General features: G+C 47.6%; 1 protein-coding gene across 3 annotated transcripts; it reads left to right on the forward strand.

Annotated features, from left to right (window-relative positions):
- Positions 1-4,861: 4,861 nt before the first annotated feature.
- On the forward strand, positions 4,862-38,159 carry LOC141138984 (uridine-cytidine kinase-like 1). 3 transcript variants are annotated; one of them, XM_073624725.1, is made up of 15 exons: positions 4,862-4,990; positions 20,554-20,753; positions 21,187-21,293; positions 22,400-22,570; positions 22,657-22,728; positions 23,558-23,747; positions 24,210-24,271; positions 30,175-30,194; positions 31,497-31,595; positions 31,675-31,768; positions 32,168-32,230; positions 32,527-32,649; positions 35,249-35,356; positions 36,148-36,304; positions 36,447-38,159. In XM_073624725.1, exons 1-15 carry the CDS (start codon positions 4,956-4,958, stop codon positions 36,524-36,526), a joined length of 1,581 nt encoding a protein of 526 aa, XP_073480826.1. In that variant the 5' UTR covers positions 4,862-4,955; the 3' UTR covers positions 36,527-38,159. The 3 variants fall into 3 exon arrangements, with proteins under 3 accessions (XP_073480826.1, XP_073480824.1, XP_073480825.1); XM_073624723.1 differs by lacking the exon at positions 4,862-4,990 and adding an exon at positions 18,603-18,781; XM_073624724.1 differs by lacking the exons at positions 4,862-4,990; positions 30,175-30,194 and adding exons at positions 18,626-18,781; positions 28,795-28,811.
- The last annotated feature ends 12,390 nt before the right edge of the window (positions 38,160-50,549 follow it).

Here is a 50,549-nt window from a genome sequence, read left to right on the forward strand (position 1 = left end):
CGTTACTGACAGTTTAATGGCATATAGTTCTGTGTGCGTTACTGCCAGTTTAACGCCATATAGTTTTGTGCATTACTGCAAGTTTAACTCCATTTACTTTTGTGTGCATTACTGTCAGTTTAACGCCACAAGTTTTGTGCGTTACTGCCAGTTTAACGCCATATAGTTCTGTGTGCGTTACTGACAGTTTAATGCCATATAGTTCTGTGTGTGTTACTGCCAGTTTAACGCCATACAGTTCTGTGTGCGTTACTGCCAGTTTAATGCCATATAGTTTTGTGTGGGTTACTGCCAGTTTAACGCCATATAGTTCTGTGTGCGTTACTGACAGTTTAACGCCATTTACTTCTGTGTGCGTTACTGCCATTTTAACGCCATATAGTTTTGTGTGTGTTACTGCCAGTTTAACGCCATATAGTTCTGTGTGCGTTACTGCCAGTTTAATGCCATATAGTTTTGTGTGCATTACTGCCAGTTTAACGCCATATAGTTCTGTGTGCACTACTGCCAGTTTAATGCCATATAGTTTTGTGTGCGTTACTGCCAGTTTAACGCCATATAGTTCTGTGTGCATTACTGCCAGTTTAACGCCATATAGTTTTGTGTGCGTTACTGCCAGTTTAACGCCATATAGTTCAGTGTGCGCTACTGCCAGTTTAATGGCATACAGTTCTGTGTGCGTTACTGCCAGTTTAACACCATATAGTTTTGTGCATTACTGCAAGTTTAACGCCATTTACTTCTGTGTGCGTTACTGCCAGTTTAACGCCATATAGTTTTGTGCGTTACTGACAGTTTAACGCCATACAGCTCTGTGTGCGTTACTGCCAGTTTAATGCCATATAGTTTTGTGTGGGTTACTGCCAGTTTAACGCCATATAGTTCTGTGTGCGTTACTGACAGTTTAACGCCATTTACTTCTGTGTGCGTTACTGCCATTTTAACGCCATATAGTTTTGTGTGTGTTACTGCCAGTTTAACGCCATATAGTTCTGTGTGCGTTACTGCCAGTTTAATGCCATATAGTTTTGTGTGCATTACTGCAAGTTTAACGCCATATAGTTCTGTGTGCACTACTGCCAGTTTAATGCCATATAGTTTTGTGTGCGTTACTGCCAGTTTAACGCCATATAGTTCTGTGTGCATTACTGCCAGTTTAACGCCATATAGTTTTGTGTGCGTTACTGCCAGTTTAACGCCATATAGTTCAGTGTGCGCTACTGCCAGTTTAATGGCATACAGTTCTGTGTGCGTTACTGCCAGTTTAACACCATATAGTTTTGTGCATTACTGCAAGTTTAACGCCATTTACTTCTGTGTGCATTACTGCCAGTTTAACGCCATATAGTTTTGTGCGTTACTGACAGTTTAACGCCATATAGTTCTGTGTGTGTTACTGACAGTTTAATGCCATATAGTTCTGTGTGCACTACTGCCAGTTTAACGCCATATAGTTCTGTATGTGTTATTGCCAGTTTAACGCCATACAGTTCTGTGTGCGTTACTGCCAGTTTAACACCATATAGTTTTGTGTGCGTTACTGCCAGTTTAACGCCATATAGTTTTGTGTGCGTTACTGCCAGTTTAATGCCATATAGTTCTGTGTCTGTTACTGCTAGTTTAACGCCATATAGTTCTGTGTGCGTTACTGCCAGTTTAACGCCATATAGTTCTGTGTGCGTTACCACCAGTTTAACGCCATACAGTTCTGTATGCGTTACTGCCAGTTTAACGCCATATAGTTTTGTGCATTACTGCCAGTTTAACGCCATATAGTTCTGTGTGCGTTACCACCAGTTTAACGCCATACAGTTCTGTATGCGTTACTGCCAGTTTAATGCCATATAGTTTTGTGCATTACTGCCAGTTTAACGCCATATAGTTCTGTGTGCGTTACTGACAGTTTAATGCCATATAGTTCTGTGTGCATTACTGCCAGTTTAACGCCATATAGTTCTGTGTGTGTTATTGCCAGTTTAAAGCCATACAATTCTGTGTGCGTTACTGCCAGTTTAACACCATATAGTTCTGTGTGCGTTACTGCAAGTTTAACACCATTTACTTTTGTGTGTGTTACTGCAAGTTTAATGCCATATAGTTCTGTGTGCATTACTGCCAGTTTAACGTCATATAGTTCTGTGTGCATTACTGCCAGTTTAACGCGGGACAGGCAAGGGGGGCAGCGGAACTGTAGGTGGAAGTGTCATGGGAGGAGGTTGGCGAGACAGGAGGGGGGCAGCAGGACAGGAGGGGGAAGTGTCATGGAATGGGGGCAGTGGGACAGGTGGGGGGCAGCATCGAAGATTAGAGGCAGTGTCTCAGGTGGGGGGCAGTGGGGCAGGTGAGAGGCAGTGTCACAGGTGGGGGGCAGAGGGACAGGTGGGAGGGAGTGTCACAGGTAGCGGGGCAGCGGGACAGGTGGGGGGCAGCGGGACAGGTGGGAGGCAGTGTCACAGGTAGGGGGCAGCGGGACAGGTGTGGTGCAGCAGAACAGGTGGGAGGGAGTGTCGCACACACCTAGGGAAGCACCAGTCATCCCAGCTCTCACATGTCCAGCAGTGCCAGGAGGGTTAGCTGAGCCTGTGTCCCATCTCCACCAGGATCTCTGGCGGCAGCTGCAAGAAAGGGGGGACTTCTTCACCCTGACCTCTTCCTCCATGGGCCCCTCCGCTGACACAACTGGCCCCACCCACCCCACACTGGTACCTGACCAGAGCTTGCATGCACAAAAGAGGGGGGCTCCTCCCCCCTGATGTCCTCCTCCAACCTGGGGCCCTCCGACCTGGCACCTGACGTCACTCCACCCCGCACAGCTTCTGACAGCGGGCCTGACCTGCACACACGTTGGATCCGCCCATCTCTCCACCCTCCCCTGCATCCTAACAGCCGGTCCACTCTGACGGTAGCTGCCTCGTGTTAAGGATAGTCCGGGTTATGACCTGTGGTCTGGGCCCCCTCGGACGAGCGGGCCCCTTACGTGTGTACCGGCTGTACCCCCCTGATGGCGGCCCTGCTAATCACACTAGCTACCCGCTTGTAGCTTAAATATAGATGTTTACACTGAAAAAAAGGTCATTTTAGCCAACTTTTTAGAACTGTCAGTAAATTTCACACCCTGATGGCCGGCCGTCCTGGGGCCCCAGACTCTGAGGGGCCATTATAATATGGGTGGGTTTGATGGCTGTCCAGGGGCCCCAGACTCTGAGGGGCCATTATAATACGGGTGGGTTCAATGGCTGTCCAGGGGCCCCAGGCTCTGGGGGGGCATCTAAATAAGGGTGGGTTCGATGGCTGTCCAGGGGCCCCAGACTCCCGGGGCCCTTATAATACAGGTGGGTTGGGTAGCTGTCCAGGGGCCCATTATAATACAGATGGGTTCGATGGCTATCCAGGGGCCCCAGGCTCTGAGGGGCCATTATAATATGGGTGGGTTTGATGGCTGTCCAGGGGCCCCAGGCTCTGAGGGGCCATTATAATACGAGTGGGTTTGATGGCTGTCCAGGGGCCCCAGGGTCTGGGGGGCCATTTTAATACAGGTGTGTTTGATGGCTGTCCAGGGGCCCCAGGCTCTGAGGGGCCATTATAATACGAGTGGGTTTGATGGCTGTCCAGGGGCCCCAGGCTCTGGGGGGGCCCATTATAATATTGGTGGGTTAGATGGCTGTCCAGGGGCCCCAGGCTGTGAGGGGCCATTATAATAAGAGTGAGTTTGATGGCTGTCCAGGGGCCCCAGACTCCCGGGGGCCATTATAATGCAGGTGGGTTGGGTAGCTGTCCAGGAGCCTATTATAACATGGGTGGGTTCAATGGCTGTCCAGGGGCCCCAGGCTCTGGGGGGCCATTATAATAAGGGTGGGTTCAATGGCTGTCCAGGGGCCCCAGACTGTAGGGGGCCATTATAATACGGGTGGGTTCGATGGCTGTCCAGGGGCCCCAGGCTCCCGGGGGCTATTATAATGCAGGTGGGTTGGGTAGCTGTCCAGGGGCCCATTATAATACGGGAGGGTTCGATGGCTGTCCAGGGGCCCCAGGTTCTGAGGGGCCATTATAATATGGGTGGGTTTGATGGCTGTCCAGGGGCCCCAGGCTCCCGGGGGCCATTATAAAACAGGTGGGTTGGGTAGCTGTCCAGGGGCCCATTATAATACGGGTGGATTCAATAGCTGTCCAGGGGCCCCAGGCTCTGAGGGGCCATTATAATATGGGTGGGTTTGATGGCTGTCCAGGGGCCCCAGGCTCCCAGGGCCATTATAATAAAGGTGGTTTGGGTAGCTGTCCAGGGGCCTATTATAATACGGGTGGGTTTGATGGCTGTCCAGGGGCCCCAGGCTCTGGGGGGCCATTATAATACGGGTGGGTTTGATGGCTGTCCAGGGGCCCCAGGCTCTGGGGGGCCATTATAATACGGGTGGGTTCGATGGCTGTCCAGGGGCCCCAGGCTCTGGGGGGCCATTATAATACTGGTGGGTTTGATGGCTGTCCAGGGGCCCCATTGTTACATGGGTGGGTTGGGGAGCCCCGAGCTGAGTGGGGGAACAGATGAACACTCCGGGGGGGAGGGGTCACCTTGTATTCTCAGGCTGGTTTGTCTCTTTATCAATCCACGTGTCCGTGTACTATGTCAGACGCAGCCACGCCCACTTATACATCGAACCGCGCCCACTCGTCCTGTCACCAACAGAGATGTGGACAGAGATGTGGGATGGGGGGGAGTGGGCGGAGCTATCACAATGAGGAGGGCGGGAATACACGGTTACAAACAGACATGTGTTTAAAAGTGGGCGGGACTGTCAATGGTGATCGGGAGGGTGGGCGTGTATAAGCAGCGCTTATAGGAGGAGCTGTAATATTACAGCGCTGGGTGGGCGGGGCTGTAGGTGACGCTAAATCCGGTTGGTGGAGGCGATTGTGCTGAGAGATGACGCGGGGGTGGGCGGGTCGTTTCTGGGAAGAAGATGGCGGGAGAGGCAGGCAGAGCGCGATCACACAGGTAGGCGCACATGTGTGTCCGAGTGGTCGGGCTCTGTAATGTCACCTGACACCCTCATCCTCCACAATACATGTCCTCTCCTCCCTCCTATATCCAGCTCCTACACCCTGACACTGAGCTCACCCAGGGACAGCACAGATCAGCAGACCTCCATGGAGTAGGGAAAGTTCAGGCCAGCTGGTGTAGGTGAGGATGGAAATGTGGCCTGGTCTTAGACTACTTACCATGGGGTAGGTGAACGCTCTGACCCCCAGCAGTGGTCTTCAAACTGCGGATCTACTGACACCCAGGGTTGGGCCACCATTCCTCCCAGTGGCACCCAAGGTTCTTGGGGGTAAAAGGAATGTTCTAGTGATGTTTTTTGGGGTAGATGGAATGCTGGGGCCTCCGGTGATGTTCACTGGAGGCCAGAACATTCCATCTACCTCTGAGAACATCACCGGAGGCCTCAGCATTCCATCTACCCCCAAGAACATCACTAGAGCGTTCCTTCTACGCCCGAGAACATCACCGGAGGCCAGAGCATTCCATCTACCTCCAAGAACATCACCGGAGGCCCCAGCATTCCATCTACCCCCGAGAACATCACTGGAGGCCAGAGCATTCCATCTACCCCCGAGATGTTCTCAGGGGTAGATGGAATGCTCTGGCCTCCAGTGATGGTCTAGAGAGCAGTGGTCTTCAAACTGCGGATCTGCTGTCACCCAGAGTTGGGCTCGCAGTGGCGCCCAAGGTTCTTGTGGGTAGAAGGAACGCTCTAGTGATGTTCTCGGGGGTAGATGGAATACTCTGGCCTCCGGTGATGTTCTCGGGGGTAGATGGAATACTCTGGCCTCCGGTGATGTTCTCGGGGGGGGGTAGATGGAATACTCTGGCCTCCGGTGATGTTCTCGGGGGGGGGGGGGTAGATGTAATGCTCTGGCCTCCAGTGATGGTCTAGAGCAGGGTTTATCAACTCAAGGCGCCCCAACAGGTCATGTTTTCAGGCTCTCCATTATTTTTCACAGGTGATTTGATCAGTTTCACTGCTTTAGTAATTACCACAGCCATTTCATCTGAGGGAAATCCTGAAAACATGACCTGTTGGGGCGCCTTGAGGACTGGAGTTGAGAAACACTGGTCTACAGAGCAGTGGTCTTCAAACTGCGGATCTGCTGACACCCAGAGTTGGGCCCCCATTCCTCCCAGTGGCGCACAAGAAGGAACGCTTTAGTGATGTTCTCGGAGGTAGGCGGAACCGCTCTAGTGATGTTCTCGGGGGTAGAAGGAACGCTTTAGTGATGTTCTCGGAGGTAGGCGGAACCGCTCTAGTGATGTTCTCGGGGGTAGGTGGAACGCTCTAGTGATGCTCTAGTGATGTTCTCGGGGTTAGGTGGAACGGCTCCGGCCATATTCTCGGGGTTAGGTGGAACGGCTCCGGCCATGTTCTCGGGGTTAGGTGGAACGGCTCCGGCCATGTTCTCGGGGGTAGGTGGAACGGCTCCGGCCATGTTCTCGGGGGTAGGTGGAACGGCTCCGGCCATGTTCTCGGGGGTAGGTGGAACGGCTCCGGCCATGTTCTCGGGGGTAGGTGGAACGGCTCCGGCCATGTTCTCGGGGTTAGGTGGAACGGCTCCGGCCATGTTCTCGGGGTTAGGTGGAACGGCTCCGGCCATGTTCTCGGGGTTAGGTGGAACGGCTCCGGCCATGTTCTCGGGGTTAGGTGGAACGGCTCCGGCCATGTTCTCGGGGTTAGGTGGAACGGCTCCGGCCATGTTCTCGGGGTTAGGTGGAACGGCTCCGGCCATGTTCTCGGGGTTAGGTGGAACGGCTCCGGCCATGTTCTCGGGGTTAGGTGGAACGGCTCCGGCCATGTTCTCGGGGTTAGGTGGAACGGCTCCGGCCATGTTCTCGGGGTTAGGTGGAACGGCTCCGGCCATGTTCTCGGGGTTAGGTGGAACGGCTCCGGCCATGTTCTCGGGGTTAGGTGGAACGGCTCCGGCCATGTTCTCGGGGGTAGGTGGAACCGCTCTGGCCTCCAGTGATGTTCTATGGCATGGGTGCTCAACCTGTGGCCCTCCAGCTGCTGCAGAACTACAAGCCCCATGAAGCCTTGCACGGCTGACAGTACTCGTACTCCTAAGAGGACACAGATGGCCAATAAAACAAATAAAAAAAACCTAATAAACAAAAAAATTGTTGCACTGAAAATAACCAAAAAAGTCCAAACTGTACTGAACAGTCCAAGTGACAAAAACAAAATGCAAAACACTGTGATGTTTGATTCAAGTACTTGTATGTAGATAATCCAAGAATATCCTCCACTATGTGACATCACCAACATTGAAATATGGATGTGCCCTTACCGCAATAGGTGGACCCTCTGTTATGGAAGGTCAAAAGCGCAATGGGAATTATGAATTGTGGCGTGTCCCGGAACCCTGTAGTGCAGATGATGTCCATCCCACAATTGGTGTGACTGGCCCAGGCACCCAGAAGTACTCACAAAATAAGCACAGGGCTCCAAATGGTGTAAAAACCCTCAGACTTTGAGTTTGAACTAGACAAATGTTGGTGGCTTCACATGGTGGAGGATATTCTTGGATTATCTACATCAGCCTTTCTCAACCTTTTCGACACAGGGGAACCCTTGAAAAGCTAAAATAGTTCTCCGGTCTCGGGGAACCCCTGCTAAAAATTAGAAATCTACAGCTCATGATACCTTAGTGTGGTCAGTGGGAAGAATGGTCCTTACACTTGTGGTCATTGGGAAGAATTACCTCCGCTCCTTACAGATAGCTAAAAAGATCAGTGGTGTCAGTGGGAACTTATCTGAGAGGCAGAAATTGCCCAACGCTGAAGGAACCCCTAGCAACCTCTGGAGGAACCTTGGTTGAGAATCACTGATCTACATACAAGCACTTGAATCAAACATCATTGTTTTTAATTTTTGTTTTTGCCACTTGGACTGTTCAGTAGTGCAGTTTGGACTTTTTTTTTTGGTTATTTTGAGATTTTCAGCGCAACTTTTTTTCTTTTTTTTTTTTTTTTTTTTTTAGTGTTTATTGTGTCATATCTCACATTTTATTGTTGCTGCTTCTGTCAGTTTTTTTTTTTTTTTGTTTTGACACAAGCTCAGTATTGGTTTGCTGTTTTTCCCTGTAAATAAAAAAACAAAAAACTGACTGTGGTTATAACCGTCCCTTACTCTACCCAAAATTAAAAGTTTTACCTCTGTAGTTCTGCTTGAAAGTTGAAAGCCCTCTGCTGGCCTAGTGGATTCCCTGTTGAGGTGAGGTCTCAAACAGATCCATGGTGGGTATAGTCCATTGTATAAAAAAAAAAAATAATCTCTTAATACCTCCCCCCCCCCCCCCCCAGACTCTGTCTGCCCTCTCACAGTCATTCAACTACGTGTGGAAGACTTCTTCCTTTAAATACCTCGGGGTCCACCTCACACCCACATATGACACTCTTTAAAAGGTCAACTTCCCCCAACTATATACCTCCATCAGGAACTCCCTGGCCAAGTGGAAATTTTTACGGCTATCTCTCTTTGGCCGCCTTGCGACCATAAAGATGACGGTTTTACCTAGACTTCTTTTTCTCTTTGAGACACTACCCATCCCCATCCCAGCCACGCGCTTTAAGAATCTTCAGGGAGATCTAATACATTTTTTTTGGAATTATAAGAGGCACCGGATCTCTAGGTCAGTATTGTATGTCCCACGCAGTCAGGGTGGCCTTGCCTTCCCCAACATAGCCAAGTACTATCTAGCAGCTAAGCTACGCCCTGCAGCCTCTTGGTGTACCCTCCATGCTTATAACCGATGGACACAAATTGAGAAGCTGTGGTTGGCCCCATCCACCCGAGCTCCATGTTATGGAGCTCGGACACTCCGCTTGGCGGGTTACAGTTACTGGGCCCAATGGCGCTTCTACGAACGCTATGGCGGCGGGCTAAATCGACATATCCGCTCACTACCAATGCCTCTCCGGTTACCTCATTCCTATTTAGACCCAATGTCCCGGACAGCTTGACCTCGCAGATGTCTCACTTTTGGATGGAAAGGGCCTTATTTCGCTATGGTCAATTGGTGGATACCAGAACCTTGCGATCCTTTCAGGACCTGCAAGAAGCCTATGATTTGCCCAGACAGGCCTTTTTTAGTTACCTACAAATACGCCATTATGCACAACCCTTCGTAGTGAACCTTCAGTTCTCCCCCTTAACCGAATTTGAAAAAAATTGTCTAGAGGGCTCGTCCCCTAAAGGTATGATTTTGCGCACCTACCAGCTCCTGACTATTGATATGTTGCCAAACGGACTTCGACATGCCTATATGCGTAAGTGGGAGCAGGCCCTGGGTGAGGATATACCCTTGAAGATGTGGCAGCTCATATGGTCACAGGCCTCCCAAGAGCTCCATTTGTTTGCTCTATAAAGAAAATCAATACAAGATTTTACTCCACTGGTACCAAACCCCAGACCTGCTCCACTCCATATATCCCTCTGCTGATTCCCGCTGTTGGCGCTGTAGTAAAGAAACGGGGACGTTGTATCATACCTATTGGACCTGCCCTCTAATCATCCCCTAGTACATTCTTTACTCCACTCCATCTTTGACTCTTGGGTGCCATTCAACCCGAAAACTTTTTTTCTTCTGGGCCTTCTACCCCCTCTTTTTCCAAACTGTCTAAAAAGCTCTTAGCCCAGGTGCTAACAGCAGCGAGATGCTTGGTGGCCCTGAAATGGAAAAGGCGGGAAACCCCCACACTGTTTGAACTGCACTCTAGAATCAGAGATGTTAAAAGGGTGGAGGATCTGTCAGCCTCCCTAAACAACACTCTTGATGCACACAGTCGACTGTGGGAACCATGGGTTATGCTGGAGATCCCCATTATCTGATATCCCAAGGATGTGTTTGGTGACTCTGGGCAGAGCAGAGCCTCTGGAGCGGTTGGTTGTCCTCTCACACCCTTTCTCTCTCACTCCCCCCCTCGCTTTTCTGACCTTTTCTAACCTTCTCACTATGCTGTTCACTTCCTCCACATGCTCACAAGCACTTATACAGGGTGAACTCTGTTGTGCTACAGCAACTCTGAATACTATCCGACCAACTTGACGATACCACAGACTGCCTATGGATATATGTTTTGTGTGTCCTGACCGAGTTTTGTCACTGGCTTTAATGTATATTGATAACTTGTCAGATATATGCTGTATACAATGATGTGCTTTTTTTTTTTTTTTTTTCTTTGTTGGAAATTTTTGAAAACCAATAAAAATTGTCATATTTAAAAAAAAAAAAAAAAAAAAAAAAAAAAACAAAAAAACTCTGGCTCCCTGTATCAGTCGGGCAGTGCGGGGTGTAGCGGGCTGTCAGCGCTCCGCTCTGATCTTCGGGTGCTCAGTGATTGGGCGGGAGGAGAACAGAGCATCGCCCACCTTGGGCTGCGTGGTGAGTGCCGAGGACAAAAGTGGCTGTTCCACACGCCCCATCGTGTATCCTGGGCTCCGCTTGCCAAGTCTGCGGGCCTGGGGGCGGCATAGCGGGTACCACCGGGTAGAGGGGAGGAGAGTGGGCACACGTCTGCTCTCCTCCCCTTCTTGTTGCTGACCAGGAAGGGACATGTATGATGTCATTTCGGGGTCCCTGTTGACCGGTTTGGGTAAAGAATGTAATGCAATGGGATCTGCACTACATTTTAGTGGTGGAGCACAGAGGAGACCTCTCATTAACAACTTGCCGACCGCCTAACTGTAAATCTACGTCCAGAGTTTTGAGGTTACTTCGACCTCAGGCGCTTTCCCATAAAAGTGATCTCAGTTTGCCGCAGGATCGCTTTTAGAAGCGGCGGGAAAGATGCCCCCTCCCGCCGCTTCCCAGTGGTTCCCAGGCTAACGTTACGGATCAGTAGCTCCAGGAACTGCCCAGCGTCGGCATGGCCTTTTCATAGAAATGAGTGATGGCTAGATGGCCACCGCTCCTCTCTATGCTCTTGGAGGACCCGAGTGACGTCGCCTCTGGTTCTTGGACCATGTAGACATGATTTTTATTTTTTTTCCCTTAAAACAAGAGAAAATTATTATTATTTCCTTTTTTTTTTTTGATCGTTTGCTTTTAAAGATAGTGGAGAGATTTGGGGTCTTTTAGACCCTGGATCTCTCCATAAAGAGTGCCTGTCATGCTGTACTATCACAAGGGACATTTATTCCTTGCATTGGCAACAAAAGTGATTAAAACTTTTTTTTTTTTTTTTTTTTTTTTTTTTTTTTTTACACTGTCCCTTTTTTTAAAAAAAAAAAAAAAAAAAAAAAAATTTATATATAATTTTTTTATTTTTCTTTAAAGTGCCCCCGTCCCCACATGCTGGCGCGTAGTAGTGATCGCATACGTATGTTACATGTGTAAACTGTGTTTGCACCGCACATATGAGGTATCGACGCAAACGTCTGAGCAAGAGCAATAATTCTAGCGCTAGACCTCTTCTGTAACTCTAAACTGGCAACCTGTAGAAATTTAAAGCATATAGAGTTTTTTTAAGTTCCGTAGTTTGGCTCCATTGTATGAGCATGTGCAATTTTAAAGTGTGACATGTTGGGTATCTATTTACTTGGCGTAACATTATCTTTCATATTATGCAAATAAATTGGGGTATACTGTGGTGTGTGGGTTTTTTTTTTTTATTTTCATGAAAGTATATTTTTTTTTTCCAAAGAAATTGTGTTTGAAAAATCGCTGCGCAAAAACTGTGCGACATAAAAAATTTCAACAACCGCCATTTTATTCTCTAGGGCCTCTGCTAAAATTAAATTTAAAAAAAATTATATATATAAAATCAGGATTGCTGCACAAGAAATGTATTTCTATAAAAAAATTACAAAGACATCGAACAGATACCAGATGCAGCTGGCTGCGACGTTTTGGGTTTTCACAGATAACGCCCTTTCTCACAAACGTATGTCTGCAGCTGGTTACATAAATCACATGGTATAATGAATGAACTAGTGTGTATGTGTGTGTATGTGTGTGTATGTGTGTGTATGTGTGTGTATGTGTGTGTATGTGTGTGTATGTGTGTATATATATATATATATATATATATATATATATATATATATATATATATATATATATATATATATATATATATATATATATATATATATATGTGTATATATTTGATTAAGCTGGAATTAATTAACCCACATTTTAGTAACAGGTTTTTTTAACTAATCATTTCTCCCCATTTTACGTGGTTGGAACAATCAAATATCAACAGGTACTATTGTTTCTTTGCGAAAAAAGAAGAAAAAAGGAAAAAAGAAAAAAACAGGTCAAGAAAGAACAATGACACAAAAGCTTTTTCATAAAGAAGTCCTTCCTCCCGGGAAAAAGCTTTCTCTTCACAGTGTCTATAAAAACAACAAAATAATAATGAAATGAAATGCAACAGTGAGCACGGAGTATCATCTTTTTACAATAATATTTAAATAAGTACAAATCAAAATCAGCGTTTAACCCTTTAGGCTGTACTGTGTCCAAACGGTTAATCCAATAAACTTCCCGTTTTTTTTTCAAAATAAGCTCTCTATCTCCTCCTCGTCTATTCATGGGTATGCCATCAATGACCATATATCTTAATTGGGATACTGTATGTTTTTGTTCTGTAAAATGTCTGGATAATGGAAATGTATCCAGTTTTGTCCCGTGATGAAATCTGAAACATTGAGTGATAGACTGGTCAAATCAGATCAATACTGTACACCTATTGCTCGTACTACATTCTTGGGTCCCCCTAACCATGGATCTTACCCTTGTCTATCATGTACTCAATGTACCAGTATAATAAAGGGGAAGAGTTTCTGCCACCCACATAAAGGTTATAATATCAACATTAAAGATTATTTTACATGTCGGTCATCTTATGTTATATACATCATCAAATGCCCATGTGGTTTAATTTATGTGGGGAAAAACAACCCAGAAGGTAAAAGATGGAATCGCGAGGCATAAGTACTCGATCCGGGACAAACTGGATACATTTCCATTATCCAGACATTTTACAGAACAAAAACATACAGTATCCCAATTAAGATATATGGTCATTGATGGCATACCCATGAATAGACGAGGAGGAGATAGAGAGCTTATTTTGAAAAAAAACGGGAAGTTTATTGGATTAACCGTTTGGACACAGTACAGCCTAAAGGGTTAAATACTGATTTTGATTTGTACTTATTCATTTAAATATTATTGTAAAAAGATGATACTCCGTGCTCACTGTTGCATTTCATTATTATTATTATTATTATTTTGTTGTTTTTATAGATACTGTGAAGAGAAAGCTTTTTCCGGGAGGAAGGACTTCTTTATGAAAAAGCTTTTGTGTCATTGTTCTTTCTTGACCCTTTTTTTTTTTTCTTTTTCTTTTTCTTTTTCTTTTTCTTTTTCTTTTTTCCTTTTTTCGCAAAGAAACAATAGAACCTGTTGATATTTGATTGTTCCAACCACGTAAAATGGGGAGAAATGATTAGTTAAAAAAACCTGTTACTAAATGTGGGTTAATTAATTCCAGCTTAAAGGGGTTGTAAAGGTAAACATTTTTTCACCTTAATGCATTCTATGCATTAAGGTGAAAAAACTACTGACAATACCGCCGCCCCCAGCCCCCCCCCGTTTTACTTACCTGACCCCTCGAAAGTCGGCTGCTCGTTCCCAACATCCATTCCGCTGCTCAGCCTGGCTGCTGATTGGCTACAGTGGATGGATTGGAAGCAGCGCAGCCATTGGCTCGCGCTGCTGTCAATCACATCCAATGACGCGGCGGGCTGGGGGGCGGGGCCGAGTGATACAGCGAGCGGCTATAGCCGCCGGCTGTATCACGGGAGCGCGCCCGCAACAACTAACCACCATGCGAGGGAGCTCGCATTGAGGTGGTTAGTTCTTGCGGGGAGGAGCTGAAACAGCCGCCGAGGGACCCCAGAAGAGCAGGTTCGGGGCCACTCTGTGCACAGTGAAGGTAAGTATAACACGTTTGTTATTTTTAAAAAATAAAAAAAATTACCTTTACAACCCCTTTTAATCAAATATAATTAATGAACTAGTGTGTATATACCATTTTTGATTTATGTAACCAGCTGCAGACATACGTTTGTGAGAGAGGGCGTTATCTGTGAAAGCCCAAAACGTCGCAGCCAGCTGCATCTGGTATCTGTTCGATGTCTTTGTAAATTTTTATAGAAATACATTTCTTGTGCAGCAATCCTGATTCATAGTTTCTACATATCGGTCTGTGGGAGGGACCAGATTGCTAGCACAGCCAAGATCGTGTGTATATATATATATATATATATATATATATATATATATATATATATATATATATATATATATATATATATATATATATATATATATATATATATATATATATATATATATAATATATTTGTGTGTATGTGATTTGGGGGTTATAAATATTGTCTAGCAAAAGATACAGATTTTTTTTTTTTATTTTTTTTATTATTCTTTATTTTATGTAGGGTACAAAAAGTAACCATCCAATCACAGTCTGGACAGCTAACAAGTAGTCAAGATAGATAAGTGTAAATCAAATACTATATAAAGATAACTAGTACCAACATGCAAGTAGAAGTAGGACTACTAATATGAAAAGATACTGATTTTAACTTGCAAGCAACAAATGTCAGCAAGTGGTTAAAGAGAATCTGTCACCAAATAAATCATCACATGGGGGACTTTTTTGTCACCTATGTAATGGAAAAAAAAAAGAAGGAAAAAAAGTTTTTAAACTTTAAAAATTCAAGTTCCACCCAAGCACATAAAATAACCCCCCCCCCCCCAAAAAAAAATTGAGGCACCCCAATCGCCACATATATGCACGTACAAATGTAAATGCACGCATAGGGGCGCCTGCACCTAAAACGTTGATTGCGATACACATGTTACATGTACACCAGAATGAGAGCAATAATTCTAGCACCAGACCTCCTTCATAATGCTAAATAAAGCTTTGTTCATTAAAAAAAAAAAAAAAAACTGGCTCCTAACTTTTTTTTTTTTTTTAGCTGACTCCTAGATTTAAAGCAAATTTGTCAAGCCCCAGGTTAATATGATTCCAGATTACAGACGACAGTGCACTCAAAAGGCACAGAGTACGACCCCATAACCATACACTCTATTAGATTTTCTGCAGACTTTTGTCTTCAGATTTACCAAACCTTAAGCGTTTCAATTTGAATGCAATCAGGCAGGCGCTTGCAATACATGGTTTTGGTAAATCTGAAGACAAAAATCTGCAGAAAATCTAATAGTGCGTAGACGGAGTGAACTTCTTGACTGCAACCACAGGTCCATTTTCCCCCATCAACCCAATCAGAGTTGATGGGGGAATCCTTTCCGCTGAGCCATTGGAAAAGAGTGCAACAATAACAGCCGCTAGCATTAATTGCATGTTAAGTCCAACAAGCTGGTTGTTCCCAAGTTGATTGATCGACTTTGGTACATTCAGCTTGTCCATACAGGAACCGGTCGAGATTTGAGCAGTCTATGGGTGGCTTTAGCTGGAGCCACCTGTTGCAGAAGGACTGTCCCCTCTGTGTTTAGATCAGCCTTTCTCAACCTTTTCAACACAGAGAAACCCTTGAAATAGTTCTCCGGTCTCAGGGAACCCCTGCTAAAAATTAGAAATCTACAACTCATCATACATTAGTGTGATGGTCATTGGGAAGAATTGCCTCCTTACAGGTAGTTAAAAAGATCAATGGTGTCAGTGGGAACTTATCTGAGAGGCAGAAATTGCCCAATGCTGAATTAACCCCTAGCAACCTCTGGAGGAACCCTAGGGTTCCACGGAACCCTGGTTGACAATCGCTGGTTTAGATATAGACTTGTTGCAACTGAGTGGCGGTGGTGCTCGGGGTACGGGGCAAGGCCTCGGGTACTCACAAAATCCAATGAAGGGTATGAAAGCTGGAGGTAACCAAGATTGCTGCCAATGGGTGGTAGGAACACACCAGAAAGCTCCCTGGCTCGAAGCAGAAGCAACATTTGGGTGATGCTTTTTCGTTGCTGACTGGAAAAAAGAGTGTGGAGCTTGCATGGCACTCCACCCAGCAGATGACCCCAGTGCTCCGTCCCTCAGCGTTGACTCCCCTACCCCAGAAAAAACGGTGGAAAGCTGCAAATTTAAAGGAGCTCAGTGGCCCAAACGATGAGGTAGCTCCCAGTTAGCCTACCCACAGAGTGCTGAGAGACCGGGCAAGCACCAAGACAATGCCACCGGCTTTGGATATGGAAAGCACTTCGCTGCTAATTTGTTACCAGAACGGGGTCTGGAAAGTGCTTAATGCAAAAACAAGTGGTGGAAGGTCACTTCCAAGGCTATCCTCTCAGGGTCCAGGTATGGCAATTCAAAGCTAGGCTGAGGTTGTAGGGAAGGGAATGATCTTCTCTCTGGATTTGTTACGGTCTCTGGCCTTGTGGAGATGTTTCCTTAATTCCCGGTTACTGTGATAAGCCTGGAAGTGTGGGAGAATCTTCAGTAGTGATGCCACAATAATATATGATGGGGGTTCTCCTCCCCATATCTTCTGAAAGACCTTCTCTTTTATTTCTGTTGTTAAGGGTACAGAAAATGAGGGAGGAAGGGACATGCATGTCCCTTCCTCATTCCATCCAAAACTAAAGATACTTTATACGTATGTCGAGTTAGGAATGTATTCTTTTGGTTACAGCGGGGTTGTGGGTGTGCTCTGGGGTGTCATTGGAGTCAGATGTGTACTCGGTGGGATCAGGAGTGTGTTCTCTGGCGTCATCAGAATTAGCAGTGTGCTCTGTAGCAGGGTCAGGAGTGTGCTCCTTGGTATCAGTGGAGTTCTGTTGTCAGTTGGATCAAGGGTGTGCTTTCTGGTGTCAGGATTGTGCTCTGGGGTGTCAGTGGGGAAAAGAGGGTCCTCTCTGGGGTGTGTTTTGTTGGGTCTGGAGTGTCACTGGAGAAGGAGCGTCCTTTGTTGTGTCAGCAGGGTTAGGCGTGTGCTCTGTGGGTGTCAGCGGAGGTCCGGAGTGTGTTATATCGGCAAGATCACAGGTGTGCTCTGGGGTGGTGTTGGGGTCAGGATTGTGCTTTGGGGTGCCGTGGGGCCAGGGTTGTACTCAGTCTTTGTGGGGGGGGGGGGGGTCAGGATTGTTCTCTGTGTTCTCTGGGGTGTTATCAGGATCACAAGTGTGCTCTCTGTCACTGTGGTCAGGATTGTGCTTTGGGATGTTAGTGAAATCACAGGTGTGCTCTGGGGTGCCAGGGTGCCATTGGGGTCACAGGTGTGCTCTGGGGTGTCGTGGGGTCAGGGTTGTACTCAGTCGTTGGGGGGGGGGGGGGGGTGTCAGGATTGTTCTCTGGGGTGTTATCTGGATCACAAGAGTGCTCTCTGGGGAGTGGCTGTGGTCAGGATTGTGCTTTGGGATGTCAGTGAAATCACAGGTGTGCTCTGGGGTGTGCCATTGGGCGTCACAGGTGTGCTCTGGGGTATATGGAAAAATGCAGCGCATGTACAAATGAGCATATGTGTTTATAATGGTAAAATAGTGCTAGAATGGATAATTAACCACAAGTGAGTTAAAACAAAAACGTCCATAAATGGATGTGGATGTCCAACTGCGCAGGAGGTATAGGTACTCCCAGAGGTGGTGGTGATCTGATGGTGGTCAGAAGTCACCTGGCATCTTATAACGACTTTCCAACAGGGTGGATCATTCAGACAAAATGCAAAATGCTCTGGGGTGCCATTGGGCGTCACAGGTGTGCTCTGGGGTGCCATTGGGCGTCACAGGTGTGCCATTGGGCGTCACAGGTGTGCTCTGGGGTGCCATTGGGCGTCACAGGTGTGCTCTGGGGTGCCATTGGGGGTCACAGGTGTGCTCTGGGGTGCCATTGGGGGGTCACAGGTGTGCTTTGGGGGGTCACAGGTGTGCTCTGGGGTGCCATTGGGGGTCACAGGTGTGCTCTGGGGTGCCATTGAGGGTCACAGGTGTGCTCTGGGGTGCCATTGGGGGTCACAGGTGTGCTCTGGGGTGCCATTGGGGGTCACAGGTGTGCTCTGGGGTGCGATTGGGGGTCACAGGTGTGCTCTGGGGTGCTATCGGGGTTCTAGGTGCACTCTCTGGGGCGTCACTGGTCAGGAATGTGCTTTGGGAAGTCAGTGGAATCACAGGTGAGCTCTAGGCTGTGAGCGGGATTACAATTGTGCTCTGGGGTGTCAGCCAGGTCTCAGGTGTGCATTAGGGTGTAAGCAGTGTCACGGGTCTGCTCTGGGGTGTCAGCAGGATCAGGATTGTGTCCTGTCCAGTGGCACCAAAAAGCAGTGGGCTTTTTGGTGCCACTGGGGTCAGGATTGTGCTCTAGGGTATCTGCAGGGCCAGAATTGTGTCCTGGTGTTTATGGTGTCAGGATTATACTCTGGGGGGTTGGTGGGGTCAGGAGTGTGCTCTCTGGTGTCCTCGGGGTCAGCCATAGGCTCTCCGGTGTCATCGGGGTCAGCTGTGTGCTCAGTGGTGTCATGCAGGGCGGGATCTGGCAGTGACAGGCGGAGGGGCAGCTGGTATTTTTATCTGTGTGGTTGCAGATGTCTCTCTTGCCTATGTTTGGCAGTCGGAGTCGCTGTGTTGTGAGATTTGTTTATGTTGGAGCTGCAGAGCCTTCCACTACTTCCAGCATGAACCCGGCCGGCTCTGACTGCTTCTATGGGGCCGTTATATCTGCTCGATCTGCTTTCCTGCCCCCGTCCAGGTACGCTGTAGAAGTTGGGGGGTTATAGTGTGTGTGTGTGTGTGTGTAGCTTTGTGTTGGCGTGTTTTTGGGCTCAGTAATTGCAGTTTTCGGGGACTTAATGGCAGTGTCAGATTTTTTTAGGATTTGGTAGTGAAGGGGTGTTGGGTGATTTTGGCTCATTATTGGCAGTCGAAGTATCTTGAAGTTTTGGGGTTCAGTATTGGCAGATTTTGAGGCTCTGTGTGGGGTGTTTTGGGCTCAGTATTTGCAGTTTGAGGCAGTAGGGATGTTTTGAGGCTTTGTATTAGCTGTGTATGGGTGTTGGGCTGTTATGAGGTTCTTTATTGGCCATGTGTGGGTGTTGAGAGGTTTTGGCGATCGGTATTAGCTTTGTGGGATATTCGGGATATTTTGGGGGGGTTCAGTATTGGCAGTCCCAGGTTTTGGGGCTTAGCATTAGCTGTGTGAGACTCCGGGGAAGTTCTCAGGCTCAGTATGGACTGTGTGGGGTTTTCAGGTTGCTTTGGAATTCAGTATTGGCAGTGTGGGGTCTTTAGGGTGTTTTAGGGTATAGTACTGGCATTGTGGGGTTTGGGGCTCCAGTATTGGCTTTGTGGGGGTGTTGGGAAGTTTTGGGGCTCAGTAGCATTCAAATGTTTGGTGTAGGTAGGTTTTGGGTCTCATTATTGACTGTGTGGTGGTATTTGGATGTTTTGGGGTTCAGTATTGGCTGTGTGTGGATGTTTTGGGGCTTGTTGTTAGCTGTGTTGGGATGTTTTGAGGTTCGTCATTGGCCATGTGGGGGTGTTGTGGATTTGTATTAACTGTGTGGGGGTATTCTGGATGTTTTGGTGCTCAGTATTGGCCATGTGAGACTCTGGAAATGTTCTGAGGCTCAGTATGAAATGTATGGGGTTTTCAGAATATTTTGGGAATCAATCTAGGCAATGTGAGGTTTTCAAGATGTTTTGGGGCTTGGTATTGACATTGTGGGGTTTTGGGGCTCCAGTAGTGGCTCTGTGGGGGTGTTGGGAAGTTTTGGTGCTCAGTAGCATTCGAAGTTTGGCAGTGGCAACATAGGGGTGATGGGAGATGTTTTGGAACTCAGTATCGGCTGTGTTTGGATGTTTTGGGGCTCAGTGTTGACTGTGTGGGGATGTTTTGGGACTCTGTATTCACTATGTGGGAGTGTAGGTGGGTTTTGGGTCTCATTATTGGCTGTGGTGGTGTTTACATGTTTTGGGGTTCGGTATTGGCTGTGTTTGGGATGTTTTGAGGTTTGTTGGGCCATATGGGGGATATCCGGAATGTTTTGGGGCTCAGTCGTGGCAGTGTGAGGTTTTTGGGATGTTATGGGGCTTAGCATTGGCCGTGTGAGTCTCTGGGGATGTTCTGAGGCTCAGTATGGACAGTGTGGGGTTTTCAGGTTATTTTTGAGGCCAGTGTTGGGTGTTCAGGATGTTTTGAGGTTCAGTATTGGCATTGTGAGCTTTACATGATGTTTTGGGGCTCCAATATTTACTGTGGGTTGATTTTGAGCCTCAATATTGGCTGTGTGATGGTGTTTGGATGTTCTGGGGTTCAGTTTTGGGGCTCGGTGTTGGGATGTTTTGGGGCTTGGCATTGACTATGTGGGGGCGGTGGGATGTTTTGAGGTTCTGTATTGGCTGTTTTTGGAGCCAGGGAAAGAGGTGTATATATTAGTAGTGTAGAAATGTTTTGAGTGGGGGAGGAGATTTTGGTATCTTTAAACATAAACTGACTGCCTTCTCTCCTCCATATCATTGCAGTGACAGCGGGGAGGACTCGCTGGACACTTTGCTCACACGTCTCCCCCTCACGCCATCTCTGTCTCCTCGAAAACGTACCACCAGCCAGAGCAAGACCGAACCGCCATTACTGCGCACCAGCAAGAGGACCATTTACACCGCCGGGCGCCCACCCTGGTACAATGAGTCTGGCACACCTTTCAACGAGGCCTTTGTTATCGGTGAGTGGAAGGTCAGCAGGCAATTTACATGGCAAGGGATATATGAAAGAAAGCATATCAATTTTTCATATTTAGCAGGTCTTGTTTTCCATTTGCTTACCGGGCTAATCCTAACTGCTTTGCTGGAAAATAAAAATACTGTTGATCATATTAGTAACAACACAGGAGCACCATTGGGAGACAGGAACAGAGCGTTGTCCCCCTATAACTGCAAGTGCCTAAACTAAGACCTTCATGGCAGGATTACCAGAGATCATTGCAAAGCTGTAGGTTTATGAGGACTGTGAATGACAACCGCTTGGTAAACATATTGCTATGTTGTATTTGATGTACTACTTAGTATATAATGTGACAGTCCTTCAGAGTATTCTCTCATCACTCAGAGTATTTTCTCCCTGTATGTCTTTACTCATCATTCCTTTTCCTGTTCCAGGTCTGTGCGGCGGCAGTGCGTCTGGGAAGACTACGGTAGCCAATAAAATAATTGAAGCCCTGGATGTGCCCTGGGTGGTCCTTCTGTCCATGGACTCCTTCTATAAGGTCTGCTTATAGGATCATTCCCAGATTTTACATAGCTGAATGCACAATGCCATCTTTGGGGGGGGGGTAGAGCTGAGATCTGTCTCGGGGACCCGATGGGGGGGGGGGTAGAGCTGAGATCTGTCTCGGGGACCCGATGGGGGGGGGGGGTTGTGGGGGGGAGGGGTAGAGCTGACATCTGTCCCGGGGACCCAACTGGGGGGGAAATGTGTAGAGCCGACATCTGTCTTGGGGACCTGGTGGGGGGGGGGGGGGTAGCGCTGACATCTGTCCCGGGGACCCGACGGGGGGAAGAGGTAGAGCTGACATCTGTCCCGGGGACCCGACGGGGGGGAAGGCGTACAGCTGAGATCTTCCTGAGGTCCTGGTCAGGCTGAGTGTAGAGCTAAGATCTCTCCCAGGAACCTGGTTAGGGAGGAATGTAAAGCAGAGATCTGGCTGCGGGGGTGTAGAGCAGAGAGGGGTCCCAGGACCCTTGCTGGGAGGACTGTAGAGCTGAGATTTGTCCCAGGGCGCTTAAAACTGAGATCGGTCCTGGGGACCTGGCCTGGGGGGGGGAAATGTGTAGAGCCGACATCTGTCTTGGGGACCTGGTGGGGGGGTAGCACTGACATCTGTCCCGGGGACCCGACGGGGGGGAAGAGGTAGAGCTGACATCTGTTCCGGGGACCCGACTGGGGGGAAGGCGTACAGCTGAGATCTGTCCCAGGGATCCAGCTGGGGGCATCGTAGAGCTAAGGTATGTCCTGGGGACCCGACTGGGGGAGATAGGGTGGAGCTGAGATCTGTCCCAGGGACCTGACTGGGGGGAAGGCGTAGAGCTGAGATCTTCCTGAGGTCCTGGTCAGGCTGAGTGTAGAGCTAAGATCTCTCCCAGGAACCTGGTTAGGGAGGAATGTAAAGCAGAGATCTGGCTGCGGGGGTGTAGAGCAGAGAGGGGTCCCAGGACCCTTGCTGGGAGGACTGTAGAGCTGAGATTTGTCCCAGGGCGCTTAAAACGGAGATCGGTCCTGGGGACCTGTCCTGGGAGAGGGAAGCGTAGACCTAAGATCTCTGTATCCCGGGTCCCCCGTCTTACCTTACTTTTCTCTTTCCACCTTCCGCAGATCCTTAGTAAGGAGGAGCAGGAATTGGCTGCCAGAAACGAGTATAATTTCGATCACCCCGATGCGTTTGACTTTGATCTTTTGGTGAATGTGCTGAGGAAGCTGAAGAAGGGGAAGAGTGTGAAGGTGCCGGTCTATGATTTCACCACTCACAGCCGCAGGAAGGATTGGGTGAGCCCGGAGGGTTGTATTCCTGGGATTGCTCAGATGTGTTGTGTGTGCGGAGGTAGATCTCTGTTCTCACTCGTCTCTTCCAGAAAACCGTGTATGGGGCCAACGTTGTCATATTCGAAGGCATCCTGTCATTTGCCAATAAGGAGCTCTTGAAGGTGAGACTCTGCTACACTTCTCTCTCAATGCTTGTTCAATATCTCTTCCCGACATAATTCTCCTCCCCATGACTGCTTGCTCCGCCTCTCTCTGGCACCATGGTCCAAGCCTCCTCCCCATGATTGCATTCTTCGCCTCTCCTTACCTGACATACCTTTTTTAATCTCCCCTCCCCTGACAGCTTGATCTACGTCCCATGATGACAGCGTGTGAACCTTTCCTCCCCCTGATATAATGCTCTAATTCTGTCCTCCCCCTAAGAGCATGCTCTCTCTCCTCTCCCTATTATCCCCCCTGACGCCATCCTCTGCTTCTCCTCTCCCTATTATCCCCCCTAACGCCATCCTCTGCCTCTCCTCTCCCTATTATCCCCCCTGACGCCATCCTCTTCCTCTCCTCTCCCTATTATCCCCCCTGACAGCCTCCTCTGCCTCTCCTCTCCCTATTATCCCCACCCCTCCCCCGACGCCATCCTCTGCCTCTCCTCTCCCTATTATCCCCCCCTGACGGCCTCCTCTGCCTCTCCTCCTCTCCCTATTATCCCCCCTGACGCCATCCTCTTCCTCTCCTCTCCCTATTATCCCCCCTGACGCCCTCCTCTGCCTCTCCTCTCCCTATTATCCCCCCTGACAGCCTCCTCTGCCTCTCCTCTCCCTATTATCCCCCCTGACAGCCTCCTCTGCTTCTCCTCTCCCTATTATCCCCCCTGACGCCATCCTCTGCCTCTCCTCTACCTATTATCCCCCCTGACGGTCTCCTCTTACTGAAATCTTGGTCAGCCTCTCCTCTGTTCCCCTTGATTACCCGGTTCACCTCTTCTCTCCTCAGCTGCTGGACATGAAGGTGTTTGTGGATACGGACTCTGACATTCGGCTAGTCCGTCGGCTGAAGCGGGACATCATGGAGCGGGGGCGTGACATCGTGGGGGTCATTAAGCAGTATAATAAGTTTGTGAAGCCAGCGTTTGAGCAGTACATCGAGCCCACTGTTCAGCTGGCAGACATTGTGGTGCCAAGAGGTGAGTGTGCCTACTTACCTCTGATTCCTCAAAATGCCTGTGTAATCATCTCTCCGTATTCGATATGGAGAGATGAGCGTGCCTACTAACATCTGTCTCCTGATTCCCAACGCTATCTATTAAATGATCTCTGTGCAGACCTAACCTGTGACATTTGTTTCGCGTTGAGGGCTGTCCACTACAGGACTCTGCATAGTGTTTACCGGGCGGCCGAGGGACCATGCCGGGCGTCTGTGTACATTTGTGTTGCCAACAGTTCTGCGTTCTCACACCGCATCTCCGATCTGGGGAATGCAATTCCAGTGCACTGCTACTTCTGCCCACTAGAGGGGGATGTCTCGGTCTCTGAAATATCCTGCCCTGATGTGTCCTCTGCGCTCCTGTCTATGTGTGTGATATTTCGGTATGTGCTTTGGCATATGTGCACAGTGTATATAGTTTATGGCTCTTCTCTTCTTCCAGGTGGGGAGAACTTTGTGGCTCTGGACCTCATCGTTCAGCACGTTCACAGTCAGCTAGAGAAGGTGAATGTCTTGTCATTGTTTGCTCTCCGGCATGTGCATGTTGTGTTATCATAGCTCTCCCAGTATAATCACCCCTCTGTCAGTGCAGTGCCCTCCCTCCAGTGGCAGTGTGGGGGGCTGCTGTCTTTTCAGTGCCCCTTTCTGCAGGAGTAAGGAAAGTGTGTACTTGTATGGGGTTCATTTGGAGTTAGGGTTCCATGTGAGGCAGGGCTTAGAGAGTTAAGAGAGGCAATTGAAAAAGACACATGATTGGTTCCATTGCTGAAAAATGCTCATTCCCTGGCTGCCATGCTGATTTGGCTTGGCTTTGCTTGCTTGCACTGACTAGCAAACAAGGATAAGGACTGAAGCCCAGCACCAAGCAATATCAGGAGGTGATTAGATCTGGCAGCCTTTTTTTTTTTTTTACTATCTAGGTGAAGATGTACTTTACAGTTTTAGGGGTACAGGTCACAGGAGAAGTATGTGGGCTGTCATTGTTTACCCTTCCATATGGAAATGCTGGTTCCCTCGCTGTCATGTTCATTATCTGGATTTCTGAGTCTTTCCCCCAGTTACTATATAGAAGTAGTAGTGACTCAGTGACAGTGAAGTAATAAAGACAGGCAGCTGGCATTTTCAGAAACAGACTGGCAGTGGGTGCCCAGATAATGAAGTGTTAAAGGGATACACTGATAGTAAAGGGATTAGGTTTAGGGATCAGGTAGAGAAGAGTGAAGTTTTAGAAGGGTGATTTGGTGGTAAGGGCTCGGGTTGGGGTAGGGTATAGAAAGGAAGTATTATAGGTGTGAGCTGATAGTAGGGCTCAAATTAGAGATTGGATAGGGAAGGGTTGAAGTGTTGGAGGGGTGATATGATGGTAGGGGTTAGGTTAGAGATCGAGTAGAGAAGGGTTGAAGTGGTGATCTGATGGTAGGGGGTTAGGTTAGAGATCGAGTAGGGATGGGTTGAAGTGGTGATCTGATGGTAGGGGTTTAGGTTAGAGATCGGGTAGGAGGGAAGGGTTGAAGTGTTGGAGGGGTGATCTGATGGTAGGGGGTTAGGTTAGAGATCGAGTAGAGAAGGGTTGAAGTGGTGATCTGATGGTAGGGGTTAGGTTAGAGATCGAGTAGAGAAGGGTTGAAGTGGTGATCTGATGGTAGGGGTTAGGTTAGAGATCGAGTAGAGAAGGGTTGAAGTGTTGCAGGGGTAATCTGAAGGTGGGGGCGGGGTTAGGTTAGAGATCGAGTAGGGAAGTGTTGGAGGGGAGATCTGATGGTAGGGGGTTAGGTTAGAGATGGAGTAGAGAAGGGTTGAAGTGTTGGAGGGGTGATCTGATGGTAGGGGGTTTGGTTAGAGATCGAGTAGGGATGGGTTGGAGGGGTGATCTGATGGTAGGGGATTAGGTTAGAGATCGAGTAGGGATGGGTTGAAGTGTTGGAGGGGTGATCTGATGGTAGCGGTTTAGGTTGGAGATCAAGTAGGGAAGGGTTGAAGTGTTGGAGGGGTGATCTGATGGTAGCGGTTTAGGTTGGAGATCAAGTAGGGAAGGGTTGAAGTGTTGGAGGGGTGATCTGATGGTAGGGGTTTAGGTTAGAGATCGGGTAGGAGGGAAGGGTTGAAGTGTTGGAGGGGTGATCTGATGGTAGGGGTTAGGTTAGAGATCGAGTAGAGAACGGTTGAAGTGTTGGAGGGGTGATCTGATGGTAGGGGGTTAGGTTAGAGATCGAGTAGAGAAGGGTTGAAGTGTTGGAGGGGTGATCTGATGGTAGGGGGTTAGGTTAGAGATCGAGTAGAGAAGGGTTGAAGTGTTGCAGGGGTAATCTGAAGGTGGGGGCGGGGTTAGGTTAGAGATCGAGTAGGGAAGTGTTGGAGGGGAGATCTGATGGTAGGGGGTTAGGTTAGAGATGGAGTAGAGAAGGGTTGAAGTATTGGAGGGGTGATCTGATGGTAGGGGGTTAGGTTAGAGATCGAGTAGGGATGGGTTGAAGTGTTGGAGGGGTGATCTGATGGTAGCGGTTTAGGTTGGAGCTCAAGTAGGGAAGGGTTGAAGTGTTGGAGGGGTGATCTGATGGTAGCGGTTTAGGTTGGAGATCAAGTAGGGAAGGGTTGAAGTGTTGGAGGGGTGATCTGATGGTATAGGGTTAGGTTAGAGATCGGGTAGGGATGGGTTGAAGTATTGGAGGGGTGATCTGATGGTAGGGGGTTAGGTTAGAGATCGAGTAGGGATGGGTTGAAGTGTTGGAGGGGAGATCTGATGGTATAGGGCTAGGTTAGAGATCGGGTAGGGAAGGGTTGAATTGTTGGAGGGGAGATCTGATGGTAGGGGGTTAAGTTAGAGATCGGTGCTTCCTTATGGAAATGCTGGTTCCCTGGCTGTCATGTTGATCTGTATTTCTGAGTATTTTGCCCTGTAGGTATAGAGATGTTAGTACTGGCTCAGTGACTCAAAAGTAATAAAGCCAGGCAGCTGGCATCTTCAGAAGCAGACTGACGGTTGTCCCGATAATGAAGTATTAGTAGAGGGCTGAGGTCTGGGAATTGGGTAGAGAAGGGTGAAGTGTTAGCGGACGAGCTAATAGTAAAGGGCTCAGGTTAGAGATGGCGTAGGGAAGGGGGTGAGCTGATGGTAAAGGGATCAGATTGGGGATCAGGTTGAAAAGTGATGACCGAGTATTTATCCACTTATGGGTCTGGGTTGGGGACACCTAGGAAAACTTAGGGCTTGAGATTTCCAATTAAATATGTCTTGTGACTTCTCATATAGTTAACTTTGAGGTGACTGCTCCCCCTGCATGGGTATATACACTATATTGCCAAAAAGTATTGGGACACCTGCCTTTACACGCAAATGAACATTAATGGCATCCCAGTTTTAGTCCATAGGGTTCAATATTGAGTTGGCCCACCCTTTACAGCTATAACAACTTCAACTCTTCTGGGAAGGCCGTCCACAAGGTTTAGGAGTGTGTCTATGGGAAAGTTTGACCATTCTTCCAGAAGCACATTTGTGAGGTAAGGCACTGGTGTTGGATCAGAAGGCCTGGCTCGATGTGTCTAATTCATCCCAAAGGTGTTCTGTCTGGTTGAAGTCAGTACAGTCAAGTTCCTCCACCCCAAACTCGCTCATCCGTGTCTTTATGGACCTTGCTTTGTGCACTGGTGTGCAGTCATATTGGAACAAGAAGGGGCCATCTCCAAACTGTTCCCACAAACTTGGGAGCATGAAATTGTGCAAAATGTCCATTCCCATAGACACACTCCTAAACCTTGTGGACGGCCTTCCCAGAAGAGTTGAAGCTGTTATAGCTGCAAAGGGTGGGCCAACTCAATATTGAACCCTACGGACTAAGAGTGGGATGCCGTTAAAGTTCATGTGTGTGTAAAGGCGGGTGTCCCAATACTTTTGGCAATATAGTGTATGTCTGTCCCCTGCTGGTGACACACCTCTTAGCACTGCCATACAGACTCTGATGCTGTAAGAGTTCTTTTTGCCTGGCCTGATGGATTGTGGGTAGTGGAGACCCCTCCATGCTGCTACACAAAGGTCTCCCAGACACAGGAGGGAATCCCACTGAAATGAAAGCCATGGGTGTCCTCTACCTTCTTAATGACCGTCCATCACAACTTCTGAAGGCCAAACCCAACACTGTAAGCCAAATTTGATGTCCAGAGCCCTGCTTCTCCTTGTGATGAATTATTCCTAATTATGACCATGGAGTTTCACCAGAAATTGACAAGTCCTTAAAGGGCGCCAGTGCTAAAAGGGGTATTCTGTCATTACTTTATAAAGTTCCCCAGGACTGTCCACCCGATCCCTCCTCCACTATAGGAGTCACCAGGCAAGCATTCCGGAGCGAGAGTAGAGAATTGGACCTCTCTGGATGAATGCCCGTTTCATGTCGGGGACCCCCGCTTGTGACGCCAGGATCAGACTGATTGCCCCAGATCTGGTTTCTTTTAAGTTCCAAGACAAATAGTAGATGCCATATTTTTAATCGCACAGGTTCTCTTTAATAGTAGTGTGGATCAGCCTCTGCTTTAGTAGGTACTCCTTATCTGAATTCTTCCCTGAACCAAAAGATGTCATCTGGCTGATTTATTGCGGGTCGGTATTTGACCTGCACAGTGCCTAGATGTAGGTTGGAGCCCAGTTCTAGTGAGAAGGTCAGGTCTGCCAGTCCCTAGGTAGCCCCTGTGTTATGTACAGGCCCTCTGAGATTCTATAGAACAGTGATGGCAAACCTTGGCACCCCAGAACTACATTTCCCATGATGCTCATGCCTCTGCAGTATAGTTGACCATCATGGTAAATGTAGTTCCGAAACATCTGGGGTGCCAAGGTTTGCCATCACTGTTCTATAGTATAGATGTATTGTGCATGCTGGATCCCCCCCCACCCCCCTTCCTCCAGCATGTCCCCTGATCTGATCTGATCTATAACTGATCACCTGTCTCACAGTATCTCTCCTTTTCTCTCTTCCTAACATTTGTGACCCTGCGTGCTGTGACCTTTAACCCCTGGGTTGGCCTTGCTGTGTCAGCGGGAGATCACGGTGAGGTAGGATGATGGGGACGGCTGGGCGGGGTGGGGGTGGGGGGTCTTGGTATATTTCTGTTTTTGGTGAGCTGTGTGAGCAGATTACAATATGTATGTGTCGTGCCCAAGGACATTAATGTTCTCCTATCAACAGCCTGCACTGACCATTACCCCCATATCCCACACACATTGCACTAACTGCCCCCTACCTCTCCTTGCACCCACAGCTTAGACAGTCTTCCCACCACCCCCTGGGGCTTTCACTGACCACCTTCCATGGCTTGCACTGACCCCTTTTATGGTTCAGACTGACCGTTACCGCAGCTTGTATTTACCCCAACCCACCACCACTCAATGACCGCTCTGTGCCCCCATGTCTCATACTGTCTGCACACCACCCCCTGGGCTCTCACTGACCTCCCTCCACGGCTCCCACTGATCACTGCCATGCCCAAGGCGTGCACTGTCCCCCTTATGGCTCATACTGACTGCTTCCGCAGCTTGCATTTACCCCAGCCCACCACCACTTACACTGACCTCTCCGTGCCCCCATGGCTCATACTATCATACCACCAACCCCTGAGCTCTCGCTGACCCTCGGTCCACGGCTTGCACTGACCCCCTTATGGCTCATACTGTCTGCCCACCACCCCCTGGGCTGTCACTGATCACTCCCATGCCTAAGGCTTACACTGACCCTATTATTACTATTATTATACAGGATTTATATAGCACAGACAATTTGCGCAGAGCTTACCTCCTTATGGCTCATACTATCATACCACCAACCCCTGGGCTCTCACTGACCTCTCTCCATGGCTCGCACTGATCATTCCCATGCCTTGCACTGACCCCACCTTATGGCTTATACTGTCTGCCCACCACCCCCTGGGCTCTCACTGACCTCCCTTCACTGTTTCACTCCCATGCCCATGGCTTGCACTGACCCCAGCCCACCACCACTCACACTGATCATTCCATGCCCCCCTCCACCAACATAGGTCAAAATGGCCACCTGACCATCACCTACCTATGGCTTGCTCATCACCTTTGCCGCCTCCTTTAACTCTGCATGTCCTTTCCCCTTCGTGTGTCCCCTACCTCACCATGTACCCTGTACTTCGTGTGCTGCCACCCCCCCCCCCCCCCCCTTTCCTCAGTGTGTACTCCATGTGTCTTCCCCCTCCATGTTCACTCCATGTGCCCATTTCTTATGAGTAAACTCTCTCCCCCCCCCCCCCCCCCCCCAATCCACTGAGTAATTGGTGTGTCCTACCCCTGTGTAGTCTGTCCTTCTTTATTCATGATTATCACGCTTTCTTCTCCTCTTGGGTTTAACCTTCGAACTCCTGTACATCCGTATTCCCCTCCTGTCGTACTCCAGAGGATGCAGCGTTGGGACATGTGAGGGCGACTGCATGTCTTGTCCTGCACGTGTGTGTGGGTGTCACTGCAGAGCTAAAAGTATGTGTGTTTTCACAAAAGCACGACACCCGTTGTCATACGACACTGTGTGTTCTCTAATATACAGAGTAGAGTGTGTGCGTGGTTCTAATATACAGAGTATACCGTGTGCCATATTTATGAAATGCATATGATACTGTGTGTTTGGCTATGCAGAGTGTACCATGTGCCATATATAAAAAATGTATGTGATCCTGTGTGTGCTCTATTATACAGTGTGCTGTGTTCTAATTCACAGAGGATAGTGTGTTGCATACATTTAATGCTTATAATACCATGTCTGGTTTAATATAGAGTGTATATATAGTGTGTGCCATCTATTGCCCGCATTCTCCACCAGTTGATAAGGAAAACAACCACTGCTCATAGTGAAGGTCATTTAGAAGAGGAGCTACAAAAGAAATATTATAAAGTGATAAATTGACACGTGAAGATCCCAAACAAGCCAAGTATTGAGCTAGAATCTGATCTCTTGATGAAAACTGGAGGCTTTTAAGCTCCAATCCTGGGCAGATGCCACGTAGGACCTCCTGAATTAAAGTGCATCCAAACCCAAGACCAAAAATATGTAATACATTTCAGCTTACCTGTCTGTGGTGCATTTTATGTACCGCCGCACTCAACTGCTATTTAGTCAGCAGGTAGTCATCTCTTCTAACATTAGTCAGGCCCCTCCCCCTCATGAAATGTTGCCCCTTACAGTCATCTGCAGAATAATGCATTCTCAATGGTTCCATCTCCAAATCCATTTTTATTTTGCAGTGCAGTATGAGAATGAAAAGGGTGAATCAGATTGCTGAGTACATGTCTATGATGCTGGGCCTGAAATGTGTACAGTGGAGTTGGGCAGTGTGTGATAAAGCTGTCCATAGTTGGATTTCCCAGCATGCCTTGTTGTCTTGCTCACGCTAGACCAGGGATCTCCAAACTACGGCCCTCCAGCTGTTGCGGAACTTGACTTCCCATGAGACATTGTAAAACTCTGACATTCACAGACATGACTAGGCATGATGGGAATTGTAGTTCCTGAACAACTCGAGGGCCGTAATTTGGAGACCCCTGCGCTAGACACTCTGTTAGACATTCTGTGCACGTGTGGGTGCAGGGGGCCCCCTTCCACTGCTGCGTAACAGACAGTGGGTATTCTCAGCCCCTCCGCTTGCAGGGTGACTGTGGGTGGAGGTTGCTGTGGATTGCAGTGTATGTTATCAGGCCTAATCTCCTCCATTATTCACTTATCAGGGCAGCTCTGGCCTCGGCCCACCAGGGACAACCTCTTCCCGAAACCCTGAGTGTGCTCCAGAATACGCCCCAAGTGCGTGGAATGCACACCATCATCAGGTGAGACCCCATTCATCTGTGCTGGCGGTGACACCCCCCCCAAATCACCTTGTACTTAAGTGTTCTCCCCCTTCTCCAGGAACAAAGACACCAACCGAGATGAGTTCATCTTCTACTCCAAACGCCTGATGCGTCTACTCATTGAACACGCTCTCTCCTTCCTACCTCTTAATGTAAGTGTGCTCTGAGTATACACACACACTACGTTTCCACCGTGTGTACATCCTCCTATTCTACATGTGAGTGCACACCCACCCTCATTCAGTAATGTGTACCCCACAGTAAGTGTGCTCTGAGAGTGTGTGCTCAGCCTTCTTGGGCCCCCCCCCCCCCCCCCCCCCAGTTTACTTGTTGTCAGTGTGTACCCCCTCTTTTTCCAGTAAGTTTGCTTGCGGTACTTGCACCCCCAACCCAAATTCTACAGCGTGTAGCTCCCCCTGGCAGGGTTCTCTGGCTCTGCACCCCTGTACCCCTTTCTTCTCATTGTAGGTGCGCTCTCCTCGATGTAAGTGTCGTGGTGGGTTTATCCCCCTCCTATCCTGTTACATAACGCTTAATGTCTCTTTTCTCAGCTGGTGACGGTGGAGACCCCGCAGGGCACCATGTATCACGGGAAGAGGTTCCATCGCCAGAGGGTGAGTGTAACCGAAAGGTGCTTGTCCAATCATAAGCCAGAAACTCGCAGACCTCTACTGGGGTCGTGACTGCTGTGCTCCATATTATCCCCATATTCAGTGTTTGCCGCCCTTGTTTGCACCATTTTTATAAGAGGTCTGTGCTCAAATCCAAATGGCTTTAATGTATGTATATGCTAAAGGGAGTGACCACATGTTAACTCTGTAAGTGTATGGAGCTCATAGGGCCTGGAAGCCGGTCACCTTTGGGCAATAGGTCGTCTTGAGCTCTGACTGTTCTTTATGTCCTCCTGCAGATCACAGGGGTGTCCATCCTCCGGGCCGGGGAGACCATGGAACAGGCTCTAACCGCAGTGTGTAAAGACATTCGCCTGGGCAAAATCCTCATCCAGACCAATCACAACACAGGAGAGCCCGAGGTGGGTGTATGCCAGCAAACCGTCTGTTCACACACACACCGGTTCACATGTCTGAATATAGTAGGGAGCCGTGTGTGAAGAGAACCTATACAATAGACAAAGATTTGGGGGGCACACCCTAAAAGATGTATTAAAGATGGTGCAGCCATAAGACCATAAAACAGAACAAAATATTACAGCGCACACATGCAAAAAATGACATTTAACTCCTGCAAGGCTATTTAAAACACCTGAACCTTTTAAAAAAATATGGGGATTTGGTCACACTATATGGTGCTTAAGCCCACTTACTGCGTCAAAGTACCTCATTATTAGTGGGCCCTACGCTATCCATAGAATGGGAGATCCTGCTTCTCTGAACCCTGGGAGAGATACACTCCTCTATATTTTTTTAAAATGTTCAGGTGTTTTAAATAGCCTTGCAGGAGTTAAATGTCATTTTTGCATGTGTGCACTGTAATATTTTGTTCTGTAAAGAGAACCTGTCACATCTACATTATTCCATATTCTGCAGGTATCGGGAAGAAAAGCTTTAAACAAGGCAATGCTGTACCATAAACCACTTCATTGTACTGGGTGTATTGTACAGACATCTTAGCCTGTATGAGGGTCTCATAAGATCCAGCCATAAGAGTTGGGGGGGGGGGGGTCAGTACCTCTGTATATGGGCAGATTGTAAGATGTAATGGCTGTACAGTCCAGTGTGTTGGAAATCTGCAGAGTTATATAAAAGTGTGCCGGTGAAAAAGGCAATTGGCCATTTTGGAAGACTCTGCACTTCTGAGTGATGTCTGTGCCACAAATCAAAGATTCAAGTGTGCTTCATATGTGTAATCTGCAGGGTAACCTTCCCCTTTCCAAAGAGGCAGACATGACCTGACCGTTACCTATATTGTGATTGTCTTCTTCTCTTCCCTCTTTCCCCTCTCTCTTGTCCTTTTTTCTTTTTTTTTTCTCCTCTCCTTTCTCTTGTTTCCTGTCTTCCTTTCTCTTAGCCATTCTCCTCCTCCCTCTTCCTCTCTCTCTTAGCTATTCACCTCTCTCTCCTCCTCCCTATTCCCTCTTCTCCTCTCTCTCCTCCTCCCTATTCCCTCTTCTCCTCTCTCTCCTCCTCCCTATTCCCTCTTCTCCTCTCTCTCCTCCTCCCTATTCCCTCTTCTCCTCTCTCTCCTCCTCCTCCTCCTCCTCCTCCTCCCTGTTCCCTCTTCTCCTCTCTCTCCTCCTCCCTGTTCCCTCTTCTCCTCTCTCTCCTCCTCCCTATTCCCTCTTCTCCTCTCTCTCCTCCTCCCTATTCCCTCTTCTCCTCTCCTCTCCTCCCTATTCCCTCTTCTCCTCTCTCCTCCTCCCTATTCCCCTCTTCCCCCTATTCCTCTTCTCCTCTCTCTCCTCCTCTCTATTCCCCTCTTCCCTACTCTCCTCCTCTCTATTCCCCTCTTCCCTACTCTCCTCCTCTCTATTCCCCTCTTCCCTACTCTCCTCCTCTCTATTCCCCTCTTCCCTACTCTCCTCCTCCCTATTCCCCTCTTCCCTACTCTCCTCCTCCTCCCTATTCCCCTCTTCCCTACTCTCCTCCTCCTCCCTATTCCCCTCTTCCCTACTCTCCTCCTCCTCCCTATTCCCCTCTTCCCTACTCTCCTCCTCCTCCTCCCTATTCCCCTCTTCCCTACTCTCCTCCTCCTCCTCCCTATTCCCCTCTTCCCTACTCTCCTCCTCCTCCTCCCTATTCCCCTCTTCCCTACTCTCCTCCTCCTCCCTATTCCCCTCTTCCCTACTCTCCTCCTCCCTATTCCCCTCCTCCTTACTCTCCTCCTCCCTATTCCCCCTCCTCCTTACTCTCCTCCTCCCTATTCCCCTCCTCCTTACTCCCCTCCTCCCTATTCCCCTCCTCCCTATTCCCCTCCTCCCTATTCCCCTCCTCCCTATTCCCCTCCTCCCTATTCCCCTCCTCCCTATTCCCCTCCTCCTTACTCTCCTCCTCCTTACTCTCCTCCTCCCTATTCCCCTCCTCCTTATTCTCTATTCCTTTTGGCTCTCCTCTCTTCCCTTGCTCTCTCTTCCCTTGCTCTTAGCTGTTCTCCTCCTTTTCCTCCTCTCTTCCCTTCCTCTCTTCCTTTCTCTTAGCCGTCCTCCTCTTCCCTTCATTATCCTCTCTTCCCCTGCTCTTTCTTCCCCTGTTCTCCGCTTCCCTTCCTCTCTTCTCTTAGCTGTTCTCTTTTCTTCTCTATTCTCCTCCCCCCCCCCCCCCACTCTTCTCCTCTTGTCTTCCTTTCTCTTAGCAGTTCTCTTCCCTTCTCTCTTCTCCTTCTGTCTTCCTTTTTCTTAGCCGCTCTCTTCCCTTCCTCTCGTCTCCTCTCTTCCTTTCTCTATCCATTCTTTTATATTGTTCTGCACTCCCCAGTTCTTCCTACTTCTCCTCTCTCCTCCTTTTCCTTATTTCTCCTCCTCCTTTCCTCACTCCTCCTTTTTCCTTATTTCTCCTCCTCCTTTCCTCTCTCCTCCTCCTTTTTCCTTATTTCTCCTCCCTCCTTTCCTCTCTCCTCCTTTTTCCTTATTTCTCCTCCTCCTTTCCTCTAATCACCTCTCTGTGTTCTCTTTGCAGCTCCATTACCTACGACTTCCCAAGGAGATCAGTGAAGATTATGTCATTCTGATGGACAGCACTGTGTCCACGGGGGCCGCGGCGATGATGGCCATCCGAGTTCTTCTGGTAGGGGGACGCATTGGGTGTGTGGAGGAGCTTTTTTTTTTTTTTTTTTTTTTTTTTTTTTTTTTTTTTTTGACAGGAACAGTCCAAACCCTCCATTACTTGCTGTCCTAGTTCTCTGCTGCTCTAAAATATCTGACCTCCCAGTGTACTGGAATAAATATCGCCCCGTCTTCTATCACCACTTTAGTAGGTGACAGATAAATACTTCATAGAAGTCAGATCTACCTGTGTGTGTGTGTGTGTGTGTGTAGAACATTGTATGCTACTTAGTTGCTGTTGGGGGTATGAAGGATATATATCTCTATCTCTATCATCTCTATCTCTATCTCTATCATCTCTATCTCTATCATCTCTATCTCTATCATCTCTATCTCTATCATCTCTATCTCTATCATCTCTATCTCTATCATCTCTATCTCTATCATCTCTATCTCTATCATCTCTATCTCTATCATCTCTATCTCTATCATCTCTATCTCTATCATCTCTATATATCTATATATCCTGAGCAATCAAATGAAGAGATTATTGTAAATAGTTCTCTACAATTAACATCTGTCTGTAACTAATCTGCATAAGGATGTGTTTAAAGATGGTCTGATTTAAAGGGGTAGATATTTGGGCAGTCTCTGTGGGGATTTGGCCAATTTAAAGCGGAATATGGGGATATTTTTATCCCAGGAAATGAGATATCCGCTGTGGTTGGTACCAATGTTCCCTAGATTGGTCCAGGTGTATAGATCCCAGTGTCTTTTTTTTTATTATATGTCATACGTGTGTTTTGTCCACAGGATCACGACGTGCAGGAGGATAAGATCTTCTTAATCTCACTACTGATGGCGGAGATGGGAGTACACTCGGTGGCGTACGCCTTCCCGCGAGTGCGCATTATCACCACTGCTGTGGATAAACGCGTCAACCCGGAGTTCCACATCATCCCAGGCATCGGTGAGTGACCACTCATCTGGGGGGAGGGGTAGTCACAGACTTGGCTCCTCCCTCCTGTTTACATCACTGTACAGTGGGTGGAGTTGGTTATGGCCAGTCTTGTGGGTCACAGACCCTATAACGTGCAATGTTTCCTCCGCAGGTAATTTCGGGGACCGCTTCTTCGGCACAGACGCTCCGTCTGAATGGTGTGACAGCGAAGAGTGTGAAATGGACTATTGAACGCAGAAGCAGGGCCGTCCGTACAACCCCCCCCCCCAGGCTCGTCCTGTGCTCCACCCTTATTTATTACTCTGCTTAACGTCTCCTGGAGAATCTTGAAGCTGGAGCGGAGAGTGTAATCCGTGCTGGACAGAAACACCAGAACCGTCATGCCGTGGGCTTTTGTGTGGCTGGAACCTTCATAACATCAGCTTTAAAGAGAATGCTGTGCTAAGGGCTTGAATAACTTCTAGTAGTCCGTAGTATTCGTCCCAGCTCCTTGTTTATGGGTGTCCGTATCAGGTCTGGCACTGTTTGAGGGTGTAGAGGGGCATTGTGCTCTGGCACTGGAATCCCTTCTAGTAGTAGTTTCAGGGCCAGCTCTATGGTCTGTTGGTGTCGGTCCAATGTTTGGGGCTGTAGAGGGGTGTTGGTATCGGGGACAGCACTGTGTTGGGGGGCTGTAGAGGAGTGCTGTGCTATGGCACTAAAATAATCTGTAGAAGTCGGTAATATCAGGTGCGGCACTGTATTTGGGGGTGAATAGCGTCTGTTGTGGGGGCTGCAGAAGGGTGATGGCGTCTGGTCTGGGGGATACAGGAGGTTATAGATGAGCGAAGAGATCTGGACAGCTACACACCGGAATAAATAATGTTTGTCTTTATTCGTAAAACAGGATCATGGGGTACAAAAGGCACCACTGTGGGGTGGTACAGAACAGCTGACGCGTTTCACACTTACGTTAAGTGCTTACTCATAGCTCGAGCGGCTGTCCAGATCTCTTTGCTCATCTATAGCCTGCATTAGCAATTGCCAGCACCTGGGGCTCGTTTTTTCCTGGAGGTGGAGGACACGTATACCTTGGTTTAGATCGTCCTGAGCGGTGGTAAACCTATTGCCTCATTTGAATTTCTGGATGCAGGAGGGTGTCGGCGTCTGGTCTGGGGGCTGTAGAAGGGTGTCGGCGTCTGGTCCTGGGGGCTGCAGAAGGGTGTCGATGTCTGGTCTGGGGGGGCTACAGAAGGTATCGGGGTGTCCATGTTTGGGGTGCAAGAGGAGTGTCTGCGTCTGCAACACTTGAGTCATCTCTTGTAGTCGGTTTTGTCAGGTGCGGCACTATATTTGGGGCTGTAGGAGGGTTGGAACTGTAGGTGGGGGTCTCGGTGTCAGGGCCAGCACTGTGTTTTAGACTGGAAAGGGGGTGCTGTGCTTTGGCACTAGAAACCCGTTTGGTAGTCAGCAGTTTCGTCAGCTACCAGATTGTTTTGACTGGTCCAATTTTAAAGCCTTGCAGCCACCGATGTGCTTTTTGTTGGTGTCTGGTGTTCTGTGGTTAGGTCTGCAGGTGTACCGGTGGTTTCTAGTGAGGCACAAGAGGTCTCTTACTGGTGGAAATCGGTGACGCCTCGGCAAGACACATCAGCGATGTTGTGGAGGGCAGAGATGCCTAACCAGCGATCCTTCCACATCTTCCTGTGATATAACATTGCAGCTTTCCTCTGGTTATACACCGATTCAGCCTTTTGATAACACCATTTTGTGGTGCCGCATCGCATCATGGGGTGTGACATTTCTCATCCTCCAATCATACATTGGCATAACTGTCCCCTTTTCCAGCAACTTTCTATTGATGAAATAAAGATGTTTTAAGAAATGTCTGGCTTCCTACTGATTCATCTGCTTTAAAAAGTTCTCTTGAAGTATTACCAACAGGTAAGTCCAGACTTCGAGGTGGAGGAAAATCCCGCTAAGTAGTAATGGAGACCAGAAAGAAAAAAAATCAAATGTGTGTTGAGAGCAGGACTGGTTCTTAGTACCTGACGGAGATCAGATACCCTACAAAACATACCACAGTCACACTCTATATTATATAGCTCTGACATATGTCGCAATGCAGTACAGAGAACACTGAGCCAGTCACATTAGTCTCATCACTAGATGAGCTTACACTCTAATGCCCCCCACAGTCACACACTATTATTACTATTTTATTATTATTATGCGTTTTGTATAGCTCTGACATATACTGCAGTGCTGTACAGAGAACACTGAGTCGGCCACATCAGCCTCTGTAGCAGAGGAGCTTACACTCGAATGTCCCCCCACAGTCACACTATTATATTATACATTTATATAGCTCTGGCATATACTGCAATGCTGTACAGAGAACACTGAACCAGTCACACCAGTCTCTTCGTCAGAGGAACTTGCACTCTAATGTCCCCCCACAGTCACACACTAAAATATATAAAATTATATAGCTCTGACATATGCCGCAATGCTGTACAGAGAACACTGAGCCAGTTACGTCAGTCTCTGTTGCAGAGGAGCTTGCACTCTGTGTCGTTCAGCCCCCCCCCCCCCCCCCCCCCCCACAGTCACACACTTATTATTATACATTTATTTAGCTCTGACATATACTGCACAGAGATCATGGAGTCAGTCACGTTGGTCTCTGTGCGGAGGAGCTTACACTTGAATGCCCCAGCACAGTCACACACTATTATCTTAATCCTTAACCACAGGACACCAAGCACTTCATATTCATGACTATATAGGTTATGCTGCCACCTTCAGGGGAACAGACGCAGGATTTCCAGGCATAACCCCTCCTAGCTTAGCTAAGCCCCAGTTTTTTTTAGCTAGTGTCCGAAGGTGATGGGATGTGCCTACAGATGTCTGAAGAATCTCCTTCCGTGGGGTTTAGTTCCAGGCTTTGGGCCTAGTCTTAAGACCCCTGATGGGGCAGTAGGTTTGTTCATCCAAATCAGTTGTTATGGTCAGTAGGTCAAGAAGGACTATACCCAAACACCATGAGCAATTGCGGGGGCTGCCTGCCATTTTGCGGGTTCTGCAGGCAGCGATCTTTAGGGTACAATGTACCAGGTGACCTTGCTGGCATGATGCTCTACAGGTCTAAGGCAGTAAACACCTGGAGGGGAAAGACAAGGGTCTGTGGGGCGCACCCACTGAGTGAAGATTGGACCCGTGGGCCCTGCAGCCAGGACTGGTGAGTTCCTCTGTACTAGTGGGGCAGTTGGCAGCATTCCCCTACAGTTCCCCCGTTGTGTATTGACTTCTAGACTGTGGTTTCCTCAAGCAGAGCACTACAATGCACAGTAGCAGAATTCAAAAATTGGTCACTCCGGTGCTGCATGCGTGATTATGTCATCGCAGGCACCAATTTACCAGCTCCTTATTCACAGAAGTATGTGATTCAGGCTCCTGCAGCTCAGAATGGCCAGCTGATTCAGCACAAGGTGCAAGTATTGGGGCCCCCTGATTACAAGGGGTGACTAACACTGAAATGTTATGACTATTGCCTACACCCCTCTCAGCTGGGTGGCCATTCCCATTGGGGTATAACAGGCCTACAGATTAAGCAAGCCATGGCTTTGTACAGGCATAAAGGTGCGGGAAAGGATGATAGGGTGAGCTCCCAAATCTCTTTATCATGCAGGGAGGTCCTTCTACAAAGTCTGCCCTGCAATTTGCTCTGAAGGGTCAGATTAGATCTGAATCCCTGCCCTGATCTGGTATTGCCACGGTCTCAGGAGCACAATTCTCCACTTCCTTTGTGTCAATGGAGTAATTTTCTCCAGCCATGTCTGGTTTGCGGGATCAGTTTCCAGGGGTTCTTGTGACGCAAAAATGGGTGCTTTCAATCCCCTCCTCCCCTTTTACGGAAGTATGAGGTGTCCGAGCAACATCCTCAATAGGAGGAAACATCAGGAATCCTTTGTACTGGAGTTCTCCCCAGAGGCATCTTTAGGGAGGATCAGGAATCCTTTGTGGTGGAGTCCTCACAGGGGGCATCTCTAGGAAGGATCAGGAATCCTTTGTGGTTGACTCCTCTCAGGGTGCATCTTTAGGGAGGATCAGGAATCCTTTAGGTTGGAGTCTTCCCAGGAGGCGTCTCTAGGGAGGATCAGGAATCCTTTGTGGCGGAGTCCTCCCAGGAGGCATCTCTTGGTGGGATCAGGAACACTTTGTGGTGGAGTCCTCTCAGGAGGCATCTCTAGGGGGGGATCAGGAATCCTTTGTGGTGGAGTCCTCACAGGGGGCATCTCTAGGAAGGATCAGGAATCCTTTGTGGTTGACTCCTCTCAGGGTGCATCTTTAGGGAGGATCAGGAATCCTTTAGGTTGGAGTCTTCCCAGGAGGCGTCTCTAGGGAGGATCAGGAATCCTTTGTGGCGGAGTCCTCCCAGGAGGCATCTCTTGGTGGGATCAGGAACACTTTGTGGTGGAGTCCTCTCAGGAGGCATCTCTAGGGGGGGGATCAGGAATCCTTTGTGGTGGAGTCTTCGCAAGAGGCATCTCTAGGTGGGATCGGGAATACTTTGTGGTGGAGTCCTCGAAGAAGGCATCTCTAGGTGGGATCAGGAATGCTTTGTGGTGGAGTCCTCCCAGGAAGCATCTCTAGGTGGGGGATTAGGAATCCTTTGTGGTGGAGTCCTCGCAGGAGGCATCTCTAGGGGGGATCGAGAATCCTTTGTGGTGGAGTCCTCACAGGAGGCATCTCTAGGTGGGAACAGGAATCCTTTTGTGGTGGAGGCATCTCTAGGGGGGGGGGGGGGGGGGGATCAGGAATCCTTTGTGGTGGAGTCCTCCCAAGAGGCATCTCTAGGGGGGGATCAGGAATACTTTGTGGTGGAGTCCTCCCAGGAGGCATCTCTGGGGAGGATCAAGAATCCTTTATGGTGGAGTCCTCCCAGGAGATATCTCAGGGTCCAGGGCTGTTTCACACACACACAACACTGCGATGGGCTTCCCAGCTCATGTGGCCCATGCGAACTTAAAATCACAACTTCTGGAACCCTCTTCTTCAAGGATCACTGGTTTTGGGTCCTGTCGGCTGCCAAAAAAGCAAATCTTTTCCATTACACCCTCCCTTGCAGGAAAACAAATGCTGATTTGGGCTTACCTGAAGAATGTGTTTGCACCTCCAAAGAGATTCGCTCAGCAGTACCCCATAGAGGAGGAAAAAAAATGTGATTCTCCAGCTGTTGACCTATAAATAGGACCCTGACTGTCCCAGTGAATGAGGTCCAAAATGTCTTTTCCCAATTGTGCGATTGGCTCCATGATTTTCTCAGAAGTCGACACTAAGATACAAATCAGATTTTGGGTACCCCCTGCAACAAAAATGTCATTTTTGGTGAGATACTCCCAAAGGGAAATGGCATCTAGAGGGGTGCAGACCCTGCAGCTTTCCTCATTAGAGCTCTGCAGCAGCTGATTGCTAATTATAAAACCGCTCCCATACGGATTACTTTGTACACGTGGAAAAAAACGGCTATTTCTTCAGAATAACAAAAGATAGGAATATGCGACAAAGTTTAATCTTGCAATGTACATCGATCGCCCGGAGGGGAGTATTTTTTTTTTTTTTTCCCTCAAAAAGTGGAGCTACTCTTTAACCACTTCCCAACCCTAAGATGTCCTTAGATTAAAGTAGTGATACTGGGATGATGCATGCAACTACAGTCATCATCCCGGTATCCTTTTTTTTTTTTTTTTTTTTTTTTTCAGACCGCGTTTCCCTTTTTTTTTTAAATGTAAAAGCCATCCCAGTGGCCGAGTAGTCATTGGATTGTTTTTACAGGTATGCTTTTCAGGGTAGAGGAGAGATTTGGGGTCTTATAGACCCCAAATGTCATTAAGAGAACCTGTCATGCATTATTTCTATCATAAGGGATGTTTACGTTTCATGGTAAATGAAAGTGATCAAAAAAAATTAAAGGGACAGTGTAATAAAAAAAAAAATTAAAGCGCCCCTGTCCCCTCGTGCCTGTGCGCTGAAGTGAAGGCATACGCAGGTCGTGCCCGTATAGGGAAATGATGTCCTCAGCACACATGCGCGGTATCGCTGAAAACGTTCTAGCGAGAGCAATAATTATATCACCAGACCTCCTCTGTTACTCTGTTAAAGCGTCGCCTATGTAAATTTTTAAGTATTGTATTTTGGCGCAATTCCACGAGCGTGCGCAATATTAACCGCTTGCCGACAGATGTACGTTGGCAGAATGGCACAGGCAAGCAAATGGGCGTACCTGTACGTCCCTTTAAATTTGCCGCCTATCAGGCATGCGCCCGCCGCATGCTGCGGGTCCCGCAAACTCGATGTTTGCCGGCGGCCCGCGATTGCAGAGCGGAGAGGCTGAACGGGGAGATGCCTATGTAAACAAGGCATTTCCTCGTTCTGCCTTATGACATGACAGGGATCTACTGCTACCTGTGATCGGGAGCAGTGATCGCTGTCATGTCCTAGGTAGCCCATCCCCCCCCACAGTTAGAATCACTCCCTAGGAAACACTTAACCCCTTGATCGCCCCCTAGTGTTTAACCCCTTCATTGCCAGTGTCATTTACACAGTAATCAGTGCATTTTTATAGCATTGATCGCTGTATAAATGACAATGGTCCCAAAATAGTGTCAAAAGTGTCCGATGTGTCCGCCATAATGTCGCAGTCGCAATAAAAATCGCAGATCGCCGCCATTACTAATTAAAAAAAAAAAAAATTATAATAAAAATGCCATAAATCTATCCCCTAGTTTGTAACCGCTATAACTTTTTTTGCGCAATTAATATACGCTTATTGCGATATTATTATTATTGGGTTTTTTTTTTCTACCAAAAATATGTAGAAGAATACATATCGCCCTAAACTGAGAAAGAAATTAGTTTTTCTATATATTTTTTGGGGATATTTATTGTAGCAAAAAATAGTTTGTTTTTTTTCAAAATTGTCGCTTTTTTTTTGTTTATAGCGCAAAAAATAAAAACCGCAGAGGTGATCAAATACCACCAAAAGAAATCTCTATTTGTGGGAACAAAAGGATGTCAATTTTGTTTGGGTACAACATCGCACGACCGCGCAATTGTCAGCTAAAGCGACGTAGTGCCGAATCGCCCAAAAAAATGCTCTGGTCAGGAAGGGGGTAAAATCTTCCGGGGCTGAAGTGGTTACAGTGTCACATGTTTGGTATCTATTTACTCGATGTAACATCATCCTTTTATATTTGTCCAAAAAATTGGGTCATCCACTTGAAGCCCAAACCTTTTCTGGCACTTTTTGTTTACAAGTTTTAATCAGTATTGTAGCTAAAAAATTACTTATAACCCCCAAACATTATATATATATTTTCAGTACAAACCCTAGGGAATAAAATGGCGATTATTGTAATTTTTTTATGTCACTATATTTGTGCAGCGGTCTTTCAAACACGTCTTTGGAAAAAGTACACTTTAATGAATAAAAAAAAAAAAACACAATATATATCCCAATGTTTTGGTAAAATTGTGAAATCTGGTGTTAGGCCGAGTAAATAGATACCTAACATGTCATGCTTTAAATTTGTGCGAGCTCGTGGACTGGTGACAAACTACGGTATTTAAAAATCTCCATCAGGTTAAAAAAAGTGGTAGGTAATGGCGCAAACTGCAGTCAATAATGCCAAAAACCATAGTCTGTGTAAACAATTATGGGCATGGGGATCAGGGATAAGGTACATGAATTGGGTGAGAGGATATTTAAAATCCAGCCAAAAGAACGAACAGTCCACAGCTCAGGGCTGGCCTCTTGAGGGAAGCAGAAGCACACTTCAAACATTTAAGAAACAGGTGCAAACAGTGTAGACTTTATAATAAAAGTAATAAGACACTCACATTGAGGTAAAACAGTTGTCAGCATGGAGAGGATGAGTCCTGCGGTGGTGTGTCTCTGCACACTGGTTCTGGCAGCCAAAGCCACTCATGGTCCCTGTAGGAGCCGTCCACCGGCTCTGTGTATGGAGAAGGGTCCAGGGGAGTGGGCTGGGACGCTTGTGGCCCGCAGCAGCGTCTGACGTCACCGAAAGTTGTTACAATGTATCAGCGCATGCACACTGTCGATGGAAGGGGCAGGCGAGCTCCTTTGTCACGTTGAAAGAGAGCCATCAGAAGTCCCGTTTGCGAGAGCCCAGCAAACGTAGAAGGTGCTCGGGTCAGATGAGACCAAAATTGAACTTTTTTGGCCTAAAAGCAAAACGCTATGTGTGGCGGAAAACAAACACTGCACATCACCCTGAACACACCATCCCCACTGTGAAACATGGTGGTGGCAGCAGAATGTTGTGGGGATGCTTTTCTTCAGCGGGGACAGGGAAGGTGGTCAGAGTTGATGGGAAGATGGATGGAGCCAAATACAGGGCAGTCTTGGAAGAAAACCAGTTAGCATCTGCAAAAGATTTGAGACAACGACCCTAAATATACAGCCAGAGCTACAATGGAATGGTTTAGATCAAAGCATATTCATGTGTTAGAATGGCCCAGTCAAAGTCCAGACCTAAATCCAATTGAGAATCTGTGGCAAGACTTGAAAATCGCTGTTCACAGACGCTCTCCATCCAATCTGACAGAGCTTGAGATATTTTGCAAAGAAGAATGGGCAGAAATGTCCCTCTCTAGATGTGCAAAGCTGGTAGAGACATCCCCAAAAAGACTTGCAGCTGTAATTGCAGTGAAAGGCGGTTCTACAAAGTATTGACTCCGGGAGGCTGAATACAAATGTACCCCACACTTTTCACATATTTATTTGTAAAAAAAAAATGGGAAAAACATTTATTATTTTCCTTCCACTTCACAATTTTGTGCCACTTTGTGTTGGTCAATCACATAAAATCCAAATAAATACATTTACATTTTTGGTTGTAACATGACAAAATGTGGAATATTTCAAGGCACTGTAACATCATGTAATAAAGCAGTACTTGTCAAACATAATAAATGATTGTATATTGATCTTAATAAGTTGTCCTGAGTATTCTTATGCATCTCACATTGTGTCTTCTGTGTATCCTCTGCCTTATCACTGTACCCCCAATCCATGGAGTGCCAGAGATCAGGTCAAGAGAGTGTCAGAAACCATGAAATCAGGCCGAGACAGAAGTACAGTTAAATCACACGTGTTTAAAATAGAAGTAAAAAGAACAAACGTAGTCAAAACATAGCCAGAGTTCAGTAACCGGAACGGATAGTCAGCCAAGCCAGAAGTCAGGGATCAATGTAGTGGAACAGCAAGCAGGATCTGGAGTCAGAAGGGATGTCAGCAAAGCAAGTCTTAAACAGGATCTCAGGAGATAGTTTCTGTGATGTTGACCAAGGCGAAGGCAGAGATCCACTGGGCTGGACGGCTTAAGTAGGCAGGACTGACGAGCAGGATATCATCAACAGCTGAGCAACTGTGGAGAGATAGGAGCTGGCAATTAGCCGACAGCTGAGCGGCCAGCTCTGAGAAGGGCTGAGCCGCATTTAGTGAGCTTTACCACTATTATGCGGAGGAAATCGTACCACCTAGAATTCTGTTGTGAACTAATTGTGGTGGAGCCAATCCAGGGACATCTAGTCAGACATCCCATATAAGTTCAAATTTTGTCAGGCTACCCCTATGCTGGTAGGTCAATTTCTAAAATTATGATTTTTACATGTAGGAGAGACGTGCTGGAATTGGCACGGTAAGGAAGTAGTTAAAGATGCCACGGAAAAGAGGTTGGAGGTCCTCTTTAAGGCATCCTCTCTGGTGGGAGTGGTACTCCAGGCTGCGGTGGGAGTTTGCCATCGGCTTAACCACTTCCCGCCGGCCATCAAATGACGGCAGGGCGGTTTGGCTCTCGTTCTGGATGGACGTCATCCTGGAACTACCGCCCCCGGGCAGTTGCTAGGACACGGCACAACCCCGATCTGTGTAAAGAGCCATGGCCGCGGCTCTGTAATCATGTGATCGGCTGTGTCCAATCACAGCCAGTCACAAGGAGATGCCGGTAATCGGCGCACCTCGCCTCACACTGACAGAGTGTGAGGAGAGGAGAGCCGATCAGTGGCATCTCCTCACAGGGGACAGATAGGGATGTAATCTGGGCACTGATCAATTGTCATTCAAAGTGTGACAGCGCTGAAAGCTGAAAAATGGCCTGGGCAGGAAGGGGGGATGTAAGTGCCCGGTATTGAGGTGGTTAAAGTTTGGGCAAAGTGTATGCTCAGTTCTAGAGAAGTCGATTCAGAAAGGAGCTTAAGATTCCGATCGAACCTTGGCTTGTTCAGAATGGCGCCGAACATCATGTATATTAGCAGTATTACTTACTGCTGTTATGCGCTACAGTTTCTTGCTGTCAATTGTTGTGAAGGACACCGTGGGTGCCGGCACCGCCGAGCCCTTAGCAACCAGTGATGTTTCGCTCACTTACATGGGTGGGGATCCCAGTGGCCCCACCTCTTTTCCCGGCCCGCTTGCTTGATTTTACGGGCCTGGCATGTATTCGGTGGGGGGGTTGTTCAGGGTTCCCCCTTTAAAGGATAAGTTCACCTTTTCCAGCAGAATTTCCATCTTCATAATAAATGGAGGCGTTTTCCAATGCCATTTCTGGCCCAGCCATCCCAGTGTGCCTTTCCCTCACTTACCTCATCCACAGGAAGTGTCAAATCTTCTCCGTTTATTTGAATTTTCAAACAATTTTTCAGATTCCATCACTTCCTGTAGATTGTCTCTCGGCATTCACTTCCTGTTACATAGTTACATAGTAGGTGAGGTTAAAAAAAAGACACAAGTCCATCAAGTCCAACCTATGTGTGTGATTAAGTATCAGTATTACATTGTATATCCCTGTATGTTGCGGTCATTCAGGTGATTATCTAATAGTTTTTTGAAACTATCAATGCTCCTCGCTGAGACCACCGCCTGTGGAAGGGAATTCCACATCCTTGCCGCTCTTACAGTAAAGAACCCTCTATGCAGTTTAAGGTGAACAATTTTAATGAGTGGACACGTGTCTTGTTAAACTCCATTCTGCGAAAAAGTTTTCTCCCTATTGTGGGGTCACCAGTCCGGTATTTGTATATTGAAATCATATCCCCTCTCAAGCGTCTCTTCTCCAGAGAGAATAAGTTCAGTGCTCGCAACCTTTCCTCATAACTAAGATCCTCCAGACCCTTTATTAGCTTTGTCGCCCTTCTTTGTACTCGCTCATCTCCCAGAAGCCTTCACTTCCTTGTTGCATCACAGTAGAGAGTGTAATAGGGCGTGTTCACCACTCTGGACCACACCTCCCTCATTATGATTACACCTTCAACCCACTTCCTGTACAATCTTCTTTAGGGCCGGTTCACACCACATGCAGTCCAGTGCGTTTTTGTTTTGTTTTTTCTGCATCAAAAACGCATAGAAAGTAGGTTATATGGTTTTCAATTACATAGTTCCCACCAGTGCGTTCCAGTTCCAGAAAAAAAAAGTAGAACATGCTGCATTTTTTCCTGGACTGTACTGGAAACACTGTAAAACGCATTGGAACACACATGTCCTTACGGTTAATGACACTGAAAGCGCAAATAGGTCATTTCAGGTGTAAAAATGTGGCCATACACTACAATCTCCTTTAGATTTACCAAAACTATATAAAAGGAGGACACACCATCTGACAGTTACAAGCATGACTCCCACTGGCAGAGGCATGATGGGATATGTAGTTTCACAACAGCTGGAGGGCCACCGGTTTGAGACCCCTGCATTAGGGTGTCTACCCCAAGGCTCAAACACATTTGCGTGTGTGTGCATGTGTATACAGTATATACTGACGGTGTCAGCAGAGCAATGGATGGCATCAGTAGGGCAGTGGACGGTGTCAGTAGCTTTTATTTTTATTATTTTTTACAATTTGATTTTTTTAGGAGCCCCATTCGGGGGCTTTGATAAAATATCAGGGGTCTAAACAAAGGGGATCTGCACCACATTGGGTGATTAGGGTGTGCCCACTGCCCAAGCACACCTGGCAACACCCTGTGCGCATGCCCATTCTGTCCCGCGACTACAACCTGGTCTTTCGTTGCTTTCCCCCCTCCACCCTTCATGCTCTGAAAGGCACCTTACGAGCCAGTTTGTTTCTTTGCAGCACTGGAAAGGTAGGGGCCATTGCACCCGTAGCACATATGGAGAGGTCTTGTGTCTTCTATTACAACCAATTTACTATTCCAATCGGGCAGTAATGAGGTCGGCTGGTAAACTCCTTCCTGTGTCTTACTGGTTTCTCTGTCTCAAATCTATACCAGGGAGTCTCTGAAGAGTTCTGAGAAATATAGCAAGGGCTGAGGTAAGGCCTTGTTCTGAAAATCAAAGAAAGCTTTTATTTTTCTGCAACCGAGGAACGTTAATTGTGTATTTGTACATAGGGGAGCTGGATTTTAAAAGAAAAAAAAAGGGGGGGGGGGACTTAGCCTTTTAAACCTGTACCAGATCTGAAGGGTCTAATATTTTGAGGAGACCCTGTTTTTTTTTTCTTCTCGTATATCAAATGTACAAAAAGAAGCCATTAAAGCAGGGTTCCACCCAAATTTTGTACAATATCTGTATGTATTCTCTTCCTTGCCTAGATGCTGACATGTCGTTTAAAAAAATTTAAATTGCCGTAATTACCTTTTATTTTTCTATTCTTCTTTGCACTTCCTGGTTCTCCTCCCGTGGGAGTAGGCGTGTTTCTAGCCTCTCCCAGACTCCTGGGAACTAGTCTCAGGCTTCCCAGGATGCCACTGAGCATGTGCGGGAACGAGCAGTGAATGCTGGGAGCACAGCATTCACCACATCCAGGAAATAAATGCTTGTGGGCTTCAAATGCCCACAATGAAGATGGAAACCGCCTGCAGTGAATAATATAAGTTATTCTTTCCGATGAAATCTGACACAGGCGGACATATTACACACAATATGTGAGTATGTAATGCTGAGAAGAAAAGTTAGTGAATGAACTAAAAAAAAAAAAAAAAAACGATAGATAGGTGGTCCCCCGCTTTAATTCCACTTTTTTTCCCACGCCTCCTTTATTTTGAAAATAATGCAAAGGGGACCCCCAAAACGACGTACCGGATCCTTATTGTGCTCAATGAGGGTCTGGTACTGTATGTATTTTGGAATGTGGATTAAATTGGGTTCCTTTGTGTACATAATAGAGATGCATCAATTTTATTTTTTCACTGATACGTCTCCCCTGACGCAGTTCCCCGCCCCCCCCGTGCATCTCTTGCCAATCCCTTGGCCATTGGTTTGTAAAATGGAGAACATTTCACGGTTTCACCTCCTGTTGACTTCAATAGGGTTTCTATTCATCATTAGAACTTTTTATATGTTGGGGCTCATCCCAAAACCTGACCCACGGGATCCTGCCATCTTGGTAGTTCCTGGAAGAAACTTGATAGCCTTGAGTTTCTCAGTGGATGCCTTGGAAGATTCCATACAGCAGATTACATGGGTGGACACTGAGGAATGTTGGTTGGTGGATGCAAATCGTGGGGCTTCCCTTTGAGGGTGAGTGCTTGTTTGGATCATCCTTGGTTGCCTCCATCCAAAAGGTGACTGTGGGGGGTAAATGCACAATTTAACCTCTAAAGAGGCTGGTGACCGGTTAGAAACTGGTGATGCCTTCAGGATCCGAAAGGAGTTATTTTTGCAAACAGCAAGCATCAGGCTCTAAGCCCAAACCTATATCCCACTCCTGTAAGAACAATTGGACCTCCAAGGCCTCTGGTTCCTGAGGTAGGTCCTCTTTACAGGTAAAGGGGAACGTCTATCGGCCTTCGCAGCCACCTGGATGCCAGAAGTTATGGATGACTAGATCTGCAGAATGGGGTCCAGCATAGGTGTGCACAGCCTATTGCATTAGGGTGTCTACCCCAAGGCTCACACATTTGCGTGTGTGTGTGCATGTGTATACAGTATATACTGATGGTGTCAGCAGAGCAATGGATGGTGTCAGTAGGGCAGTGGACGGTGTCATTAGTTTTTATTTTTATTATTTTTTAACAATTTGATATTTTTTTAGGAGCCCCATTAGGGGGCTTTGATGAAATATCAGGGGTCTAAACAAGGGGGATCTGCACCAGATTGGGTGATTAGGGTGTGCCCACTGCCCAGGCACACCTGGTAACACCCTGTGCGCATGCCCATTCTGTCCAGAGCCTACAAAAAAATGTTGAAAACCATTTATCATTTTCCTTCCACTTCACAATTATGTGGCACTTT

Source organism: Aquarana catesbeiana, linkage group LG04 (assembly GCF_042186555.1).
Source record: "Aquarana catesbeiana isolate 2022-GZ linkage group LG04, ASM4218655v1, whole genome shotgun sequence".
Taxonomy (NCBI): Eukaryota; Metazoa; Chordata; class Amphibia; order Anura; family Ranidae; genus Aquarana; species Aquarana catesbeiana.

Coding starts and splice junctions, on each gene's coding strand:
- LOC141138984 (XM_073624723.1), top strand. CDS start 18,618: ATGTCTCTCTTGCCTATGTTTGGCAGTCGGAGTCGCTGTGTTGTGAGA. Junction 35,357..36,147: donor TGGCCATCCGAGTTCTTCTG/GTAGGGGGACGC, acceptor TTTTGTCCACAG/GATCACGACGTGCAGGAGGA. Junction 36,305..36,446: donor CCACATCATCCCAGGCATCG/GTGAGTGACCAC, acceptor TTTCCTCCGCAG/GTAATTTCGGGGACCGCTTC.